General features: G+C 39.8%; 2 pseudogenes; one reads left to right on the top strand and one right to left on the bottom strand.

Moving 5' to 3' along the window:
* Positions 1-17,168: 17,168 nt before the first annotated feature.
* Positions 17,169-45,786, bottom strand: LOC145157357 (ribonucleoside-diphosphate reductase large subunit-like; annotated as a pseudogene).
* A 14,057-nt stretch (positions 45,787-59,843) lies between these two features.
* LOC145157356 (secreted RxLR effector protein 161 pseudogene) lies at positions 59,844-60,706 on the top strand (annotated as a pseudogene).
* The last annotated feature ends 11,383 nt before the right edge of the window (positions 60,707-72,089 follow it).

Raw genomic sequence — 72,089 nt, 5'->3', positions numbered from 1 at the left:
TATCTTTCAACCGGTAATCATTCATCGGTATCTTTCAACCGGTAACCATTCATCGGTATCTTTCAACCGGTAACTATTCATCGGTATGTTTCAACAGGTAACTATTCATCGGTATCTTTCAACCGGTAACCATTCATCGGTATCTTTCAACTGGTAACCATTCATCGATATCTTTCAACCGGTAAGTGGGGACTATTCCACTCCCTACCACTAGCATACAATCAACAAAGTATAAGCATACAGTCAGGAATATCCGGGTACTGACCTACCCCTTGGTCCTAAGGACCACTATCAGGGAAACTATCCCTATCATGCACGCAACATATCATACAGATATAACTCATAACCAACACATAACAAGAACAAGATAATTATCACAGAGACAATCATCTTCTAGATACTCCTCATTGGTGGGCCGGCATTGTGGCCTTAGACCCACCCCTACTGGGAGGTAACTCACCTTGAAAAGTAGCTGCTGAAAGTTTGCTTGCTAGGCGTCTGACTGCTGCACCGGTAATCCTCCGGCTATAAATCATAAACATAGATTAGACACTCATAAATACCCTTAGGTCAAATGACTGACCTACCCCTGGTCCAAGGTCAACTCCTTGGTCAAAGTCAACTTCCAGTTGACTGGACTCGCCGAGTCATGGCACAGACTCGCCGAGTCCCTCTCCTACTATCCCAGTATTAACTTATCAAGTCCCTCTTCCCACTCACTAAGTCACCTTTAACTCACTACTTGGGACGATTAGACCGACTCGCGATCCGACTCGCCGAGTCCGAGAACAACTCGCCGAGTCCCTACGAGCAGATCTCCTACTCGCTTCCAAATCCTCACCAGAGCATCCATCTTGAGGATTTGGGTTTCTGGGACTATTGCTGCTCGATAAATTGCTAATTTCCCGTGCAGCTACGAAGGGTTGGACCTTCTACACTTAAACCCCTCTTAACTCAGTAACAGTTCGAATGACTCGCCGAGTTGAAGAACAACTCGTCGAGTCCCAGGCAATCTTCATAGGACTCGTCGAGTTGTTCATCTAACTCGTCGAGTCTAAGACCATCTTCATAGAACTCGCCGAGTGCACTTTGGCACTCGCCGAGTCCTTTCAACCCTCCTCCCATACAGACCAAGATCTGAAGTCCTTTCAGAACATAGAGCATAAACACATGGAGTTTGAGGTTTTAGGGCTTGAAAACCACAAATTAGGGACAAAAAGGGAATCTAATGAATTAGTGATCAAGGTAGGAACTTTTCTACCTGAATGGAAGCTTCCCACAGTGTAGATTTCGGATCTACTTCCCCTCCTTGCACCCTCCAACCTCCTCCTTCTTCTTCTAAGCTCCAAACTTCCTTCACAAAGCCAAAAATCACTCACAAGAACAATATGGGGGCTAGGGTTTCGCTCTACAGCTCTCTGGAAGTGTTAGGGACAAGGGAGGCCGAGTTAGAGTGTTTAAATAGGGTGCACACTCCTGGATTAGGGTTTTTGTCCAAACAGCAGCTACTCGCCGAGTCCGGGACCCGACTCGGCGAGTACACGACTTAAACCATGTGTCCCTTCCCGCTTCTACTCGGCGAGTCGAGCCTTTGACTCGCCGAGACCAAGGCCAAAATGCAAAATACACAAAGATTTAAATAAAAGAATACGTACCAAGAACCAGGTGCTACAAATCTCCCCCACTTATTTTAGACTTCGTCCTCGAAGTCTGCTGCTTGTTCCTGAAACAGCTCGGGGTAATGCTCCCTCATCTCATCCATCGGCTCCCAAGTCCACTCCGACCCCTTCCAGTATTGCCATTGCACCTTCATGAGTTCCACTCTCTTGTTCCTCAGATCCTTCGACTTCCGGTCGAGGATCGCTACAGGCCGATCGATGTAGTTCAGGTTGTCATCAACCTGAATGTCCTCCAAAGGTACCACTGCTGAGTCGTCCACCAGGCATTTCCGCAGCTGAGAGACGTGGAAAGTGCTGTGGATCTGACTGAGTTCGGCTGGCAGATCCAACCGGTACGCCACCTTGCCCACCCGGGCTACAACCCTGAAGGGTCCAATGTACCTGGGGCCCAACTTGCCTCGCTTCCTGAATCGGATGACGCCCTTCCATGGTGACACCTTCAGGAGAACCATATCCCCGACCTGGAACTCCAGGTCTGATCGACGCTTATCGGCATAACTTTTATGCCGACTCTGAGCAGTCTGAAGCCTGCTCCGGACCTGCCGAATCTTCTCTGTCGTTTTGAGCACTACTTCGGTGCTCCCCATGACCCTCTGGCCAACCTCGCCCCAGCATATCGGGGTCCTGCACATCCTCCCATACAACATCTCGAAGGGAGGACGGTCGATACTCGCATGATAGCTATTATTATACGAGAACTCCGCCAACGGAAGGTAGGTATCCCAGCTACCTCCGAAGTCTAAAACACATGCCTGCAGCATATCCTCCAGAGTCTGGATGGTCCGCTCGCTCTGACTGTCCGTCTGCAGGTGAAAAGCGGTGCTAAAATGCAGACGAGTACCCAGCTTGTCATGAAACTTCTTCCAAAACCTGGAAGTAAATTGCACATCTCTGTCTGAAATCACCGAAACTAGCACTCTGTGCCTCGCCACCACCTCCCTGATATAGATATCGGCCAATTTCTCGGCCGAGATGCTCTCCTGAATCGGGATAAAGTGGGCGCTCTTGGTCAATCGATCGACAATGACCCAGATCGAATCCACTCCCCGCGCGGTCCTGGGAAGCTTGGTGATAAAATTCATCGTGATGTCTTCCCATTTCCACAGCGGAATGTCCAACGGCTGCATCTTGCCGTGTGGTCTCTGATGCTCGGCCTTGACCTTCCTGCAGGTCAAGCACCGCTCCACGTACCATGCCACATCCCGCTTCATGCAGGGCCACCAATAGTCCAGACGAAGATCCCTATACATCTTCGTCGCCCCGGGATGAATGGAGAACCGGGATTTATGCGCCTCCTCCATCAGGACCTAGCGCACGCCTCCATTATAAGGGACCTACACCCTATGGTGAAGAGTCAATAACCTCGGCTATCATAGTCGAAGGAGGAAACCTGCCCTACAATCCGCTCACTCTTCCGATGTTCCTCCTTCATATCCTCCTGCTGAGCCTCCCGGATCCGCTCCAGAAGCGGAGTCACCACTGTCATCCTTAGACAGATATCCCTGATCGGCGCTACCTTGCGGCTAAGCGCATCGGCCACGACATTGGCCTTCCCCGGATGGTAGAGGATCTCACAATCATAATCCTTTACCACATCAAGCTACCGACGCTGTCTCATATTCAGATTTGGTTGATCCATGAGATACCTCAAACTCTTGTGGTCCATGTAAATCGTACAACGAACCCCATAGAGGTAATGACACCAAATCTTGAGGGCGAATACAACAGCCCCCAACTCCAAATTATGCGTCGGGTAATTCGCCTCGTGAGGCTTCAGCTGCCTCGACGCATAGGCGATGACATGCCCTCTCTGCATCAATACCGTGCCCAAACATGCGATGGATGCATCGCAGTACACAACAAAATCCTCCATGCCCTCTGGCAGGGCTAAGATTGGCGCCTCACACAATCTCTGTCTCAGTGCCTCGAACGCGGACTGCTGCTCAGGCCCCCAACGATACACCACCGACTTCTTAGTTAGTCGGGTGAGCGGAACTGCTATCTTGGAGAAGTCCTGAATGAATCTCCGATAGTAGCCTGCCAATCCCAGAAAGCTCCGAATCTCAGATGGAGACCTCAGAACCTCCCAACTCATCACGGCCTCCACTTTGGCCGGATCTACCGAAATCCCGTTCTGGTTGACAAGCTGCCCAAGAAACTGCACCTCGCGCAACCAGAACTCGCACTTGGAGAACTTAGCATACAAGTTCTCCCTCCTCAAAGTCTCCAGAACCTCCCGCAGATGCTCCTCATGCTGCTCTCGCGTCTTGGAGTAAACCAATATATCGTCGATAAACACTATCACAGACCGGTCTAACATCGGTCTACATACGCGGTTCATGAGGTCCATGAACGCGGAAGGAGCATTGGTGAGCCCGAAAGGCATCACCACAAACTCATAATGGCCATAACGCGTCTGAAACACAGTCTTCTGCACATCCTCCTCTCTGACCCTCATCTGGTGATACCCTGAACGCAAATCAATCTTGGAGAACCAAGATGCTCCCTGTAGCTGGTCAAAGAGGTCATCAATCATCGGGAGTGGGTAGCGGTTTTTCACCGTTACCTTGTTCAGCTCCCGATAATCTATACACATCCGATGCGACCCGTCCTTCTTCTTTACAAACAGAATCGAGGCTCCCCAGGATGAACTGCTCGGTCTAATAAAACCCTTGTCCAACAGCTCCTGTAGCTGTGTAGACAACTCCTGCATCTCAGGAGGAGCCAACCGATACGGTGCGTTGGCTATCGGAGCCGTACCAGGGACTAGGTCGATCCTGAACTCCACCTGTCGCTCCGGAGGTATCCCAGGCAACTCCTCGGGGAACACGTCCGCAAACTCTCGTACCACAGGTACATCGTCCACCGTAGTCCTACCCGCCTCCCGGGTATCCACAACATAGGCGACATAACCTGCGCAACCCTGCTGAAGGTATCGCCTAGCTCTCGCTACTGAACATAAAGCTGGTCCTCGCTGTGGCCTCTCGCCCTGAATCACCAGCTCTCCCCCACTTGGGGTCCTGATCCGTACCAACTGCCGTGCGCAGTCGATCACTGCCCCATTGGGGCTCAACCAATCCATGCCAATAATGACCTTGTTCCCCCGCAAAGGTATGGGAACTAAATCCACCAGGTAGCGCTCCTCGAATAATCTCAGCACACAATCTCGGAATACCGTCGATGCTCGCACTGATCGGTCATCCGCAATCTCTACCTCTAGAGGGCAATCCAACATGCCCGACGACTCAGAAAACTTCTTGCTAAGCGCAAGAGAAACAAACAATCGGGTAGCGCCCGAATCAAACAACACCTGAACCGGAATGCCGTTCACATGGAACGATCCTAAACAAAGCACATATCAATAACATAAACATCATAAAAATAAATCAGAGGTAAAGAATCATACCCGTCACCACATCAGGTGCAGCGCGTGCCTCCTCGGCTGTCAGCTGAAATGCTCGGCTCCGCACCACTGGAGCCTCTGTCTTGGCCTTCCGGCCATCTGCCACCTACGCCGTCGCTGAGACCGGCGCCGCTGCTGATGCTGCTGTCAATATCGGGTAATTGGCCCTCTTGTGGCCCCTCTGATTTCAATGGAAGCAAATCAGGTCTGTCATATGTACCGCGGGGGCGGGGGCAGTACAATCCCTGCCAAAATGCCTGACCTTGCCGCACTTAAAGCAGCCCGAACCCGGTCCAGTGCGACAAGCTCCCTCGTGTGACCGACCGCATTTCCCACAGCGGTCCCGTCCAGACTGGCCCTTCGACCTACCATCAGATCCCTTGGGCTTCTTCCCCGAAGCCCCAATCGTCAATCCCTCCACTTCCTTCCTCTTCTAGATGTGCTCCAGATCAATCTCCCTCTCCATAGCCCTGACAATCATAGAATCCAAGGTAGGGCAAGCTGAAAACTAACACGCTCCCGAATGTCGGATCGTAGCATGTCATGGTAGCGGGTCCTCCTCATATCCTCATCCCCCGCATACTGGGGCACCAGCAATGCCCTCTCCCGGAACTTGGCGGTGATCTCCGCCACAGTCTCCGTAGCCTGCCTCATATCCAAGAACTCCCTGGCCAACTGCTGAAGCTCCACAGCTGGCGCAAACTCTGCCCTGAACCGGGTCACAAAATCCGACCAGGTCATAGCCTCAACAGCCGAGGCTCCCAATGAGTCACCAACAGACTCCCACCAATCTCTGGCCCTGTCTCGCAAGCATCCTGCTGCATATCTCACCTTCGACCCCTCCGGGCAGAAGCTCGTCAGCTGCACAGACTCAATGTCTGCAATCCATCTCCTAGCAGCAATGGGGTCTTTCACCCCATGGAAATCTGACGCACCACTCCCTCGAAAGTCCTTGAAGGACAGTATGCGCGTACCCACCTGGCTAGACGCCATATCACTCCTGAATGCTCGGAGGCGATCCTCCATCAGCTCAACAATCCCCTCCTTGATCGACCCGAAGATGATAGGGGTCGACTCAAGGATGCCTCTCGTGATCTCAGACGCGATGAACTCGCGCAGCCCGCCATCAACCTGCTCGGATCCCGCACCCGAGCCCGATCCTGACCCTGATCTGGAACCTCCCGTTCCATGTCGTGTGGTCACCATGCTGAAAATACACACATAAATATTAGGATCATATATATCCCCGAGAGATCTAACACACTCTCCATGGTTCCTGGTTCCGTCTAGGCCCTCCTTGATTCGAGTACGGGTCCTCTGCTTTCAGTAGTACGGGCCCATACTACCTTCCACATCTACCTGTACTTTCCTCAAGGATTGCTTCGACTTCACCAAATCCCTTTTACCGATACCCTTTCCATTGACCTCATCCTAGGCTTCCCTAGGGCACTCTCCGACCTACCCTCCGCCATCAGCTGCACTAGGAGTCCCTACTACCTCCCCCGAACTAACTTGCAGATATTGTTACATATCCACTCCTTAGTTAGTTGGAAATAGTCAGGACCCCCATAGCACAAAGCAAGCAGCATTCGTACATCGAGTAACCAAATCAGGCATAACCTATACAGGCCATCCTACTGCTGACTAAACAGTCCTAACATACAGCTCATACAACAGGCATTTAAGGCATCCTCCTAGATCCTTAGCCCTAACTAGCATGCAATTATCGGAATCATATATCAGGCACACAAGGCATCTTCCTAGATCCTTAGTCTTATTCTAGCATGTAGTTTCCTGAATCAAAATCATATAGCATAACATAACAAGTATGGGTATCTTGGGGAAAACTTACTTGAGCCCGGCCGGTCGCATGCATCACACACCTTGTCTTTCTTAAAATCCTTCCGTTTAGATTTTTAGAAAACCATTTTATTGCAAAACTATCTTAGCCCCTCAGTTTGAGTCCAGACACCCCCGAGGGTGTGTCCGAATCCCTCAAACCAGGGCTCTGATACCAACTTGTAACATCCCAAAAATCAAGCCCAAAAATTTCATTTTTCATTAGTTAGCTCATAAAACATTCATTAGAAAATATTGTATGAACACGTCACTTCATAAAACCAAGTATCATGTTTGAAACCCACAACATAAACAAATATCATATCAGAGTACAATCCCAGAAAACACTGTACGGAAAATCAGATGTGTGTGTGATGCCATGCTACGCCGCCGGCTCCTTCCCCTTAGACGAAGAGGTACCTGAAACCAAAAACTGAAACCGTAAGCACAAAGCTTAGTGAGTTCCCCCATCATACCACATACTACACAAGTCCTCGGTATCTTTCAACCGGTAATCATTCATCGGTATCTTTCAACCGGTAACCATTCATCGGTATCTTTCAACCGGTAACTATTCATCGGTATCTTTCAACCGGTAACCATTCATCCGTATCTTTCAACCGGTAACCATTCATCGGTATCTTTCAACCGGTACCTGGGGACTATTCCACCCCCTACCACTAGCATACAATCAACAAAGTATAAGCATACAGTCAGGCATATCCGGGTACTGACCTACCCCTTGGTCCTAAGGACCAGTATCAGGGAAACTATCCCTATCATTCACGCAACATATCATACAGATATAACTAATAACCAACACATAACAAGAACAAGATAATTATCACAGAGACAATCATCTTCTAGATACTCCTCATTGGTGGGCCGGCATTGTGGCCTTAGACCCACCCCTACTGGGAGTAACTCACCTTGAAAAGTAGTTCTTGAAAGTCTGCTTGCTAGGCGTCTGACTGCTGCACCGGTAATCCTCCGGCTATAAATCCATAAACATAGATTAGACACTCATAAATACCCTTAGGTCAAATGACTGACCTACCCCTGGTCCAAGGTCAACTCCTTGGTCAAAGTCAACTTCCAGTTGATTGGACTCGCCGAGTCATGGCACAGACTCGCCGAGTCCCTCTCCTACTATCCCAGTATTAACTTATCAAGTCCCTCTTCCCACTCACTGAGTCACCCTTAACTCACTACTTGGGACGATTAGACCGACTCGCGATCCGCCTCGCCGAGTCCGAGAACAACTCGACGAGTCCCTACGAGCAGATCTCCTACTCGCTTCCAAATCCTCACCAGAGCATCCATCTTAAGGATTTGGGTTTCTGGGACTATTGCTACTCGATAAATTGCTAATTCCACGTGCAGCTACGAAGGGTTGGACCTTCTACACTTAAACCCCTCTTAACTCAATAACAGTTCGAATGACTCGCCGAGTTGAAGAACAACTCGTCGAGTCCCAGGCAATCTTCATAGGACTTGCCGAGTTGTTCATCCAACTCGTCGAGTCTAAGACCATCTTCATAGAACTCGCCGAGTGCACTTTGGCACTCGCCGAGTCCATTCAACCCTCCTCCCATACATACCAAATCTGAGACATGCAACGGTTCCACATCTGAAGTCCTTTCAAAACATAGAGCATAAACACATGGAGTTTGAGGTTTTAGGGTTTGAAAACCACAAATTAGGGACAAAAAGGGAATCTAATGAACTAGTGATCAAGGTAGGAACTTTTTTACCTGAATGGAAGTTTCCCACAGTGTAGATTTCGGATCTACTTCCCCTCCTTGCACCCTCCAACCTCCTCCTTCTTCTTCTAAGCTCCAAACTTCCTTCACAAAGCCAAAAATCACTCACAAGAACAATATGGGGGCTAGGGTTTCGCTCTACAGCTCTCTGGAAGTGTTAGGGACAAGGGAGGCCGAGTTAGAGTGTTTAAATAGGGTGCACACTCCTGAATTAGGGTTTTTGTCCAAACAACAGCTACTCACCGAGTCCGGGACCCGACTCGGCGAGTCCACGACTTAAACCCCGTGCCCCTTCTCGCTTCTACTCGGCGAGTCCAGCCTTTGACTCGCCGAGTCCAAGGCCAAAATGCAAATTACACAAAGATTTAAATAAAAGAATACGTACCAAGAACCAGGTGCTACAACTTTGGCCGTGAACCACCCTAAGCCACTAGTCTAGACCGTCAGCACCTTTAAGAAGCAAAGTTTGGCCGTAAACTCCATGATGGGCCACCATTTAGACCGTAAACCACCTTTGGTGGACCCCCATTTGACCGTAAACCTTAGTTTAAGGTCCATTTAGACCGTAAACCCTTTCTAATTCAAAGGTGTTTACGGTGATTGTGAGCTGTAATGCGTAAATTCCCAATGCAAATCCCAGTAATTTATCCATTAACCCTTAGTAATAAGGCATTACCCAACAATAATCCAAGTAAACATCCCATCCAATTCTCAATCCCGTAAGAAGGAGCGTAAACCCCATTTTCCATTTCACAAACTCATTTGCATTCACTATGAACCTCCGTAAACTCTCTCAAGCATTCATCCAAGTTCCAGAAGCCATTTCTTCACAATCCCTTCTAAATTTCTATAAGTTAGTTCATCTCTAGTAAATTTTTCATACATTTAGTTATTGAAATTCTTCTACTCACACATAAATTTATGTGTTAATAACCTTAGGCTAGCAAAAATCTTCAAGAAGTTCATCCAACACTTCAAGTGTTCTAGGCTCCAATATTCACCTCATCTCTTCAACCACACCTTCTCCTACTCAAGGTGAGCTTCATACCCCTATTTTTAAGTTTTCATTGTTTTTGGGGGAGGATGCAAGTCAAAGCCTTGTTTAAATCTTGATATAATTGCTTGTTATGCATGTATGCTATGATATATGTGTTTAAGAGTATAAAACTTTATATGAAGTAGTTCAAAATTTCATGATTTTGAACAAGTCTCAAGAGTTTGAACCACATTTCACAAATTATGTGTAGAAACAAAAACTAGTATGTTATGGAAAATAAGTCACAAATTGTTATGTCAAGAACTATAAGGATTTACTCCAAATATTTGCCTAGACAAAGTTGTTGACATAAAATGGTGGAAGATGTAAATTTATAAAAGTTATGTTATTTTGGACCATTTTCGGCCAAATATATATATATATATATATATATATATATATATATATATATATATATATATATATATATATATATATATATATATATATATATAAGGGTCATTTTGGAACAGGGGATAAATTGAGTAATTATTGAACATTTCGATTTAAAAATGGACCAAAATGGACTTATTGGATAAATAAGGACCATTTTGAACACTTTCTTAAATATAAGTTTAAAATGAGCATTTCGGAAGAAATGGGCCATTTTCAAATATTCTCGTAGTTTTGGATCACTTATGACACTTTTTAACAAATATGGGTCTTAATTGATAATTTATAAAAAGAAGGATCATTTTTGCCAATATCGATAATATTGGGTTATCTTTTATAAATATGATTCAAAGTCGATTATTTTCAATAAACGAAAACGAAATATCTAGTCAACGAGTACAATTATTGTTATTTATTAAATAAATAACGGATTTCAACTATTTGCGTAAATATCGGTTAGTATTCTAGTCATCTTTACTGTACCTATATACTAGTGTACGCTTAAAGTCCTGTAAGAGTTATAACCAAAGTCTCCTGGAGAGAGAGCGGGAATTTGTGTATAGATCTATACGGGGTTGACACCCTGCACATTCGATGTTCACTACAGCTAAACAGGCTAGTCTAGGGTGGCAAATGTCTTCAACAAAACCGACGCCTGAAGAACGTCTAGATAGCACTCCATCATATTAGTATGGTTATAACAACTCACTTAGAATATAACAATATTATTTAGAAATTTACGCAAGTCATATCTTTTGATTATGAACAACTATTGTTTGGATACCTTAAATGAAATTTACCACACAAGTCTTAAGGTTTTAAGGCTACTACTTTGTACATAAAAAAATATAGGATTTTCTGGAGAAAATGATTTTAAACAATTTCGAAAATGATAAACTAAAACACACATGCAACTATACTTGATTGGGAACAAGACGTACAACTATTTTGACAAGAAAATATTGGATTTTCTGGGATTCTAATTTATCACAAATTTTTATACAAAAATGCTTATGAACTCACCAACATATTTTATGTTGACGCTTTTCAAACGACTTGTATTCTCAGGAAATCAGTAAGCAGGTTTTATGGAACGCGGACTCAGGATTATTTTGTTGTAGTTTGGAATTTACTTACTAATGTCTCTTTTGTGTAATTTGAGAACAAATACATGATGTAAAACAATGTAAGTTTGTTATCTTAATGTATGATGTTTGGATTTGTTATGTTTCATTTATATTTAATTGTTATGATACTGCACAATGACATCACCTGCCTCCGGACGTTTCCGCCGTTCTGGTTCGGAGGTGTGACATATCAATCCAATGGTCCGGCCTTGGTGCCTTCGACCCGAAAGTACAGTGATGAAAACTCAACTCTCAGCCTGAAAACAATCTGAATGAATCGCTGCTCCGACAGCCGACTCTATAGGTTACCGATTCAACTGATAGAGACCAAGACTTAACTATAGCTCGAAATACCCAAAATACCCTTAAGTCAAACTTGGTCAACCCTGGTCAAAGTGAAAGTCAACGGTCAAGGTCCCAAAAGTCAATATCCCTTCCCAGCGAAGCATGCCCTCCATACCAAGAGAGTACGCGCAGCGTACTCTGATATTTACCAAAAAGCGGGGCGCTTACCACGTACGCGCAACGTACCTCCAGGTACTCCCAACGTACGTAGCCCAAGCCCAAAACTCCATTAAGAGCTTATTCCATTAAGATCTTCCATCCAAAACTCAGATCCAATCCCAAAATGATGTCCTAAGTCATAAAGTTTCCAACTTTATGAGTTTGCATGGCTATTAAGTGCTTAATGTCCAAAACCCTATGCTCTTAACCTAATAAGACCATCGAACACATGCATGGGTTACATACATCACTCATGATCATATTCTTATGGTTCATAATAACTCCATAATGGATAAAGTTTCCAACTTTATCCATTAGAATGGTGCTAACAAACAAGATCTAGTCTTTAAGTCTCAAAGGGACCCAAAAAGTGCATCTTTTCAAATTAATCCATTAAGTCCAAGTCTCTAACCTTCAAATTTGAATCAAAATGATGTTTAGATGGACAAAGTTTCCAACTTTATCCATAACAAGGTCATAGACTTTGAAGATCTAAACTTTATGCACTTAAAGTGACCAAAAGCTCATAACACCCAAAAATAGCTAGATCTAACAATTTCATCATCAAGATTCAAACTTTATACCTCTAGAAGAAGGATCAAGGTGAACAAATTTTGGATCTACAAGCTCCAATGTAACCAATACTTCTTCAATGAGTTCCTTCTTATCCAAGGTGCACCAAGAATACTCCAAAGCACTTAAAAACACCTTCTTTTTGCTCACAAGGCTTAATATAGGGTTAGGGTTTCAAGAGAGGGTGTTGGAGAGGTGGAGGCTGAGAATTGAATGGGTTTGGGGGAGTTAAGGAGCTTAAATTGGGCTCAAACCACGAAATAGGGTTTGGGCACTGATCGCGTACGCCCAACGTACTCAATTTCCTCCCAACATACTAAGGATGCCCTAATACGCCCAACGTACACGTTAAGTACCACCGGTGTACACGGCTCAACCCAAATCGCCCTAACTTTAAGCGACCATAACTTCTTCGTTCCAACTCCATTTTCGACGTTCTTTATATCCAAGGAAAATTCTCTTAACTATCATTACCTCCTTCCACAATGACTAAACTTTGCCTCCTTAAGGCCCAAAACTTCACACAATCCACTTTCGGTGCATGGCTCAGAAATGACAGGAAACAGGATGTTACAATACACCTCAACAAAATGGTGTAGCCGAAAGGATGAATCACACCATTATGGAGAAGGTCCGAGGAAGGCTCGACTGCTTGCTATCTTATCAACCGATAACCATAATGAGCAATTGAGAAGAAAACCCCGTTTAAGTTATGATCCGGGAAACCTGCCGATTATACATATTTAAAAACTTTTGGATGTCTAGCTTATGCACGAGTTGACAATGGGAAGTTAGAACTGAGAGTAATCAAATGTGTTTTCCTTGGGTACAATCTGGGTGTTAAAGGATACATGTTGTTGAAATTTTATCTGAAGAAAATCATTATCTCAATAGATGTTACTTTTGATGAGTTTGGTACGATTCAACCTCTTTCAGACTCTTCAAATGGTACAGGTGCATTAGATGCATCATCTGAAGCAAGTAAAGAGAAAGCTCAAATGAATGTGAAGCTTCCTATTTACCTTCCACTTCTGTTCCAATTTCAGTAGAAAATCAAGAGTTTGTCTCGTTTAATGAGCCCGTTGTTGTTGAAGAGTCAACATCTTCACCACCACGAGCTACTACTTCATGCATTGCAAGAGATAGACTGAGAAGAGTAGTTGTACCTCCAAATAGGTATGTTCAAGTTGATCTTATTACTTATGCCTTTATTTTTACTGATGATATTGAGTTTGGAATGGAGCCTGTGAATTATAGTGAGGCTGTTAAGTCTATAGACTGAAGTGAATGGATGATTGCAATGAAAAGTGAGATGGAGACCTTGCAAATAAATGGTACTTAGGATTTAGTTCCTATTCCGAAAGGCAAAGACCAGTTAAATGCAAGTGGGCCTACAAGCTCCAGAAACCTGGCAACCCGGATGATAAACCAAGGTACAAAGCTCGGTTAGTAGCTAAAGGCTATAGTCAGATTCCTGGTATTGATTACATTGACATTTATTCCCCAATTGTTAAACATACTTCTATCTGTCTATTTTGGGGATTGGTTGCTTCAATGATTATGAATTAGAGAAACTTGATGTTACTACAACTTTCTTAAATGGTGTGCTCGAGGAAGAGATTTTTATGCAACAACCTGAGGGTTTGTAGTTGTTGGCAAGGAGGAACATGTGTGTATAAATTAAATAAATCTCTTTATGGCCTCAAGCAGTCTCCTACACAATGGTATAATAGGTTTGATTCGTTCATGACTAGTCACGAATTTAAGAGGTGCGCACGTGATAGTTGTGTTTATTATAAAAAATAGTTACGATGATTCGATGATCTACTTACTCTTACACGTGGATGACATGTTGATCGCAGCGAAAGATATGAATGAGATTCAGAAATTGAAAGACCAGTTGAAAGCTGATTTTGAAATGAAGGACTTAGGAGCTGCCATAAAGATTTTAGGTATGGAAATTGTTCGTGACAGGAAGTCAAGGGTCTTGCATCTTTTTCAGAAAAATTACATTGAGAAAGTCCTAAGACGCTTCAATATGCATGAAGCAAAACCTGTCAACATACCCGTTTGAGTCCTACTACTGAGAGTGATGTGGCTTATATGGCACACATACCATACTATAGTGTTTTCGGATCCTTGATGTATGCTATGATTTGAACACGCCCTGATTTGGCTTATGTTGTTAGCATAGTAAGTAGATATATGGAGAACCTGGTAAAAGAACATGGGAAGGTTATGAAATGAATCTTTTGTTATCTACGTGGTACGTCTTCTATGTGTCTACATTTTGGTAAATCTAACCCTGGGGTGCTTGGATATGTTGATTCATATTATGGCAAAGACTTAGATAAAAGAAGATCGATTACGGGGTATGTGTTTACTTTGCATGGTTGTGCTATTAGTTGGATAACCCAATTGCAGTCTATTGATGCTTTGTCATCTACTGAGGCGGAGTATATGGAGATTACAGAAGCAGTTAAGGAAGACATATGTTTGTGGGGGGTTTTTTTAGTAAACTCGATGATAGATTAAAGGTTACCATGGTATTCTATAACAAGCAAAGTGCTATCTTCTTGAGTAAAGATCAAATGTTTCATGACCGAACAAAGCACATTAATATCCGTTTCCATTTTGTGCAAAATATCATTGAAAAGGGTGATTGTCTCATGGACAAGATTCATACAGATTATAATCTCACTGATATGTTCACTAAGAGTCTTCATATAGCCAAGTTCAAATTATGTTTGGACTTGGTGGGTGTTTCTGATCGAAATTGAGCATGGACGACTCGTTGGTGGAGGAAGTATTTTTATCTTTTCGGAATCAGTTTTTCTCTAAATGGTGATTGCAGGTTCTTATGGAGTTTTGGAGTTTGATGGGCTGTTAGTGTTCAATGTTCTTGGGTGATTGTTAAGCAAGTTGCAGTTTTCATTGTTTATTTTGAAGTCAATGTGGAGATTGTAGAAATATGCATTCCGAAATTGACAAGTTCTACTTAGTTCAAGGGCTATTTTGTCTTTTCAGCAATCCAGGTCCTATTTCGCTTGAACTAATATTGTTCTCGTGATTTGGATTCTGGGTTGTTTGATGCATTAGGATTTTTTCGTTTAGTGCATCTTACCTTCTTTGTTAACTACAAGAACTTATTTGAGTTGAATACACCTTCAATCCGTGTTTGCAGCCGTGAAAATGCTTCCTTGTGTCAATATTCTGCAAAAATTCAAAGACTACCACAACATTTGGATAATAGGGGTTTGGCTTACGTAATTTACAGCAGGGGAAGTGGGTGTCTCTTGGCAAGGTTAAACAGGGGATAAGGTGCTTTGGTGCACGAGTGTGGAGGTGATTGTGAAAATTTTGGTAGCAAACCTTGGTTGTATTTCTGATATGTCTACACCAGAGGGGAGGGTGATGGGGATGTAGGGTGGTCTAGGTGGTAGGATATGGTGTTGGTGTGAAATTTGGGTTTTACCGATGGAGGGTTTGGAGGAGGTGAAAGGTGAGGGAGTTCCGATGTCGCTAGATGGTGTCACAAACAAAATGGGCTGGTGGTGTTGGGAATGGGAGGAGAGACAACAGATCAAAGGAGGGAAAATAGATCAGACGAGAAAGGGAGGAGTGTGCGTACCTGGTTCCGACAGGGGTGAGTGGCGCATTGGTAATCGGAGGTGGTCCGGCGAATGATAGGGTGGAAGGATTAGAGGGCAGGGAACAACATAGATTTCTTGAACAGAGAAGGAGAACATTAGAAGAGAGATGAGATGAAAGTGATGGCATACCTGATTTCAATGGTGGTGGTATGGGCGGAACAGAGAATGTCGTCCTCTGTGGTTGTGTGTGTTTAATCCAAAAGGAAAATGACCTGAATGGCTATCTTTTTTTTTCTCAAATATAAATATAACATTCAAATCACTTTTTGTTTTTTTTAGTTCGTTGGTTTAAAACTCTTTTTACTTTTAGCTATATTTCACTCTAATAAACATTTTCATCCTTCACATGATACAACTAGTGTTATATCCGTCCGTTGGTCGGGTTGGTCGGATTGACGGATGTTGGTATGCTTTTTGGATGGATATGACTTTTTATTTTGATTATTTTTAGTTTCTGGTCCATTACTGGATCAGTTCTTGCTTAGATCACTTAACACCATGTTGATTTTTTCAGTTTCTTGGCTTGATTTTTTTTTGTCTTATAGGAGATGATGTTGTTGGTGGTTGATACTGGTTTGATTTCAGTATTACAAGAATAAATGATTTTGGAGAAGATTGTGAAGTATGTATTTAATATTTGGTTTATGTTTCCATGATTTAGTCAGAATTATATATTATCATAAACAATCATGTTTAAAAACACCTACTAATTTGAAATGGTTCACAAACAAAAAACATAATTGCTTCCCACTTAGCTTCTCTATATTTTTTCCATATGTAGTATTATGCACTACGCTTATTTTTTAGTTTCATCATTTCGGCCTCCAATCTTTATCCATAACAACAACATATTCATCCTTAAATAAGAGAGTTGCAGTCTTTTGGTCTTCAAATCAATCTACGGAATGACATTCTTATTGTTTCTATGGTTTTTTTTTTCATTGAATTTCAATTTCGAAAATATTAAAGAAAATAAAAACAAAAATCATAGTAGTACCAGAATAACCACAATGAAAACAAATAAATGAAGTAACACTTAATTTTAACATATTTATACCATATTATATAATAATAAGTTAAAAGTTAAACCAAATACCCTCATCTCGGATACCAATATGCACAAAATACTTTTCAAACATCTAATCCTAATAAAAAAAATACAAGACTTTACATTTCATTAGTTTCAAACATTAATCAAATTATTCAACAACTTTAACTTCCACACGCCATGCATTCCTCACGATTCATCAAAGAACACACGATTTGTGACATTTTTGTCTTGTCGTCTTCTTCACCAGTCGCCTTTATATTTTCCTACATTCATTCCAATTACTTTAGTCTATACAATTTAACAAAAAAAATGATTTTAACAATATAAATCATAAGTTACCTTGAGAATAGAAGTATCAACAGTGAACTTAATCGCATCAGCTGCAGCCCTTGATCGCAAATAATACATCCCAGTTTTAAGCCGCTGATACACACAACACAAACATTAATATTTAATCATTTCTTGTATTTTTCACTTTAAAACTTTTTCTTCTATATAGAAACAATAACAATTTCATAATTTAAATTTAGTTTAAATAGTTTTTAATACCTTAGACGAAGCATGAAAATGCAAAGAAGTGAGTTTGCCAAAGTTGGGTTGATCCATATGAATGTTTAGGCTTTGACTTTGGTCAATGTAGCATCCTCGGTCAGCTGCCATGTAAACCAAAAAGTCCTTTGTTTAATCTCCCAAACAGTTCTGAAAAACCATGTTTTCTCATTAGAATGAGGTTAAAAAGAGGGATAATAAATAAAAGAAAATAGAGTTTTAAATCATACTTGTAAATTGCTTTCAAATTCTCATTGATTTCAGAAATTTTCTGAACAGATCCATCTTCATAAATGATCCTATTCTTGAGAGTTAGAGATCAAAACCCCATTTCAGTCAAATCATATAGCAAATGTTTGTTCACTACAACAAATTCACCACTACAAAAAAAAAAGTTCAGTAAAAGAAAAAAAATGGGTAGTATAGCAATTTTTCATTTTGTTAAATAATGAAATGAATAAAAGTGAAAAAAAATGCCTAAGGAATGGAATAGGTGATTCCATTCCATTAGATAAAACAAACATATAATCAACCGAATTTCCTATATGATCAAACTCAATTTGATATTGAAATACCAACATCTGAAAAGGGGAATTCCCCAATTACCCCTACAAACCTTACCTTTTTCCAATTCAATATCCATAAAGATGATCATTTTGTTAAGAAATTCCCTAATTACCCCTGGACTTGCACCATCTATCAAGAAAATATCACCTGTATCAGCAGAGAAACCATCATGCACTTTAATTCCAGCAACAATGGTGTCACGCAATCTGTTCATACCCTGATTTCAGTAGCAAAAATAAACATTTCATGTTAAAATTTACCATTTATGTGCAAAAATTAAGTTACCTGACTATGACTATATGCACCAGTAGCTTTGATGATGAATTGTTTTTCTCAAAATATATCAATATTTGTTCGCAAATTCAAGTGAATAAGACTAACCTCCCTTCTTTGATGGAAAAGAGTATCAGGTCTAGTAATTTTGACAACAACAGCACCGACCAACTAAATCACAACATTATGTGAGGTATATGAATGTTAATCGAGAAAAAAAAAGGTTGGAACAAACAAAAATCAAACAAAAACGAAAACCCAAAACTGGAAACTAAATTTAAATCAAACCCAAACCCAAAATTGTTTCTTCGTCTTCATTAAAACTAGAAATCGCACCAACACCTTCCACCACCAGGAAAGAATCCATGGACGAAGCCCACAACCTCCTTTCACCGACGACCCTAGCTCCATCCCCCTTCCCTGTCTTTTCCGGCCACAAACAACATTCGATGAATAGAAAATTTTATTAAGCTCCTGATATCATTAGGGATTTCAGTGGTGATTTCGTTGTTGTAAAGCGAAACCAAAGTAGAGGAGAAAAATGTTGATTGAGATGTGAAGCTCTCTTTTATAATCACGCCGATTGAGAAACGTGGGGTGGAGTTTGAAGTTAGTTGAAGTCGGTTGAGAGGTTGAAGAGGTGAACGTGGGGGAGAAGAAGAAAGAAGCGTGCGGAGGAGACGACTGAACTGCAAACAACCGCCGAATTGGAGTTTACGCGGCTCAGATGAAAAGTTGAGTGAGTTTTAAGGGCTAGTATTTGGACGACGGTTTTTCCACTCACCGTCGTCAATAGTATTAATAATTTACCAAACATTTTCGCTTTTAAAAGAAAACGTACACCACACAAAATCCTAATGGTCGACTGTCCTTTTTTTTTTCAAATCACATTTTTTTTATCAAAAACATCTCATATGCATGTTGTTCCAATGATTACTAAGCATCAAACAATCAAAAATACATGAAAACATTGGCATATAAATTGATTAAACACACCGAGTCCTCGACAACGACGCCATTTTGATGGGTGTCGAATCCATCAAACAAATAAATCCTGTTTGCATTTATATGATTTAAAAATAATAGTAATAGTAGAAAAGAAGGTCGATCCTCAGTGACTCGATTTTAATCCATAAATACATCAAAATAGTCATGTTTTTATTACTATGCATAAAAAGTAAATATGGGGGAGGATTTAAAAACGAATAAACTAAAATGAAATACGGTAAAAAAATAATACTAGAAAAAGAACATAATTCGGTTTCGAGTTTTATTTTCCTAATGATGCAAGATAATGATGATTGATGTCAAATTAAATTCTAATCTCAGTTGGTACTTGAAAGTATTAACAAATTTTAACACTTCTCATTCACCAAGTTGTTTAACTAAAACAAGTTCTTTGAATTAAACCTAACCTTACTAATCTACTCTAAACAAACTCTTATAAATAGATTGAAATATCACATTAAGTTTTGTGTGTGTTCCCAACAACATCCAATACTCCTCACAAGTTCGGGAGCGTAAGAATGCATGATTTTGGTTTACATTAAAATCATTCAATGAAAATCAATTTAATGTTTGTTATTGGTTTTAACTTAGAAAACATTTATTGATTTTGCAAATCAAATAACTTGAACGATCTAACCCTAATTCAAGTGGCCAGAATGAATCAAAATTAAAATCAAACTTTTTAATTAACACAAAGCCAAATTAACTAGATAGAATACAAATTGAACATCAAATCATATGATCTACTACATAAAAAGGAAGTTCAAACTACAAAACCGGACGTGTTAACTAAAATACGATAAGTAAATACCACAAAGTACTAACTAGTTGATGATTGAATTAGCATGAAAAGACTGATTTAGACGTGTGATAATGGATTGTTATGTGCAATGATTTTTATATAATTCCTAGTTTGGTCACGATTGTCAACAAGCTCTTGGAACCCATTTTACTAGACACTCAATTAAAACAAACTCATAAACCAAGCTGCGAACTTATCTATTTAAAATGAGTGCTTCAATTAGAACTGACTCACTACAAAATTATCAAACGAGCAATTTGTAATTAGGTGAGAGCCGTATTAAAACACAAACGAAACACCAAACACAATGAACTCGTACGTAAGCTCAGAGAATTTACATTGTACCAACATGATTTCAAAACACAAGTGTATTATTTTCCACTTAGACCAATTAAAAGAACAATTACAGATTCCATTAATTGATTAGCAATTTATTATTAAAATCCTAACCGGGTTGCTAAAGCCCAACTAAAATTGTAACAACGAAATTAATAAAAATCAGAAATCATATGGATGGGAGTGTATTAAATCTAAAACGAGTCTAAATAATTAAACTAATTCAAACATCAACCACGGTGGTTTAGCCGTTTAAAACGGCTAAACCCGGAAACTATGTAATCAGCAAATTAAAAAAAATAAAAATAAAAAATAAATAAAGTAAATAAAATTGTTTTATGCTAAGAACCAAAAAGAAGCTTCAAGTCGTCGATCCTCCTTGTTGCCGTCGTGCCTCCCCCTAAAATAATGTGTATCCCCCTTTTTAATAAGGGAAAATGACTCTTGAGGGTAATTAACTTTTGCGTTTGTACTCATTTGGTCACTTTCCTTTTTTTTGTATTCAATATACCATCGAACTTGTTGTTTGCGTTCACCATAACCCTTTTGACCGGCTTTTGACCTGTGATAGCCGGTCAAAGGGTTATGGTGAACACAAACAACAAGTTCCATGGTATATTGAGTACAAAAAAAAGGAAAGGGACCAAATGAGAACGAACTCAACAGTTGGTTACCCTCCTGAATCATTTTCCCTGAAAAGTTAAATGAAATTAAAGTTGCAAAATTATCAAAGACTACAACCTTCTTTGGCTATAACGTATTATATGAAGAGCGTTTCAAAGGGGTAAACTCGTTAAAACATGGTCTATGCTATGCCTACTGTGGTTAGCTGTCAACACATCTCTGCAAAAGGATATGACTGTGTATGAGAGGTATATTTATCAGCATAAACGTTTACCCCAAGGTATATTATGGTGATGTGTCTACAAAAGCAGCATGCTATTGTACATATTGATGTTGTAGCTTATCCCATGAATTTGATCTTAAAGCTAAGTAAACTCAAAAATCACAGCACTTGTGATTCCACTCGTTTGTAGACTTGTCTAGAATCCATGATACGATAAATCATTTGATTAGAAATGTAAATGTAGTAATGAAATGTGCCTGCTTAGTCAAGATTCCCCTAATAAATATTCAAGTGCATTACAAAGTTGTACATGTATGAATAATGTTCTTTCGTGGGTTATGCTTTGAAGAGAAGCAAGAATGAATCTCATAAAGTCATTAATATCAGTAAGAGATGACGTGGAATTTGTTGTAAATGAGTAAAGGGAAAATGATTCAGGAGGGTAACCAACTGTTGAGTTCGTTCTCATTTGGTCCCTTTCCTTTTTTTTGTACTCAATATACCATCGAACTTGTTGTTTGTGTTCACCATAACCCTTTGACCGGCTATCACAGGTCAAAAGTCGGTCAAAAGGGTTATGGTGAACGCAAACAACAAGTTCGATGGTATATTGAATACAAAAAAAAAGGGACCAAATGAGTACAAATGCAAAAGTTAATTACCCTCAAGAGTCATTTTCCCTTTTAATAATCAAACACTCCTCTTTTTCTTTGCATCTCAATTCTCACGTAGGGCTGTCAAACAATACTCACACAAATTATTGGGCTGCTAGAATAAGATGTGGGTTGTTGGAATAAAAATTATCGGGTTGCCAAGTGACAATAATCACACAAATGGGCTGTTGGAATTTTAATTATGCATAGATTTCTCTGCTATTGTTCACAAGACCCAAATGTGCATCAAATTTTGTCCAATTCCGACTCCACCGTTCAAATTAAAGATCTGTGGGTTGGGTAAACCCCATTGAAATTTCAGCTCGATCGGACCACATTTACCCCTCGATCGGATCACTTTAAGAAGACTGCACATTGCTGCGAAATTTCCCAAAAATCTGTAAATCACTTTGTTTTATTGCGTTATCGTGGATGTTTTCACGAGACTTCAATCGTGATTGCAAGGTTTTCCATGTGACATGTATCGGTGTGCATAGATCTCATTACCCGCTTACATAAATCTACACAAATTAAAGTTTGAATGTGTAAAATTGTCTCAAACCAACAATGCAATGAAACGTATGAAATTCATGCTAAATATATACACACATGCCATGAAAATAATTAAGAAAATATAATAAAATGATACACAAAAATGAACCTAACTGTAACACCCATGTTTCTAGGCTAGGTACTAATGATGATGTAATAGTCTAGGCCAACCTTTGTAATTTGTTTTGAAATAATAAGATGTATTATTGATTATTATGTGTTTTATGCTTAATTATTATAATTTAATGAATTAAGGATAAAAATAAGCGTCGAAAAGAAATGTTAGACAAACCTGATATCTGTGAAGAAAGTTGTAGTGGTTGAAATAAGGATTCCGGAGATATAAAGAATACTGAAATCTGAGTCATAACGAAGAAGTAATGACCTGTCGAAGTTTCGCGACAAAACCGGCATGACGTTGTGTGACGTAAAAAGTGAATTCAAGATAAAGTGCTTTTTAGCCTTAGCGATCTAAACGAAATTCGTAGTGTTCGTTAAACCGAGAGCGTGCATAAAAACAATGCCCAAATCTGAATTCGTATGAGGAAGTTATGATTTTTCTAAGTTTCAGCTTAGCAGTAGACAGCTAAAAAATCGAATTTTCGATCGAGTAATTTTTAGCCAACACAACCTAAATGCGAATCGAAGGTCTCGTCAATAGTAGTACAACGGTAAACAGACGAAAACGGACGTCAGATTAAGAAGTTATGAATTTTTAACGGATTTTCCTGTCCCGGCCTATTAAAAATAATAATATTAAAAATAAATTCAAATTTAGCCAACGGAGTCTAAAGAAAAGTTGTAGAGTATAATCTCGCTTACGCGTGCATATAAAGAACGTCAAAAACGGAGCTCGTATACGAAAGTTAAGAAATTTTGAAGTTCGGGGCACAAAAACCGAGAACCTTCGCATATGTGAGGTCCTGGTTCGGCCACGTCACCCTTGCCCGCGAAGCTGCCCCGTGTCCGAGCTGCTGACTCATTCAAAGGCGCGGCCCAGTCCGGATCCGACGCGTGTCATCGCGGTGGAGGCGTCTGAAGCGAGACGTGTAGCCTTCCCCCTCGCCACCTGTCCGACGCGTGCCTTCTTCTCCTCCCCTCGGAACTAAGCCCTCGCACCATATATAAGGGAGGTGCGAACCCCCCCGGTTTTGGTTGGTATTTTTCATACTTTTACATCCTAAATTTTATTTTAAGCTACTTTTAACCCCCCGAAGCCCCGTGATCATACCTAACACCCGAAGAACGTCCCGAAGTGTCCGAAGACCCCGAGAAATTTATCTTTTAGGTTTGAAGCTCAACCCTCGCAAAGCCCGGTTTTCATTAAAGCTCACGGTTTCATCGGAAACGATCGTTTTAAGAAACGAAGTGCTGCCCGATTATCGTTAAATCAAGTGAGTGTATAGTCACTTTCATCTTACACATAGATATGAAGTATTTTATATAAAATGTGTGCTATGTGTAATTATATTGTTTGGTTATTTGAGATGGGTGTTGAATAGATGTTTAATACAAGTTTTAAACTGTATATGTATTTTATATCTACAAAAATGTTTGGTAAAACATGGGTAGATGAAATAATTGGTATGTGATGAAAGATTAGTTGGATAAATGAGATGATTGGTGATATAGATCATGAGATCAGGTGATGGGTGAAATATGAGAGAAGCCCTTACCCAAACGTTGGCCCCCGTCATTTAGCAGAGTATGGATGACAACGATGGACTATTCTAGATGGTCCGTGGAACACTAGCAGGCTCGAAACCTGTAGGTGTTGTGAACTATATGTTCATCCGATGTACTCTAAAAACCCATTGACATGTATTGCAGGTGGATTCCCGTGAATAATACTGTCGATAAATGAGAGCTATGGACTTAGCACATGTTGAATAAACCTTGGCAGTTGTGGACTTAGTGTCTGTTGTATAAATCCTGGCAGCTATGGACTTAGTGTTTGTTGTATAAACCCTGGCGACGATGTACTTCGTGCCTATTCCTTAGGATGAATCCTTAGGAATGAGTGATAGATGGTTCTTAGGGTAAATCCTTAAGAAATAAAGAAGATAATGGGGATGGGTAATTGGGTTAATTTTCTGATGATAAAACACAATAACTTTATTATTGTGGGTTGAAAACCCTATATACTCACCAGGTTTCCCAACCTGACCCACTCAAGTTATTTGTATCACATGTGTCGATACGAAGCTACGTTACACTGAGAGATTAAAGGAGATGTAAAATCACTAGTGTAAATGAATGTAAGTTCTGTTTATGCTTATGTTTCTGTATTGACAATGACATCCCAAAGTTTTAAAATGAATAAAATACATTTTGTCGGAAATGATTTGATAATATATTTATCATGTTTTTGGGAACAAATTCCTCAACGTATTTCTTTAAAAGAAACTCTAATTTTTAAAATCAAGCATAAACAAATCGGTCTTTTCGGGCCGTGAAATTGGGGATGTCACAGTTGGTATCAGAGCATTAATTTAAGCGAACTAGGAATTTCTAGGATCTGTATACTTAAACTTAGAATGCTAAGCGATGATCGTGAGATGAGTGTCTACCATATTTTAGACACGAGCACTAGTATATTTTAGGAAAGACGCCTAAAATACTTTTATGTGCTAAATTTTATATGTTTGCCATATATGATGTTATTTGTTCGGATCTATGGTCTGTTGCCAACCGGATCTAGAAACCTTATGTGTTTAGGATTCTAAGCGTACGACTACGATATTAGAACTAGCATGTAAACGTTTCGGAGTGATAACGAAGATTTAAACGTCTATCAAAAATAAAGATCTAAATTCGCTTAATTTAGTGTATAAATCGAAATGGCAAGCACACAAAGTAGATTGGGAAAAGATAACCCGCAGCCCGAACCAATCATTATGGCAGGGGTACAGGCAATGGTGCGGACGATGTTGGATCAACAGATGGAAGAGACAAAATGTTTACTTCAACAAAGTAAGGACGAACTTACTGTGCCAGTACGCCAGGCACCTACTCTTGGGGCAACTATCTGGGTTGCTAAGTCTACTGAAGAAATAATCAACGACAGGACCACCAACAAGGTTGAAGTTGGCAAGAAGAGGAAATTTGAGGGGTCTTCGAGGTCCAACAAGAGCGACATGTTCTCAAAGTCTGACAAAAGAGGAGGTAAAGAAAAATGGTGTGGGAAGTGCAAAAATAAACACTCTAGAAGGGAGGTTACTTGTTTCAAGTGTGGAAAGATCGGGCATTACGCCGATGAGTGTACGTTTCCCAGGAGGGTGTGTTACTGATGTAGGGAAGAAGGACATATTGCCAGAGACTGCCCAAAGAAAAGCGAGGCAGCAAGGCCAGATTCACCACCAAGGCCAAGGGCAATCCACATGATCCTCAACGAAGAAAATAACAACGCTAGGAATTAGAAGTAAAGACTTGATACCCGAAGATCAAGTCATGAAATAGAAATGTGAATAGTAACATGTTTGTAGCCTATTAGAGGCATAGTATAGGGTAAACTTGAACCTCTGTGTAATCGTTTAAAGAAATAATATAAACCCTGGTTTTGTTATCTGATGTATTGAATGACTATGTGAAATCCATGTATGGTGACTTGGTGAACTGCGAGACAATACTTGGGACGAGTATGAGTAGGTGTGAATGATAGTAGAGGCCTATACTACCGGAAGCACAGGACTCGCACTTGGATCAGGGAAAGTCACGAGGTTACCAAGAAGCTAGTAATTGATTCCCTTTTGTTCTAGTCTGTCGTTACCATCGTTTCGGTAATGACTAAGAAAGATGATTGTTATTCCGACCCAAGAGGTTATATCGAATCTAGTCCGACCAAGATGAGTTAGTCATGTGGTTCAGAGAACCAAGTCCGATGTAGTATCTCACTCAAACGGGAAGATTGAAGTATCCCAACCATTATTAAAGTAAGAGGCTTGTAGCTAGAAGTACTACATGTTAGAATGGAATCACATTAGAAAATGAAGGAAGATATATTATGTTCATAAACTCGACTCTAAAGGACTTGAGTCTAAGCAGTACATAATACGATGAGAGGTCATTAGAACATGACCCATTAGTCTACTATGCTAATCGAAGGAAAGAAGTTATCTTAAGTTTGGAGGAGTCTCCAATAAAGATCGAGATTGTGACTTGAAGGTCACAATTGAAAGTTCAACATGGGATAGGGAGCGGGTGCAAGATCGAACACCACCTGCATACAAGAATTCCAAAAGTAAATACTCATTCGAAGGAAACATAATAGTTACGACTATTACCTAGGATGAAGAGATAAGGTATGAAGTCATTATACAAGCCATGTCTTGTTAGTGTTTCCGAAAACGGAGTTGAAGACTTTGTAGTCTGTAGTGACGCATCTGGATCTGGGTTGGTTTGTGTTCTAACCCATAGGAATAAGAGATCTTCTGGTGGAAGAAGCTCACAAGACCATGTACTCGATTCATCCCGGCAGCACAAAAATGGATATGGATTTGAAACCCTACTACTGGTGGCCGACGATGAAGCTCGATGTTGCAAAGTATGTGGCCGAGTGTGTGACATGTGCGAGAGTTAAGGCACAACATCAGAAACCGTATGGAAGTTTAGAACCTTTACCTGTACCCATGGTTAAATGGGAAGACATCACCATGGATTTTGTGACTAAACTGCCCAGAATGAAGAGCGGTCACGACATGATTTGAGTGGTCGTTGATCGGTTTACTAAAAGTGCACACTTCATAGCAACCAATGAAAAATGGTCTATGGATAAGCTTGCAAATGCTTACGTGAAGGAGATAGTAAAACTTCACGGTGTTCCTTTAACAATTGTATCAAATCGTGATAGTCGTTTCACGTCGAGGTTTTGGAGAAGTCTACAAGAGAAATTGGGTACGAAATTGTGTCTAAGTACAGCCTACCATCCACAAACTGAGGGTCAGAGCGAACGAACGATTCAAACATTGGAGGATATGCTACGAGCATGTACCCTGGAATTCGAAGGTAACTGGGATGAACGTTTACCTCTAGTAGAATTTTCCTACAATAATAGTTTTCACTCGAGCATCAAGATGGCACCTTATCAAGCTTTGTATGGACAAAAGTGTCGAACACCGTCATGTTGGCTTGAAGCTGGGGAAAAGCAGTTTATGGGACCCGAGATAGTTCATCAAACTGCTAAAAAGCTGAAAGTGATTAGGGAAAGGATGTTAGCAGCTCAGGATCGTCAAAAGAGCTATGCTGACAAGAAAAGACAACCGATAACATTCGAAATTGGAGATTCGGTTTTACTTAAAGTCTCGCCGTGGAAGGGACTTATAAGATTTGGTAAAAGAGGAAAGTTGAGTCCAAGGTTTATTAGACCATTTACAGTACTTTAGAGGATTGGGAACCAAGCTTACAAGCTAGAATTACCAAAAGAACTAGATGGTATTCATAACACTTTACATGTGTGTTTTTTGAGGAAGCTCACGGGAGATGTTCCCGACATAATTCCAATTTCTGAATTAAGGTTGGATGAAAGCAAGAGATTAATCGAAGAACATGAATCAATCGTTGACCGTAAGACTAAGAAGTTGCGATGCAAGATCGTCGACTTAGTGCTTGTGCTATGGAAACATACGAATGGGCCAAATCTCACCTGGGAAACGGAGAGTGAACAGATGAGTCGCTATCCGCATTTGTTTGCTGATGTATGATTCTGGGGACGGAATCATCCTAAGGGGGAGAGAATTGTAACGCCCGTGTTTCTAGGCTAGGCACTAATGATGATGTAATAGTCTAGGCCAACCTTTTGTAACTTGTTTTGAAATAATAAGATTTATTATTGATTATTATGTGTTTTATTCTTAATTATTATAATTTAATGAATTAAGGATAAAAATAAGTGTCGAAAATAAATGTTATACAAACCTGATATCTATGAAGAAAGTTGTATTGGTTGAAATAAGGATTCCGGAGATATAAAGAATACCGAAATCCGAGTTATAACGAAGAAGTTATGACCTGTCCAAGTTTCGCGACAGAACCGGCATGACGTTGTGTGACGTAAAAAGTGAATTTACGATAAAGTGGTTTTTAGCCTTAGTGATCTAAACGAAAGTCGTAGTGTTCGTTAAACCGTGAGCGTGCATAAAAAGAATGCCCAAATCTGACTTCGTATGAGGAAGTTATGATTTTTCTAAGTTTTAGCTTAGCAGTAGACAACTAAAAACTCGAATTTTAGATCAAGTGATTTTTAGCCGACACAACCTAAACAAGAATCGAAGGTCTCGTCAAAAGCAGTACAACGGTAAAGAGACAGACGAAAACGGACGTCGGATGAAGAAGTTATGAATTTTTAACAGATTTTTCTGTACCAGTCTGTTAAAAATAATAATATTAAAAATAAATTCAAAATTATCCAACGGAGTCTAAACGAAAGTTGTAGAGTATAATCTCCCCTACGCGTGCATATAAAGAACGTCAAAAACGAAGCTCGTATGCCAAAGTTATGAATTTTTCAAGTTCGGGGCACAAAAACCGAGAACCTTTGCATATGTGAGGTCCTGGTTCGGCCACGTCACCCTTGCCCGCGAAGCTGCCCCGTGTCTGAGCTGCTGACTCATTCAAAGGCGCGGCCCAGTCCGGATCTGACGTGTGTCATCGCGGTGGAGGCGTCTGAAGCGAGACGCGTAGCCTTCCCCCTCGCCACCTGTCCGACACGTGCCTTCTTCTCCTCCCCTCGGAACCGAGCCCTCGCACCATATATAAGGGAGGTGCGAACCCCCCGGTTTTGGTTGGTATTTTTCATACTTTTACATCCTAAATTTTATTTTAAGCTACTTTTAACCCCCGAAGCCCCGGGATCATACCTAACACCCAAAGAACGTCCTGAAGTGTCCGAAGACCCGGAGAAATTTATCTGTTAGGTTTGAAGCTCAACCCTCGCAAAGCCCGGCTTTCATTAAAGCTCCCGGTTTCATCGGAAATGATTGTTTTAATTAACGAAGTGCTGCCCGATTATCATTAAATCAAGTGAGTGTATAGTCACTTTCATCTTACACATAGATATGAAGTATTTTATATAAAATACGTGCTATGTGTAATTATATTGTTTGTTTATTTGAGATGGGTGTTGAATAGATGTTTAATACAAGTTTTAAACTGTATATGTATTTTATATCTACAAAAATGTTTGGTAAAACATGGGTAGATGAAATAATTGGTATGTGATGAAAGATGAGTTGGATAAATGAGATGATTGGTGATATAGATCATGAGATGAGGGTGATGGGTGAAATATGAGAGAATCCCTTACCCAAACGTTGGCCCCATCATTTGGCAGAGTATGGATGACAACCATGGACTATTCTAGATGGTCCGTGGAACACTAGCAGGCTCGCAACCTGTAGGTGTTGTGAACTATATGTTCATCAGATGTACTCTAAAAACCCATTGACATGTATTGCAGGTGGATTCCCATGAATAATATTGTCGATAAATGAGAGTTATGGACTTAGCACATGTTAAATAAACCTTGGCAGCTATGGACTTAGTTCCTGTTGTATAAATCATGGCAACTATGGACTTAATATTTGTTGTATAAACCCTGGCGACGATGTACTTCGTGCCTATTCCTTAGGATGAATCCTTAGGAATGAGTGACAGATGGTTCTTAGGGTAAATCCTTAAGAAATAAAGAAGATAATGGGGATGGGTAATTGGGTTAATTGTCTGATGATAAAGCACAATATCTTTATTATTGTGGGTTGAAAACCCTATATACTCACCAGGTTTCCCAACCTGACCCACTCAAGTTATTTGTATCACAGGTGTCGATACGAAGCTACGTTACACTGAAAGATTAAAGGAGATGTAAAATTACTAGTGTAAATGAATGTAAGTTCTGTTTATGCTTATGTTTCTGTATTGACGATGACATCCCAAAGTTTTAAAATGAATAAAATACATTTTCTCGGAAATGATTTGATAATATATTTATCATGTTTTTGGGGACAAATTCCGCAACGTATTTCTTTAAAAGACACTCTGATTTTTAAAATCAAGCATAAACAAATTGGTCTTTTCGGGCCGTGAAATTGGGGATGTCACACTAACACTGTGACATGGATCTATCAACAGAAGAGTCGAGTCCTAGCTGGAACTCGGGAGATTGACGATGTGGATTAGTAGTTCAACTTTTATCAATAGACATGTACAACTAAAACATAATTTAGTGTTTAGGGTTTACTCTTCGGGAAACAAAAATCAAGTAGAGTATTCATAAAGTCGATGATTCAAAAAGTATCCCTAACATGGAACACAGGAACAAATAATCAGAAATGGATAGAGTATTCACAAAGGTAGGCTTCTAACCGACTTTTTTAAATACCTCATGATTTTCTTTTTAAGAAAAATTCGACAGCATTTCCTCTTAGTTCCCAAGTATATATATATATATATATATATATATATATATATATATATATATATATGTGTGTGTGTGTGTGTGTGTGTGTGTGTGTGGTCCGGTTCCGATGATGACTCTTTTTTCGGTGAGGAGACCTTAAAAAATTGATAAAAAATACAAATAATAAAATCGAGCATAATACTATATTGGAGAGAAAAAAATAGGAAAAAAAATTTTGGATCATTAAAATTTAATCATTGATCATAAAACTGATTCATGCTTCAATTTTAATGATTTCTCTCCAATATATTACTATGCTCGATTTTATGATTTGTATTTTTTTTTTTCAATTTTTTAAGATGCCCTCACGAGTCGTCACCGGAAAAAGAGTCCTCACATGATCGTGATTCTCTCTCTCTCTCTCTCTCTCTCTCTCTCTCTCATGCCCTCACGAGTCCTCACCGAAAAAAGAGTCCTCACATGATCATGATTCTCTCTCTCTCTCTCTCTCTCTCTCTCTCTCTCTCTCTCTCTCTCTCTCTATTTCTTAAACAAACAATCATTTAATACGTTTTCACATCCTAAATGAGATAATGTATTAAAAAATAGTCCCAAAACGGGGACAACCCGAAATTAATTTCTAAATCAATTTTGTGTGCGTATTTCTAGGCTCATGATGATTACAAAGAAGAAATGCAAACGAATAAAATTTGGAAGAAATTTTTTGTCATTTATACCGTCTTACTTTTGTATATTTTTGTTATTTATGGCATATGATTTCGTTTTAAGTTTCTACAATAGCATTCTACTGTAAATATTATATTGTTTATTCTATTTAAGAAATGTACTTTTGAATATATTTTTCTATTTATAATAGCATATTTTATCCTATTATAGCATTGTACTTTACAATATTTTTGTTATTTAATAACATTTTACTTTAAATATTATATTGGTTTTTTTTATCATTGTACTTTTGCATATATTTTTTCTTTATAGTATTATACTAGGTGTAAGACATATGTATTACATGATTTTATTTTTAATAAAAAAATAAATTTGACATTCTAAACATTTGAGAAGTTTGAATTTATAAGAAAAAATTAGAAAAATATTGAATTATTAAAATTAAAGTGTTTTTCTCTTTTAAATTTAAATAAATAATTTAGATAAATAAACAAATGAAACTAATGAGGTTTTAATTTAAAATTTTTGAAATTAGAATGAAAGTCAATTAATGAAATTAATATGCATTTATTATTGCATTTATTGCAATTAATATATTTAATTAATTATTATGTGAAATTTAATAAAAATGAAAACAACCGCAAAATTGCCATGTGGAAAAGATTTAATTGAAAATAACCACAAAATGACATGTGGCGAAGTCAATGAAAGTGTGACATGTGATAATAAGATTTTTGTAACATCCCAACCGTTAGATTAAGAGGCTAGCATCAAAGATTTCGTGTGGAACCAGAGTCTACTTCAGTTTGGGCACGCCTTGGAGGTAATAAGTTGTTACCTTGACCTCTTTTCTTCTAGAATCATTTATATGTGGAGGCTAGGGCTTTCTTTAGTTATTCATTAAGGGATTTTGGTATGGGAGCTAGATCTGAAGCTGAAACTTCACATCTGAACATCTTTTGAGTCCTAAGCCCATAAAGTTTCCAACTCTTGCAAGGATGAGACTCTCCTAGGGTGTAAAGCTCCATTAGAAGCTTAGATTGGTCATTTAGAGCCTTTAGGGCCGTGCATGCGTGTAAAGTTTGCAACTTTACGTGATAAACATGCCTTTGAAGCTTGGATCTGTAATCTGGGACCTTGGCATGGCTTAAAAAGTGTCTGCATGGATGAAGGTCTGCAAGGACTCGACGAGTTGCATAGTCAACTCGGCGAGTCATATGAAGATGGTCATGAACTCGTCGAGTTGATGAACAACTCAGCGAGTCCGATGAAGATTTCCATGGGCTCGGCGAGTTAGTCGACTGACTCGGCGAGTCGGCTAGGGTTTTTCCCAATCTTTGGACATGTATGCACTCGGCGAGTTAAAGGGGAACTTGACGAGCCAACCAAGGACTTCGCGACTTCTCGAGTTCAGGAAGGACTCGACAAGTCGGTGAACTGCACTCGACGAGTCGAGTCAACATGGACTGTTGACTTTGACTGTGGACTTTGACTTTGACCAAGGGTTGACTAGTTGACTTCTGGGGGTATTATGGTAATTTGGAAATTTATCAAAAAGGGTTGTATGGTAACTATAGGTGGCGGAGTTCGTGTTGGTGATTCGGGAGTTGAGCTTTCTAGTTTCAGACGACACTTGAGAGGTGAGTTATCCTCACTATATCAACAGGGTCTACGGCACCAAGGCCGCCCCTTTATCGGATTTGTATCCGGGTAATTGCATGATATGTTTACTGATCTATAGATTTGTGTCCTGGTAGTTAGGACGGTATTATGTTTAGTGACCTGGTTTAGGTCGGTATACTGGTATATAGGATAATGCTATGTTAGTGACCGGTTAGGTCGGTCTCCTGGTTATAGGATGTTGTTATGCTATATGATCTGTTAGATCGGTTGGTTTGCCTATAGATTGTTATGTGATTATTTGTTATATGTGCACATGTTTATTGGTTTGGGGAAAGGGTTGAGGCAGGTCCTGCTGTGTGCAGTAGGCCAAGACACCCTGGGCAGACCGGGTAGACTACAGGCCCGGGCCGGGCAAATCTAGTCAGGCCGAAGGCCCGACGAGCGGTCCGCATAGGCTGAAGGCCCCGAGAGGGCGGTCCAGACGTGCCGAGGCTCGGAGAGTGGACCAGATAGACTGAAGGCCCGGTGCGGGCAGTCCAGTCAGACTGAAGACTCAGAGAGTGGACCAGGTGGACTGAAGGCCCGGTGCGGGCGGACCAGTCACATTGTAGACTCGAGATGCATGGTTGTTCTGTATTTGTTGATATGATATGATTATGGTTATATGAGGTTGGTATTTTGGGGGTAACTCCCTAAGCCTTCGAGCTTACATTTATCGATTATTGTTTCAGGTACGGCGGATGATCGCGGGAAGGCGAAGGCGTGACCGTACACTTCCTCATATTTTGATTTGGATTTCTGGGATACTCTGATATGAAACTATTTTGAAAACAGATTTGTAATAACTAATGGTTTTGAATAATTTAAAAAGATTTAAATTGGCTCGATTTTTATGGGCGTTACAAGTTGGTATCAGAGCCTTGGTTTTGGTGAATTGGAGGAACACTCGTGTGAATCCAGTCTCAAACTAAGGAAGTCAGGCCGATTTTGGGATTCCAGGATTCAAGGTGTCGGAGCGCGTTCGAATGAATGTTCTGTAAAGGTTCAGGGGAGTTGTACTCGGTTGTGACGAACCAGATGATTGTGGAGGAGACGCAAGGATAGATCCTTAAATTTCCAGTTATGAGTAGGCCCGAGTTATGTTCATGGAGGTATTCCAATCTAGGGTATTCCATTCTGAGGATGACCGAACCCTATGATTGACTGGACTTGATGTGTTTGGTATTCCAACCCGAGGGTTGATTGGGCCAAACATGTGAGGGATACGAGGGTATTCCATCCTAGGGACGATTGGACCGTCGTAGGCTTTCCTGGTAATCCAGCCCGAGGCTGATTGGGCCAGGCATGAGTCTCTGTATTTAATAGTGGACTGGTTATGTATGATATTTTGAGAGCGGAAGGATGCATTATCCTGTCAGCTCAGAGGGTTCGCTTCAGGAAGAGGAAAGTTGGGTTTCAGGTACATTGGATCAACAGGATTTTGTCAAGTTGGAAAGGTGGCATGCATGATAGACCTTTTTAAAAGGTTCGGTTGGGATTCACAACACCTTTCACGTTTCGCAATTGCGAAAGTGCATTATGGACCCGGAGGCAGTAGTACCACTGGATGACATTCAGGTTGATGAGCGCCTGAATTATATTGAGAGGCCGATTTCCGTCTTAGAAAAAGAAAGTGAAAGTCCTGCGCAACAAGGAGGTTCCGTTGGTGAAGATACAATGGGAGCATCGGAGGGGATCCGAGTGGATATGGGAGTCGGAGGCTGAGATGCGGGAGCATTACGTGGAGTTATTCGCTACAGCAGACTTCGAGGATGAAGTCTAAGTTAAGTGGGGGAGAATTGTAACATCCCAACCATCAGATCAAGAGGCTAGCATCAAGGATTTCATGTGGATCCAGAGTCTACTTCAGTTTGGGCACGCCTTGGAGGTAATAAGCTGTTACCTTGACCTCTTTTCTTCTAGAATCATTCATATGTGGAGGCTAGGGCTTTCTTTAGTTATTCATTAAAGGATTTTGGTATGGGAGCTAGATCTGAAGCTGAAACTTCACATCTGAACCTCTTTTGAGTCCTAAGTCCATAAAGTTTCCAGCTCTTGCAAGGATGAGACTCTCCTAGGGTGTAAAGCTCCATTAGAAGCTTAGATTGGTCATTTAGAGCCTTTAGGGCCTTGTATGCGTGTAAAGTTTGCAACTTTACATGATAAACATGCCTTAGAAGCTTGGATCTGTAATCTGGGAGTTGAGATTTCTAGTTTCAGACGACACTTGAGAGGTGAGTTATCCTCACTATATTAACAGGGTCTACGGCACCAAGGCCGGCCCTTTATCCGATTTGTATCCGGGTAATTGCATGATATGTTTACTGATCTATAGATCTGCGTCCTCGTAGTTAGGACGGTATGATGTTTAGTGACCTGGTTTAGGTCAGTATCCTGGTATATTGGATGATGCTATGTTAGTGACCGGTTAGGTCGGTATCCTGGTTATAGGATGTTGCTATGCTATATGAATTGTTAGACCGGTTGGTTAGCCTATAGATTGTTATGTGATTATTTGTTATATGTGCACATGTTTATTGGTTTGGGGAAAGGGTTGAGGCAGGTCCTGCTGTGTGCAGTAGGCCAAGTTACCCTGGGCGGACCGGGTAGACTACAGGCCCGGGCCGGGAAAATCTAGTCAGGCCGAAGGCCCGGCGAGCGGTCTGCATAGGATGAAGGCCCCGAGAGGGCGGTCCAGACGTGCCGAGGCTCGGAGAGTGGACCAGATAGACTGAAGGCCCGGTGCGGGCAGTCCAGTTAGACTGAAGACTCAGAGAGTGGACCAGGTGGACTGAAGGTCCGGTGCGGGCGGACCAGTCACATTGTAGACTCGAGATGCATGGTTGTTCTGTATTTGTTCATATGATATGATTATGGTTATATGAGGTTGGTATTTTGGGGGTAACTCACTAAGCCTTCGAGCTTACATTTATCGATTATTGTTTAAGGTACGGCGGATGACCGCGGGAAGGCGAAGGCGTGACCGTACACTTCCTCATATTTTGATTTGGATTTCTGGGATACTCTGATATGAAACTATTTTGAAAACAGATTTGTAATAACTAATGGTTTTGAATAATTTAAAAAGATTTAAATTGGCTCGATTTTTATGGGCGTTACAAGTTGGTATCAGAGCCTTGGTTTTAGTGAATTGGAGGAACACTCGTGTGAATCCAGTCTCAAACTAAGGAAAAATATTTTCGAAATGATTTTTTAAATGGTTTTCAAAATAAGTAAAAGAGGATGTGAAGTGTACGATCAGCCGGAGCCAGTAAGTTGACCCCAAATTACCATGCAGTTTTTGATTATGTGATATGTTAGAACAACATGGTAGTGATAAGATAGGGATCCTCAGGAACCATATGATAGAATTGCCTGATATTTGATACCTTATCTTATGTAGAGTACGTCATTGATTATTGTATGACTCTTTCGTGTGTGAATTAACTATTGGGTGGATACTCCAAGTCACATGCTACATGGGTTAAATGATCTTAGGGTAAGGGATTTTGGTTCTGCCGCGCAGCTCTTGTCTAACTCCAACCGTTGTGGGATTAAATATTTTAGCCTAAGATTGTTAAAGCCATGCGGTATGTGATTGTATTCACGCAATAGTTAACTGGCACCAATGGAGGGTCGCGTGGCAGTTGGTGGATGGGTGGGTAAGAGGTCGGAAGGCCAGTTATGAGATATTTAGCATTCCTCTAGGAGTGAGGATTGAGCGCTCGCTATGTTATGTATATTGTTAGGGTGTTGTGGTGATACTTGAGACAAATATGGGTAGGTGTGGAAGGTAGTATGGGTCTGTACTACTGAAACCACATGACCCATACGCGTAGCACGGAAGTCATAACCCCTAGGGTTTAGTTGGGAGTTGGTTCCCTGTTATTATATGGATTATCCGAGACCTCTCTGATGTATCATCGGAGTGGTGGTTACGAGACATCTTGAGACCGGATCCGGATTAGGATTGGGAGCTGGCAGCCAGGATAGGCCAGTATTATCAGAGGATCGTGTCAGGGAGATTGTCCGGGGTCAGATTCCGGAGATGTTTGGGTCTAACAAGACCGCCATGGTTGAGTAGTTCAACGAGCGCTATGCAGCCATTGTTGAGACGGCTGCCGCAACAGCTTCAATAGCTGCAACGTCGGCAGGGGGAGGAGTTGGTCGAGCTTTCCAGTATCGGGACTTGTTACTGAGACATATTCTGATGAGTCGAGGGCTGCAGTTATTTGGGATCAGGGAGATGATTTGTACTCGTTATATTCTGCGGGTCGAGCGGGAACTGTTGACGCAGGAGTTTCTGGATTTAAGGCTTCGGGGGTTTGCTCGAGGCCAGAATGCGAGTCGCAGGGACTTCGGAAGGGAGTGATGGTTATGTTCAGCTGGAGCTTTGCAGCTAGAAGTAGAATGGTTAATTGATGGATTGGAATGTCGCTTTTTAGGGCAAGGATTGTGCCCTTTCAGTTTTTCGACCTCGAAGGAGTGAGCAGACTTGGGACCCCAGGATCAGGTGGTATTCCAGCTCGGGTCAGTTGGTCGTCGGGATTGGCGACAATAGTTTAGCACTGGTAAGCGCGGGTGGGTCGATGTGGAATAAGTATCATGTTAGGTCCGGATCGCCTTGGATCTCTGGTGTCAGACGGAAATGACTGATTATGCGATCAGTTGTGCTTTTGGGATTAGAGACTATGTCTTGGGAGTAGTTTGTTGTCGGTTTAGGGCAGAGGTTGTTTCAGCTACTGCATTTTAGCGGGAGACGATTGAGCGGGAGTTTTGTTTGGTGCACATTGGGAAGAGAGGTATTATGTGGGAAGTCTGCGGAGAGGGTCCCACAGGAGGGTTATTCAGCATTGTCAGGATACAGTAGTTTAGTAACCGTTCGTGATTGAGGGACGAAAACGCCAATGGAAGGGGTTCGTTGCTAAGGTATTAGTTGGAGCATTTATCTTTTGGTCTTTAGGACATGAGTGTGGGGTCGTTCAAGCATTAGTGGCTGACGGTTTCACTGGGATTCAGGAAGTGTTCATTTGGTTTTTAGAAGTGTGTGATCAATTGGGACTATCTAGTAATGGAGCACAAGTGGGAAAGAGTTGGTTGTCATCGGGTCGATCGTTGGGAAGTGAGAAGGATTGAGAATCATCCAATTTTCATGTATTATGAAGGCTTAGACGAATCTAAGTAGGGGAGTGTTACCCCGAGAAGCGGAAGTGGGGGAGTTTTTGAAACGGGGATAAGTTTCACAACCCAAACAGGGAGAATGGAGGCCCTGGTGGCTGCTTGGTTTGAGGGTTGTGTTGATTGGGGGTTCGGCAAAACTCCCCAGCATAAGAGCACGTCTTCTGGGTGCTTGATAGCAGAAGTTGGGGAACCATGTTGGAGTTCTAGTCAGGAATCGAGTTCAGTTCGAGTATTCGGTCGAGGGTGTGCTCGACTCTGAGGGTTTTTGGATTGATAGATTGAGGGTTTTGTTAGCTGTCAGGGCTCAACAGTGCATTCAGCATGGGAGTACGGGTTATTTAGCGTTTGTGGTAGACATGCGGGTCAGGGAACAGACCACGGATTTCCTAAAGGGTGGACGATCGACATGAGGCCTGGGGTTAGCCTGGGGATATAGTCCACAGAGTAGATCAGCAGTTCGAAGCCCCAAGTGGGTGAGAACATGATGTATAGGAGAGAGCATCAGGAGGGGTGGTCCAGGGAGATGCTCAACAGTTTAGAGCGGTCCGGATAGACTGAAGGCCGGTGGGGTGTACCAGTCAGGCCGAAGGCTCGGAGAATGGTCCAGACAGGCCGAAGGCCCAGAGTGGCAGTCCAGACATGCTGAAGGTTCTGAGAGTGGTCGGGATAGACGGAAGGCCTGGTGAGGCGGTGCAGTCATGCTGAGGACTCTGTATATGTTTGTAGATCTATGTTCGGGTATTGAGTAGGCTGCTACGCTATAGCAAACAATAGGTATGTTCGAAGTATTGAACATTCTGTTGGAGTAGGCTGAGGACTCCGGTGTATTTTGGTTGATTGGGAGTTGTTATTAGAGGACGAAAGGAGTTCAAAGGATCTTGGTGATCTCATTAGTTCGGATTGTCGTCGAGGTTCCATCTTCTTGGATCGGATAATACTCCAGTTGGAGACTGAGAGTAGATCCGAATGAGTATTCGTTAGTTTGGGAAGGTTTAGGATTAGAACGTTCTGTCATTCAGGTTCTGGAAACCGGGTTAGATCTTTTCTTAATCGTTTATGGCATTGGGATGGGGTTGAAGCGGTCCTGCACTATACAGTAGGCTAAGATACCCGGTGCGGACCGACGATGAGTCGTAGGCACATAGGTTCCAGAGAGTGGACCGGGGAGGCTGTAGGCCCTGAAGGACGGCCCAGTCATGCCGAAGGCTCGGTAAACGATAGTTTTTGTAATCTATGGAGGCACTGAATTGCAGCAGCAACAGATAATCTACGATCCTGTTTTGGTGGGAACCTCGAATTATCAGGATTGGGTGTAAGTGGTGTAGAAGTGACAACGATTCAGTAGAGCTGTCTGTCAGGAAGTCAGACCGATTTTGGGATTCCAGGATTCAAGGTGTCGGAGCGCGTTCAAATGAATGTTCTTTAAAGGTTCAAGGGAGTTGTACTCGGTTGTGACGAACCAGAGGATTGTGGAGGAGACGCAAGGATAGATCCTTAAATTTCCAGTTATGAGTAGGCCCGAGTTATGTTCATGGAGGTATTCCAATCTAGGGTATTCCATTCTGAGGATGACCGAACCCTATGATTGACTGGACTTGATGTGTTTGGTATTCCAACCCGAGGGTTGATTGGGCCAAACATGTGAGGGATACGAGGGTATTCCATCCTAGGGACGATTGGACCGTCGTAGGCTTTCCTGGTAATCCAGCCCGAGGCTGATTGGGCCAGGCATGAGTCTCTGTATTTAATAGTGGACTGGTTATGTATGATATTTTGAGAGCGGAAGGATGCATTATCCTGTCAGCTCAGAGGGTTCGCTTCAGGAAGAGGAAAGTTGGGTTTCAGGTACATTGGATCAACAGGATTTTGTCAAGTTGGAAAGGTGGCATGCATGATAGACCTTTTTAAAAGGTTCGGTTGGGATTCACAACACCTTTCACGTTTCGCAATTGCGAAAGTGCACTATGGGCCCGGAGGCAGTAGTACCACTGGATGACATTCAGGTTGATGAGCGCCTGAATTATATTGAGAGGCTGATTTCCGTCTTAGAAAAAGAAAGTGAAAGTCCTGCGCAACAAGGAGGTTCCGTTGGTGAAGATACAATGGGAGCATCGGAGGGGATCCGAGTGGATATGGGAGTCGGAGGTTGAGATGCGGGAGCATTACGCGGAGTTATTCGCTACAGTAGACTTCGAGGATGAAGTCTAAGTTAAGTGGGGGAGAATTGTAACATCCCAACCATCAGATCAAGAGACTAGCATCAAGGATTTCATGTGGATCCAGAGTCTACTTCAGTTTGGGCACGCCTTGGAGGTAATAAGCTATTACCTTGACCTCTTTTCTTCTAGAATCATTCATATGTGAAGGCTAGGGCTTTCTTTAGTTACTCATTAAAGGATTTTGGTATGGGAGCTAGATCTGAAGCTGAAACTTCAGATTTGAACCTCTTTTGAGTCCTAAGTCCATAAAGTTTCCAGCTCTTGCAAGGATGAGACTCTCCTAGGGTGTAAAGCTCCATTAGACGCTTCTTTTTTGTCATTTAGAGCCTTTAGGGCCTTGCATGCGTGTAAAGTTTGCAACTTTACGTGATAAACATGCCTTAGAAGCTTGGATCTGTAATCTGGGACCTTGGCATGGCTTAAAAAGTGTCTGCATGGATGAAGGTCTGCAAGGACTCGGCGAGTTGCATAGTCAACTCGGCGAGTCATATGAAGATGGTCATGAACTCGTCGAGTTGATGAACAACTCGGCGAGTCCGATGAAGATTGCCTTGGGCTCGGCAAGTCAGTCGACTGACTCGGCGAGTCGGCTAGGGTTTTTCCCAATCTTTGGACACGTATGAACTCGACGAGTTAAAGGGGAACTCGACGAGCCAACGAACCACTTCGCGACTTCTCAAGTTCAGGAAGGACTCGACGATTCGGTGAACTGCACTCGACGAGTCGAGTCAACATGGACTGTTGACTTTGACCGTGGAATTTGAATTTGACCAAGGGTTGACCAATTGACTTCTGAGGGTATTCTAGTAATTTGGAAATTTATGAAAAAGGGTTGTATGGTAACTATAGGTGGCGGAGTTCGTGTTGGTGATTCGGGAGTTGAGCTTTCTAGTTTCAGACGACACTTGAGAGGTGAGTTATCCTCACTATATCAACAGGGTCTACGGCACCAAGGCCGACCCTTTATCGGATTTGTATCCGGGTAATTGCATGATATGTTTACTGATCTATAGATCTGCGTCCTGGTAGTTAGGACGGTATTATGTTTAGTGACCTGGTTTAGGTCCGTATCCTGGTATATAGGATGATGCTATGTTAGTGACCGGTTAGGTCAGTATCCTGGTTATAGGATGTTGCTATGCTATATGATCTGTTAGATCGGTTGGTTTGCCTATAGATTGTTATGTGATTATTTGTTATATGTGCACATGTTTATTGTTTTGGGGAAAGGGTTGAGGCAGGTCCTCCTGTGTGCAGTAGGCTAAGACACCCTGGGCAGACCGGGTAGACTACAGGCCCGGGCCGGGCAAATCTAGTCAGGCCGAAGGCCCGACAAGCAGTCCGGATAGGCTGAAGGCCCCGAGAGGGAGGTCCAGACGTGCCGAGGCTCAGAGAGTAGACCAGATAGATTGAAGGCCCGGTGCGGGCGGTCCAGTCAGACTGAAGATTCAGAGAGTGGACCACATGGATTGAAGGCCCGGTACGGGCGGACCAGTCACACTGTAGACTCGAGATGCATGGATTTTATGTATTTGTTGATATGATATGATTATGGTTATATGAGGTTGGTATTTTGGGGGTAACTCGCTAAGCCTTCGAGCTTACATTTATCGATTATTGTTTCAGGTACGGCGGATGACCGCGGGAAGGCAAAGGCGTGACCGTACACTTCCTCATATTTTGATTTGGATTTCTGGGATACTCTGATATGAAACTATTTTGAAAACATATTTGTAATAACTAATGGTTTTGAATAATTTAAAAAGATTTAAATTGGCTCGATTTTTATAGGCGTTACAAGTTGGTATCAGAGCCTTGGTTTTAGTGAATTGGAGGAACACTCGTGTGAATCCAGTCTCAAACTAAGGAAAAAGATTTTCGAAATGATTTTTTAAATGGTTTTCAAAATAAGTAAAAGATGATGTGAAGTGTACGATCAGCCGGAGCCAGTAAGTTGACCCCAAATTACCATGCAGTTTTTGATTATGTGATATGTTAGAACAGCATGGTAGTGATAAGATAGGGATCCACAGGAACCATATGATAGAATTGCCTGATATTTGATACCTTATCTTATGTAGAGTACCTCATTGATTATTGTATGACTCTTTCGTGTGTGAATTAACTATTGGGTGGATACTCCAAGTCACATGCTACATGGGTTAAATGATCTTAGGGTAAGGGATTTGGTTCTGCTGCGCAGCTCTTGTCTAACTCCAACCGTTGTGGGATTAAATATTTTAGCCTAAGATTGTTTAAGCCATGCGGTATATGATTGTATTCACGCAATAGTTAACTGGCACCAATGGAGGGTCGCGTGGCAGTTGGTGGATGGGTGGGTAAGAGGCCGGGAGGCCAGTTATGAGATATTTAGCATTCCTCTAGGAGTGAGGATTGAGCGCTCGCTATGTTATGTATATTGTTAGGGTGTTGTGGTGATACTTGAGACAAATATGGGTAGGTGTGGAAGGTAGTATGGGTCCGTACTACTGAAACCACATGACCCATACGCGTAGCACGGAAGTCATAACCCCTAGGGTTTAGTTGGGAGTTGGTTCCCTGTTATTATATGGATTATCCGAGACCCCTCTGATGTATCATCGGAGTGGTGGTTACGAGACGTCTTGAGACCGGATCCGGATTAGGATTGGGAGCTGGCAGCCAGGATAGGCCAGTATTATCAGAGGATCGTGTCAGGGAGATTGTCCGGGGTCAGATTCCGGAGATGTTTGGGTCTAACAAGACCGCCATGGTTGAGTAGTTCAACGAGCGCTATGCAGCCATTGTTGAGACGGCTGCCGCAACAGCTTCAATAGCTGCAACGTCGGCATGGGGAGGAGTTGGTCGAGCTTTCCAGTATCGGGACTTGTTACTGAGACATATTCTGATGAGTCGAGGGCTGCAGTTATTTGGGATCAGGGAGATGATTTGTACTCGTTATATTCTGCGGGTCGAGCGGGAACGGTTGACGCAGGAGTTTCTGGATTTAAGGCTTCGGGGGTTTGCTCGAGGCCAGAATGCGAGTCGCAGGGACTTCGGAAGGGAGTGATGGTTATGTTCAGCTGGAGCTTTGCAGCTAGAAGTAGAATGGTTAATTGATGGATTGGAATGTCGCTTTTTAGGGCAAGGATTGTGCCCTTTCAGTTTTTCGAGCTCGAAGGAGTGAGCAGACTTGGGACCCCAGGATCAGGTGGTATTCCAGCTCGGGTCAGTTGGTCGTCGGTATTAGCGACAATAGTTTAGCACTGGTAAGCGCGGGTGGGTCGATGTGGAATAAGTATCATGTTAGGTCCGGATCGCCTTGGATCTCTGGTGTCAGACGGAAATGACTGATTATGCGATCAGTTGTGCTTTTGGGATTAGAGACTATGTCTTGGGAGTAGTTTGTTGTCGGTTTAGGGCAGAGGTTGTTTCAGCTACTGCATTTTAGCGGGAGACGATTGAGCGGGAGTTTTGTTTGGTGCACATTGGGAAGAGAGGTATTATGTGGGAAGTCTACGGACAGGGTCCCACAGGAGGGTTATTCAGCATTGTCAGGATACAGTAGTTTAGTAACCATTCGTGATTGAGGGACGAAAACGCCAATGGAAGGGGTTCGTTGCCAAGGTATTAGTTGGAGCATTTATCTTTTGGTCTTTAGGACATGAGTGTGGGGTCGTTCAAGCATTAGTGGCTGACGGTTTCACTGGGATTCAGGAAGTGTTCATTTGGTTTTTAGAAGTGTGTGATCAATTGGGACTATCTAGCAATGGAGCACTAGTGGGAAAGAGTTGGTTGTCATCGGGTCGATCGTTGGGAAGTGAGAAGGATTGAGAATCATCCAATTTTCATGTATTATGAAGGCTTAGACGAATCTAAGTAGGGGAGTGTTACCCCGAGAAGCGGAAGTGGGGGAGTTTTTGAAACGGGGATAAGTTTCACAACCCAAACAGGGAGAATGGAGGCCCTGGTGGCTGCTTGGTTTGAGGGTTATGTTGATTGGGGGTTCGGCAAAACTCCCCAGCATAAGAGCACGTCTTCTGGGTGCTTGATAGCAGAAGTTGGGAAACCATGTTGGAGTTCTAGTCAGGAATCGAGTTCAGTTCGAGTATTCGGTCGAGGGTGTGCTCGACTCTGAGGGTTTTTGGATTGATAGATTGAGGGTTTTGTTAGCTGTCAGGGCTCAACAGTGCATTCAGCATGGGAGTACGGGTTATTTAGCGTTTGTGGTAGACATGCGGGTCAGGGAACAGACCACGGATTTCCTAAAGGGTGGACGATCGACATGAGGCCTGGGGTTAGGCTGGGGATATAGTCCACAGAGTAGATCAGCAGTTCGAAGCCCCAAGTGGGTGAGAACAGGATGCATAGGAGAGAGCATCAGGAGGGGTGGTCCAGGGAGATGCTCAACAGTTTAGAGCGGTCCGGATAGACTGAAGGCCGGTGGGGCGTACCAGTCAGGCCGAAGGCTCGGAGAACGGTCCAGACAGGCCGAAGGCCCAGAGTGGCGGTCCAGACATGCTGAAGGTTCTGAGAGTGGTCCAGATAGACTGAAGGCCTGGTGACGCGGTGCAGTCATGCTGAGGACTCTGTATATGTTTGTAGATCTATGTTCGGGTATTGAGTAGGCTGCTACGCTATAGCAAACAATAGGTCTGTTCGAAGTATTGAACATTTTGTTGGAGTAGGCTGAGGACTCCGGTGTATAGATCATACACATTAAAATATAGACAAATACACTTAAACATACATCCCACACATATTACATATTCATTATAACATTCTACTTTTGTTTTTCATTATAACATTGTACTTTCTAAAAAAGGCCTTGATACATATATACACACATTCTATTCATAAATACATACATTATACATATAAATACACTTAAACATGTTTCCTACACATTACATATTCATTATAATGTCATACCTTTTTTCCATTATAGCAACCTGTTGATGTAATGGGAATAATGGATGGTGGTAAAGAAACACTACTTTCGAAGGGAGCAGAAGTAGATTGACCTTGAGCTTCATTCTTCGCATCTCCGTCACCCATATTGACATTTGCATCTGTATCAGATACGTTTGCAGGGATGCCTGAAGTTCGTACCTCCTCAGAAACTGATTTGGCAACTGAATCTTCGGGTGGTATGACGATTGTCTGCTCAGGAGTTGAACTTTGTACATGAAGAGTGACGTCTGGTGTTTCAGGAATTCTTTCATCATCATCTTCTGTAGACTCAGTAGAAAGCATAAGCTTTCGTGTCTTCTTCTTCTTCTTCTTAGATATGTGTTTAGCCATATCTGTAGCCCTTCGCTTCTTTGATGATGGAGAAACAGGCGCTAGCATTTCACGAATCAAAACACCCTGATGAGTAACCTGTGGCTTTCGTACTACATGAGATGTTGGAGACTTACGTAGATGCGAAGACATCTTTTTGATTCTTCGAAACATACCAGTCTTCGAAGGAATAACCACTTTCTCTTGAGACTCAGGAACAACAGGTTTAATTATTTGAGTCTCTGCAATTGACACTTCTTGAACCACAGACTCTTCAACTGTAATTGGCTTCTTCTTTGGAGATTTCAAAGATTGCGAATCCTTGGAGTGCTTTTCAGAAGAATCCGGTTCAGGCTTCTTCGATCGTTTAGATTTCTTTTCTTCCCTTGGCAACAATTTCCCAGTTGGAACAGTAGAATCGATAGTTTGTGTCACACCCCAAAACCAAGAACGGCGGAAACGTTCAGGGGTGGAGGACGTCATGTGAAGTATCATAACAGAGTAAAGTAGTAAACAAGCAACAACATCATCCATTGCATTAAAAGTAAAGTTTTAATACATATGTGTTCTTTCATAGTAATAAGACACCAAAATATGTAATCAAAATAAAAGACGAGTCTTGTCTGTGCCCTGTCTCCTCAAAACCTGATCCTCGTACCTGTCTACTGGTGACCTGAGAATACAAGTTATTTTGAAAGTGTAGAATCAGCATAAAGCTGGTGAATTCATAAGTATTTAAGTGTCATTGATTTGGAAAGCTGTTATGAAAAACATGCATTTGTTGATGCAACATTTGATATAAGTATGAAACCCCTAGAAAATCCCATATTTCCTACTAGTTTTGAAAGTAGTCTTCTACCAAGACCTGACTGTTTCGAAAGTAGTCTTCTACCAAGACCTGACTGTTTTGAAAGGTGTATTTCTATAAAAAGATAGTTTTTCCCAGAATGACTATTAATAATAAAATATATATAGTCTACTTCATCGTGTATGTGAATGTGCCACAAAGTAAAAGTAATAGGGAAAGTATACAAGTATTAGTCTACCTCGTCAATTATGTGAATGTATCACACAATGAAGGTAATGATCTAATAACTAAAGCATTATCCTTTTGTATTAGGATAATCACGACATAGAAATTACCGAATAGTATTAACTGTAGACATCCGTAGATGTGCATTTACCTCTGTTGCTAACAGCTGGGTATAGGAATAGTTAGTCACTTAAAGTATACCGATAATGGTATCAACCGTAGGCATCCGTAGATGTTCATTTACCCTTGTAGCTAACAAGTGGGTATAGGAATGGTAAGTCCCTTATAGTATCCTTTTGTACTAGGATAGACGGATCCAAACTATAGTATGTAATAGTATCTCACTATATAGTATCTAGGTAAAAGTATCCATGTAAGAGGATCATGTAAGTGTATCCATGTAAGAGGATCCATGTAAGTGTATCCATGTAAGAGGATCCATGTAAGTGTATCCATGTAAGAGGATTCATGTAAGTGTATCTCTTCATATAGCATATAGTATAGACTCATGAATGAACTGACTCTGGTGTAATTCCTTGTAGTAGGAATAATGTTTTGTATCCCCTAAACTATTCATATAATAGCTTACTGGAATGTAATTGATGTTCAGGAAGGTTTATACACCCTTGCTACTCAAGAGTGTGGGAACTGAATGAGGGATGAAAGCTCTCATATCAATACATATATTTAAGAAAGATAAGTGTATAGATATGGTTTTGATCAATAAGTTGAAAGAGGTTTTGTAACACATTTAAGAGCTTTTGAACATTAAATAACAATGACTTGATGTCATTTTATAAAACCTTTTAAAAGTAATTCATTTGGTAACAAAGTATATCAGAACAGAAAACCATTTTGTGTATCATATTTTGAAGCATGTGAAATCAGTTGGTTGAAAACACAGTTATAAATCACATGTGATTGATTCTATGACATGTTGTTTTCTACTTGTATTCCCCCCATTAAAGCATTTAAAATCATTTAAAAACATTGATTAAGGGGTATGAACTCACCTGTAGTTGGTGGTTTGGATTAACTGAATGATGTAGGATGCTAAGTGTCAAGTGAAGACTTGTACACACTCAATGATCCTAGTTAACATATAATCACACATATATGTATCCAATTAGACTTTAAACCACTAATTGACAAAGTTAAGACATCCCAAGACATGTAAAACACCTTATATAAGTGTTACGAGTCATAAGGATTGCATCTAAGGGTTGTAGGACCTTGCTATTGTGTTTGGGGTTCAAGGGTAAACTCCTTTGGAGTTTATGGTTTGGTGACCATAACCCCATGGGTTTACGGTCGTAAACACATGAGTTTACGGCCGTAAACTCATGTTCTTTTGACCATTTGTTGTTTTGAAGCTCTACAAGCCATTAGAAGTATCCCCTCTTCATGCTTAAGCCTATGGAAGTGTTTAGGGCACCATTTCACTCCTAAATGGAGTTTACGGTCCATGGACCATTTCCCTTTAGGTTTACGGTCGTAAACCCTTATGGGTTTTGGTATTTTGATGTTTTCAAGTCCTTAACACATCAAGGAATGGATCTATGCAAGTTACCAAGGCTTATGAAAGGGCTAGGGACATTTTGGCACCATTTGTAGGGTTTACGGTCCAAGAACATCTTGGACCGTAAACACCTTGATCTTGGTGTTTCTTGGGTGTTTTCTTGATATATGAAAGTGTAACAAGCTTTACAATACACTAGGGTAGGAGTACTTACTAGTTAGAAGCTTGAAAAGGTACCAAAAGGCCAAGAACACTAGTGTGTGTTCTTGGTGTTCTGTAAGGAAGCAACGCAATGCACGATGCAAACACAAGGTACCTTTTGGCAACCTGATTCCATGATCCATGACTATCCATGGAATCCACAATTCCCATCACAGATGAATCTCAATGCCTTTTGCATATCAAATTAACTAGTATCTCAAAAGTTGGTAGTTTTTGTCTTTTCCAGTTTTGGTCCTTATTCAATGTTTTTGTAATGTTTTTTTTTTATCTTTGTACCAAGTAAAACGACTATATTTTTGGACAAAAATAGTCAATTTACTTGGAATATGGACCCAAAATGTTACAACATCCTAAAAAAGGACCAAACTTGCAAAAGAAAACTTTTTAAGATCAAAATTAAAAAAATCTACTATACTAATGGACTAAAAATGTTATTTACACTAGAACGTATTATATAACTTTTTGTTGTACATTAGTGGTATGGAATCCATGGGACGAGAGGTCAAAAACTGTTATTGACTTCAAAAACTTATTGTTGACATGGGATCAGATGACAAAAGATGCAATATTTTATAAGTAATATGCTTAGCCAATTAGAAACATTCTCTTCCAAAAATTGGCAGAATATGAAACGTTTGTGCATAAATACGCATTTAAGCCTAAGTTTATCTTCACAAAGTAAACGTCAATACACTTAAATAGGTATCAGATCGATCCAAATAAAACTAATTAGTCCTAGATAGACCTAAATGTTAATGTTTCCTTTTTCCGTATGCATAATGTAATGTCTAAATAGCAATGTACTTTCATCTGTGTATTTTTATAGCATCTTACTTTCATTTCTCTATTACAACCTCATAATTTGAAGCCACAGTTTTATCTGTTTCAATTTGATGTTTTGAAAACATGCAATTTTTACAGATTGATGGACTTTGACAAGCATTAAACGATGTTCTTGATGATTATTGTTGTAAGTAAATTTCTTAAATTAATTTTGCTAGTATTTTTATAATTTGATAAATAATTAGATGGATTCTTATTTGAATGAAACTTCTTCTTGTGTCATATCAAGATAAATATAAAGCTGTAGAGTCTGCTACTTTATACATTATCTTTGTTAAGTTAATTGCAGATCACTGAAAATTGGTTTTATTTTTGTCATTTTGGATGTTAGGTTGGTGGCCCATGATGGTGGTTCTAATATGATTTTTGGCACATAGTATCAATACCACTTTGAAACAACATCCACTCAAATGGTCTACCACCTTAGAGTTACTTCATCTAAAGACTCTAGCACAAAATGTTAAGTGTTGGACAAATGCAAGTAAAAGGCTATGCTCTTCGTTTCAAGAATGTTGCATCTCAAATTTAGGACTCAACTAGTTTAATGTTTTGAACAGTTACAGTCTACAAATGTGTAGACTAATTAAGCCTTTTGGAAGATAATTTTGTTTTAAATATTGAGAATATTATTGTAAGGCAAGTTTAGTTTAATTTAAGTAATGCTTTGTGTTTTGAATTTTATCTTACTTATTTTTTATTCCAATGAAATTATATATAAAAAAAATTGGACCTAGTTTTTAAATATAAATGCTTTGTGTAAAAAAAAAGTTTCGCTAAAAACATAAAAATTGCTTTTACTTTAGAAATTATATAGTGGCATAACAATAGTGCCACAAAAACCAAATGTGCTACAGTGGCATAAAAAAAAGTGTCACTAAAGGTCTTTAGTGGAAACTCTTATAGTGGCATTTTTTTTGTGCGACTGATTGCCAAGGTGGTTTTTAGTGGCACTTTTTTTGTTTTTAGTGACACTTTTTTTGTGCCACTAAAGGTCATTTTATTTGTAGTGATTGCACACAAATGCACATATACAAAAAATACACATGGAAAAACACATACATGCATCATAAACATACAAATACATATCATATATACACAAAGTCATAACATACACATATACAAATAATACACATCTAAATTCCAAGAAAGCATACAAAAATCAACATATTATACATATATTATATAAAAAGAGAAATAAAAAAACTATGGAGAAGGGTGGTGGTGTCGGTATTCTAGCCAAATTCTGGCCAATAGCAACTTTTCCAACCAAATTCCGTCAGAAAGCAACCAAATCCGGCCAACATCAAAATTTCAAGCAGAAAACAACAAAATCAGCGAGAATCAGCAAAAGGAAAGTGAAATCAAGCCAAAAGGAAAAAGGAATTGTACCTATGGTCGCCGATATTACACTTCCCGTCGCCGACAAAGGTAGCCCTCGACGGATGTCGACGGAATACAGGGAATGGGAGTAAAATCCGACAAAGTAGACAGAGGGAAGTCGCTAATCGGTGATGGAATCGCTGGGAATCGACAAAAATCAAGTGAAGGCAAAAAAGAGGAAAAGATCAGTGTGTTTAGCTGTATATCCCGTCAATGCATTAGTGGCGACGGATATTAACGATGACAAGAAGGAATTTGCAGAGACACGAAGCTATTAGCAGCGACACCTTGTAGAGGGAAAATCTTGCGGTCTTTTTTTCGAGCATCAGAGGCGACAGGCGTTGCCGCTATTCGGATGAACTACTTTTTTATTATCGGTTGTTGGATTGGGAACACAATCGACGGTGGAGGTTTAAAATGGGGAATTGACACGGATCGATGGTTAACACGTATTAGTGGCGACACCCACCTTTAGCGGCGACATACAACTTTCTATGTCGCCGCTAAAGGTGGGTGTCGCCGATAATACGTGTTATTCTTGTTATTCTTGTAGTGTTGTTAAAAAAACTAACCAATAATAACATTGCTATTTGCGTTTAAGTTTTTATGAAAAAGTAATCATTTATAGTTTTTCTGAAAAACTAAACATTTAATTAAATCATTAATGACCTGTGAGGTTTTTTTTTTTTTTTTTTTTTTTACTCTAATCAGTTATAGTATTGCACTTTGCTTTTTCTTAAATAACCGATTATTGCAGTTTAAGTAATTTTGAAAAACTAACCAATTATGGTATATTAATCTTGGATTTCAATAACAAAAGACATTTCATTTGGGTTTTCTGAAATTAATAATTTACAAACTATATGAGATTGACGGAACGAGAATTACAACAGTTTCACATTGCCTTCTTCATCAAGCATTGTATTGCGGGTACTTTTGGTAATAATATGGACCAGCGCACGATTCTCACATGTTTTTAGAATAAAGATTATGTTTTACGTTTTGCAGTATACTGTACCGTTTTCCCAGGTAACTTCCGAATATCCTTTTAAGTCTTTAGTTTGTGTGCATGTATTATGAATTTCTTCTCTAACATGATTACTAACATAATGAAATTGCGGGTCATGAAAATCTTTTTTTATTTGAAAAAATGAATTGATAGTTCTTTTCTTGCTCATTATTTTCTTTTTTTTGGAAACAGCAAATATTATAAATAAAGTCACATGTTTAGCAAGAAGCTAAAAACATGGACAATGTACACATACAATTACAATCCGAAATTTAACAGAATTTAAAATGAGATATACTCCAATCCACCCAACTACCAGAAAAATTCACACTCCTATGTTTAAACCACGAAAAAGATTGAGAGATAATCTCGTCTGCAATTTTCGTGGGATTCTTGTGCACCTTGTTAAATGTTTTGGCGTTCCTCGCATTCCATACCTGCCATAACAAACTATAGAAGATTATTGTGATAGTTTGCCTTTTTTTAGGGCAATTGCCCCATGAAGCACCAAAGTTGAGAAAATCTTCCATGTTGAGAAACTGTTGCTTTGGTAATTCACACCATTTAAAAATCCAGTCTCGAGTCTCATCTACCACTTTGCACTTTATGAACAGGTGATCAACCGTTTCCTGCTCATCACAACATAGAACACATAACTCAGAAATTGCAGTAACACCTCTTTTTATAAGTTCCGTTGCAACAGGTACTTTTCTTTGTAAAGTGCGCCATATAAAGCATCTCACTTTAAGTTGAATGATTTTTGACCATTCGATTACCAAGCCATTGTACCATCCGAATTAAACTTAAACTTCAAACCCATGGGGACCAGAGAGAGTCTAATGTTATTGAGTATCGAATATAACTCGATAAATTCCGATATAACATCATCACCACGAGGTAATGATTTCCATTGCCATGTGAAACTTTCATTGGTAACCCTTTCGGTTACATAGCATCTTTTAACAGATTCCAATTCATACAAAAGTGGGAATTTGTTTCTAAAGATATCTGAACCACACCAAAGATCGAGCCAGAACAGAATTTTCGTGTTTGAGCCTGGGATTGGAGAGAATAATGAATGGCATTCGGTGTCTAATATCCTTGATTGCTTTAGCAATGTTGTTCCACACACCTCTAATCGATTGTTTTGCAATGTAATCGAACGGTTTTCTTGACAGATTGTGAATGCTCATGATACACTCCTTCCATATACTTCCAGACTCGATTTTGAGCCTCCAAAACCATTTAGTGAGAAGCGCCAAGTTCTGTGCCATTAAGGATCCAACGCCCAATCCTCCTTGTTTTTTATCCATAATTATCTTAGACCATTCCACCCAATGAATTTTTTTCTTCGAGTCATCACCCCCACCCCCCCACAAAAACTTTCGCCTTAGTTTCTCAAGATCCTCAATCACACCATGAGGTGCCTTGAATAGAGAGAAGTAGTATGTCGGGAGGCTATTTAGAACTGACTTCACAAGTGTGAGGCGCCCTGCAAATGACAGTGTTTTGGCTATCCATAATGATAGTCTGGATAGAAAATTTTCAATTATTGGTCTCCAATTCTTTTTTAGGGACATGTTTGCCCCTACCGGAACACCCAAATATGTGAATGGGAATGATCCTTTCAAGCAACCGAGAACCTTAGCTTGCTCTTCCAGTTCATTTTCATTCACACCAATTCCAAACAATCTGGATTTGTGAAAATTAACTTTCAATCCCGAACAAATATGAAAGCATTTTAGAATACGAGCTAAGTTTTTTATACAGCCTTTGTCCCATTTACCCACAAAAATGGCATCATCCGCATATAACAAATGTGTGAGGCATGGTCCATTGTAAGGTAGTTGAATTCCTTTAAACAGAGATTGTTGCCAGGCACTTTTAACGGCTGCGCTTAGACACTCCATGACTATAATAAATAGAAAAGATGACAATGGATCACCTTGCCTTACGCCTTTTGTAATCGAGAATTCTTTTGTGGGTGTTCCATTGACCAGAATAGACGCCTTAGAGGACAATAAACATCCGCGAATCTATTTCCTCCAATTATCACTGAAGGCCATCTGTTCCATTATGGAATCAAGAAAGTGCCAATTGACAGAATCAAAGGCTTTTTCGAAGTCAACCTTAAACAAAAAGATTCTTTCTTTTGACTGCTTAGCCCAAGAACATACTTCATTAATTATTAGCGGCCCATCAAGAATATATCTGCCTTTGATGTAAGCATATTGTACCTCATCAATTACAGATCCAATCACCAATTTGAGACGAGAAGCCATCAATTTGGCAATAATTTTGTATAAACAACCAATTAGATTAATAGGTCTGTAATCACCAAGATGTAGAGGGTCCTTCACTTTCGGAATGAGTGATATGAATGATGAGTTACAACCCCGTGCCAGGTTTCCATGGGATTCAAAGTGTTTCACAAAACGAAAAATATCAGCTTTGATAAGATCCCATTTTCTCTTGAGTATTTTGAAGGTGTAACCATCTGGTCCAGGCGCTTTTTCACCTCCGCAGCTCCAAACCGCTTGTTTTACCTCATCAAATGTAAAAGGTGCATCAAGTAATTCAACATTCTCAATAGATAATGTTTTGAACAGGTGACTTATAAGCTTCGGACGATTAGGCCAGGCATCATGGAATTTGGAAGCAAAGAAGTCATGCACCTCCTTCTTAATTTCTTCTAGATCTGTACACCACACCCCATTGATATGCAGGCCATGAATTCGATTTTTTCTGTTTTTGCTTTTAACCGAGCCATGGAAGAATGTTGTGTTTTCATCACCATCAGTAAGCCACTTGACCTTTGCCTTTTGCTGCAGATCCATTTTTGCAAGTAGCTCAATTTCACTAATTTTGTTTTTACACACTCTCCGTTCTTCTATTTCAGCTTCAGACAATGCACGACTTTCAGCAATATGTTCTAGTTCAGCAACCTTGGACTTTGAGTTCAAAAGCAGTTTCGATTCCATCATTGAATTAGCTTGCCTCCATTTGCGTATACAGTCTTTTACATGCTTGAGTCTATATTTCAAAAACATATCGGGTGAACCAAACCCCGTGAAGGAATTCCAGGCTTTTTCAAACTTCTCATTAAAACCATCCCGATGCAGCCACGAGTTGAAGAATCAAAAAGAAGGTGGTCCAAAGTCTTGACAGGAGGGTTTGAGAATTATAGGTGTGTGGTCAGAATATTCTCGATCAAGAACCGTAACAGCAGACAATGGTTGTATTGCAGTGAAATTTGAGCACACCAATATTCTATCAAGCTTACTTAGTTTGAGGCCGTCATCACTCATATAAGTAAATTTCTATCCACCAGTGTTAAATTCCAGCATACCGGCTTTTGCAATAAACTCATTGAAGTCTCTGGCTGTTCTTCTACAAAATCTTGAGTTAATTCTTTCGTCAGCATACCTTACTGCATTAAAGTCACCAAGGAAGATCCAAATTCCATCAATATTCTTCTTGAGCTCTAATAATTCAGACCATATCCGTTTCTTGTCGATTTTTGATTGAGGAGCATATACATTCACCACCGTGATAACACCACTAACTCCTTTCCAGTTACCTGTGATAGCTATATAGTTTCGAGAATACGATACATGGCTCTTCGAGAAAATGCTAGGGTCCCAAATGGAGACGATTCCCCCCGATCTTCCAGTAGGATTCACAAATTCCAAATCATAGTTATTATTACCCCATATACCGTCCATGTCAATATGTTTTGAATCTTCCACCCGTGTTTCTTGAATACCCATAAAATCAATTTTTTGAGACTGTTTTAGTCTACTTAACCAATCGTTTTTATGAGTATCCCCACACCCCCTTATGTTGAGAGATAAACAGTTCATGGAGCTTCTACGTGCCCACCATCGCCACCTTTTGTAATTCCCATGACCACTGGATCATCTTTTGATAGCTGGAAGCCAACATTATTGCCAACCTGTATGAGTTTTGAAAATTCGCTTGAAACGGATTCAGAATAATCACCAATCCGAGTAGCATTATGTTCAGATATAGACGCTGTATTATTAAGATCAAACAAGGGTGCTGATTTAGGTGGATCAATGGGTGTATTTTCATTCCTCTGATAACTTATCAAGATTGTCGGCTACATGTAACAAATTAAATAATGGCCCTTGTTTAAACGTCATCGCTTACGTTTTTATTCTTGTCCAATAGTTTGTAAGCCCATCTATATAAGGGCATAAGTTCTAAGTTTCGGATCATTGAATCCATTCACCTACAATCACCACCACCACCATTGTAACAAAGCTTCCGCAGTATTTTAATAAAAAGGTGTGTTTTAAGTAAAAAAAAAGGTTTGAGGGCATTTCTATGTAGACTTTGTTAGGAATAATTTGGATGCTTAGAATGAATTTAGGATACTTTAATTTAATTAAGGAAAGTTAGTGGTTTAGTTAACTTAGGAAGTTTAATTTGCTTGGTCAACAAGTTGGGCATTGATACATGTGGCAGCCTATATATTTGTCATTACTCTCTTTGAATGTTAAGCCTTTTAGAAAGTTTAAAAACAGAAAAAATTATTCTCCTCACTCTTATTTTTCCTGCACGTTTCTGATGTCACTTTTCTTTCTTGTTTTTGTTTTTTTTTGTTTTTTGGTTTTTTTTGTTTTATTTGCTTTCTTCCAGCTTTGTTGTTGATTCATAACAGCAAATTGAAGAGAGTAAACCATCATTGTTTAAGACGTTTAAACCAACATTTGGTATTAGAGCGAATCTAGTGCGATGTCGAACAAATAAGGCTTGGTTACTCTTCAATACCCAATGATGTCTAAGACGAATTACTCAGCATGGTCGATTAAGATGAAGATTTATAGGTAAGCTCAAGAGGTGTGGGAAGCCATAGAGCGGAAGAACCTACAAAATCCGATGCGTGTGAAGAGAGACAAGATGGCAATGGTGATGGCTGCCATCTACCAAGCAATTCCGTAGGAGGTTCTATCGACGATTGCGGAGAAGCAAACAACAAAGGAACCTTGGGAAACACTCAAGACGATGTACTTGGGAGCAGATCGAGTCAAAACAGCCAAAGTTTAAACTCTCAAAGCTGAATTTGAGATGATGAACATGAGTGAATCAGAGACCGTGGATGATTTTTCTGCAAAACTTGGAGGTATTGTGAGAAATATTCGTTCTCTTGGTGAAACCGTTCAACAATCCTACATAGTAAAAAAGTTATTACGAGCCGTACCTTCCAAATTTGTTCAACTTGTATCAACAATTGAACAATTTGGAGATCTCGACGAGATGACTTTTGAAGAGGTGGTCAGAAGATTAAAAGCTCATGAGATTCATATTGGGGTTCATAAAGAACCCGAGGAGAAGAAGCTATTCTTAACATATGAAGAGTGGTCGGAACGGACAAAGAAGAAAAATAATGAAGATGGTTCAAAACAATGAAACAACAATTATAATAATAATCGAGGTGGTGGAACATGAGGACGAGGACGAGGAAGAGGTAGTTACAACAATTCCAACAACTCCAACAAAGTATGAGGTGGTGGTAATCAACAAACAAAGGAAAGAATGAATCGTATCAACCTCGTGATAAATCTAAAGTTCAATGCTATAATTGTCAAGAGTTTGGTCATTACGCTGCTGAGTGTAAGAACCCACGTCGTGAGAGGAATCATGAAGCTAACCTAACTCAAGGACAGAATGATCATGAGCCGACACTTCTTCTTGCAGCCCAAGTAAACTATGAAGTTTACTTGTATGAGGAAAAAAGTTAATCCCAAGCTAAGATCAAGTGAACAAACTCCAACCCAATCAAAAGTGTGGTATCTCGACAATGGAGCAAGCAACCACATGACTGGCGAAAAAGGCAAATTTCGAACCCTTGATCTGTCTACTAGAGGTTATGTGAAATTTAGAGTTCGAATAGAGGGGAAGGGTTCAATTATTTTCAAATGCAAGAATGGTGAAAGTAGATTCCTGAAAGAGGTATACTATATACCAAGGTTATGTAGCAATATTATTAGCTTGGGACAATTAGCTCAACATGGAGATCGGATTGTGATGCTTGGATTGTATTTATGGATTCATGATCCACAAGGAAAACTATTATTGAAAGTTCAACAATCAAGCAATCGTTTGTATAAGGCCATACTTGAAGAAGAAGCTTCGAAATGCTTACTTGCATAACAAGGCGAGGCATCTTGGCTGTGGCACAAGCGGTTTGGACATGTTAACTTCAATGCACTAAAAGACATGGTTGATACAAGAATGGTGGAAGGCTTACCCAAAATTGAAGTTCTTACAAGCTTGTGTGAAGCTTGCTTGATCTCCAAGCAAGCTTGAAAATCCTATCCGAAGCACACCAAATTTAGAGCTAAAGAACGACTAGAACTTGTGCATGGAGATCTGTGTGGTCCGATCACACCACCAACACCAGCCGGAAATAGATATTTTATGTTACTTGTCGATGACCATACATGAGTTATGTGGGTTTATATGTTAAAAAACAAGGATGACACTTTAATTGTTTTTAAGAAATTTAAAGCACAAGTTGAAGTTGAAACGGGTTTAAGATTAAAAGCTTTTCGAACCGATTGGGGTGGTGAATTTTTATCAACACAATTCACTACATATTGTGATGAAACCGGATTAAAACGTCACTATACAACACCTTATTCCCCACAACAAAATGGTGTTGTATAAAAACACAATCGAACAATAGTAGAGATGGTGAGAAGCAATCTAAAAGGTATGAACCTTCCAGAAGTCCTATGGGGTGAAGCTATGAGTCACTCAGTCTACATTCTAAATCGAATAACCACAAAAGCATTGAAAGAGTCAACAGCTTACGAGTTATGGACCGGTCGAAAGCCAAACATTGATCATGTGAGAGTTTTTAGGTGTGTTGCTTATGCAAAAATAGAAGGCACACATCTAAAAGAACTCGATGATAGAAGTAAGAAGCCAGTACACTTGGGAGTCAAAAAAGGTACAAAAGGTTATCGACTACTTGATCCGGAAACAGGAGCAATTCGAGTGGGAAGAGATGTGATTTTCGAAGAAGATGATAAGTGGGAGTGGGGACCTACAACAATGTTCAAAGCCATGACAAATGGAACGTTCACCTTTGATATCATGCTTGATATTGAAGCTGAACAGGAAGAAGATATCCATCCAAATTTTGATGAAGACTATACACCACAAGGTAGCTTGGTTACACCTCAATCATCACTTGATTGTTCATCCGAAAGTGAAGCTCCACAAAGATATCATAGTTTGACCGATATTTATGAAGAAAGTGATGAACTTATGTTTTTACAAGATGATGAAGAACCAGTAAATTTCTCAAGTGCAAGTGAAAGTGAAGAATGGATAGAAGCTATAAAAAGTGAGTTAAGTGCAATTGAGAAAAATAAAACATGGAGTTTAGTCGAGTTGCCAAAAGATAAAAGACCCATTGGCTTAAAGTGGGTGTACAATATCAAACGAGACCCGGATAGAAAAATATTAAAATATAAAGCAAGGCTAGTCGCTAAAGGCTACGTACAAAAGCAAGGCATAGAATTTGATGAAGTGTTCGCACCGATTGCTCATTTGGAAACCATTCGAATCATACTTGCTCTTGCTGCTTCAAATGGATGGAATGTACATCACCTTGATGTAAAATCAGCTTTCTTAAATGGTAATTAGAAGAAGAAGTTTATGTGACACAACCAGAGGGATTCATGAAGAAAGTCAAACCAAAAATGGTGTACAAATGAGCAAAAGCATTGTATGATTTGCACCAAGCTCCACGAGCTTGGAATTTTTGCTTAAACCAATGCATGAAAGAGATGGGGTTTGAAAGGTGTCCACAAGAGTATGCAGTTTACAAGAAGAAAAAGAAGGGGATCATACTAATAATCGGTGTCTATGTTGATGATCTCATTATCACTGAAAGTTATAAGGATGAGATAATGAAGTTCAAACAACAAATGAGCAAGGAGTTTGACACGAGTGACCTTGGGATGCTAGCTTACTTTTTAGGCATCAAGGTTAAACAACATAAAAATGGTCTCACATTGAGAAAAACGAATTATGCTAACACATCCTAAAGAAGGTTGGGCTGTTTGATTGTAATCCTTGCAGGTAGCCAATGGAGTCAAAGCTACAGTTGACTAAGGATGAAGAAGGTGAACTCGTGGATCCTACCTCATATCGAAGCATCATAGGAGGGCTAAGATATGTTACTCACACACAACCCGACATAACTTATTTTGTAGGCATTGTGAGTGGCTTCATATAGAAACCAACCAAGCAACATCAAGTAGCTGTGAAGCGCATACTAAGGTATGTAAAAGGAACTGTGGACTATGGCTTGTCATATAGGAAAGGTGGCAAGAACTGCGTGATTGGATACACTGATAGTGATCTAGCAAGAGATGTTGAAGATAGAAGAAGTACAAGTGGAATGGCGTTTTACGTAGACAACAATCTTGTTACTTGGAGTTCACAAAGGCAAAAGTGTGTTGCATTGTCATCATATGAAGCAGAATTTAAGGCATCTAATAATGCAACATGTCAAGGCATATGGATAAGCAGGTTGCTTGGTGTGTTGACCGGAAGAAAACTTGGTCCATTCGAATTGAATGTGGATAATAAGTCAGCTTTGGATTTGATGAAAAATTCAGTCTTTCATGAGAAGTATACATATTGATACAAGATATCACTTCATTCGTGAGCATATAAAAAGAGGCAATTTTATAGTAAGCATGTGAATACTAATGAGCAGAAAGTTGACATCTTGACCAAGCCTATGAAGTGAAGTTTGAAGCAATGCGGAAGTTGCTTGGAGTAAAAGACGTGAAGATTCCAGATTAAGGGGAGAACTTTAGGAATAATCTGGATGCTTAGAATGAATTTAGGATACTTTAATTTAATTAAGGAAAGTTAGTGGTTTAGTTAACTTAGGAAGTTTAATTTGCTTGGTCAACAAGTTGGGCATTGATATGTGTTGCAGTCTATATATTTGTCATTACTCTCTTTGAATGTTAAGCCTTTTAGAAAGTTTAAAAACAGAAAAAATTCTTCTCCTCACTCTTATTTTTCCTGCACGTTTCTGCTGTAACTTTTCTTTCTTTCTTTCTTTCTTTTTGTTTTTTTTTTGCTTTCTTCCAGCTTTGTTCTTCATTCATAACAGCAAATTAAAGAGAGTAAACCATCATTATTTAAAAATTTTAAACCAACAGACTTAGTTATACAAGTAAGAACATTGGAGAGCAAAATATTCGGCTGCCCCCTATTGACTCTACCTCTGGCGGTTAGTACATACCTCATACCTCTTCGCTACATACCTCATATATACCTCTTCAATCACTGTGTATTTTATTTCTTTTCAGCAATTTCTGAAATATGAAAAAAGTTAGGTTTCATGATTAAATGTCTGAAGTATAGATGATAATGTTCTTCAACATTCTAATTAAATCATATGATCATGTTGGATAAAAAAAAATTACGACATAACATCACTTATAGCTTTTTTCCTGAAAAGAAACCAACTCTCCTAGAAGTGAAGAAATAATGGAAAGGATGGATAAAATTTTACCTATGGTCTTCTTCTTGAAATTGCATAGTGGGCATGGAACATACTTTCTGGAATCAAAGGAAAGAATAGTTCCAAAATCTCACAGAACATGAAATCGCTCTGGTGTATGCTATCTATCTTAGTACCAATGAATCCTGACCTAAATCCCTGCTAATCGCTATATTTCGTTCAAAATATGTGTACATTTTAGTACAAAATGAGTAAACTCAGAAGAGCGAAGTCTGGTCAAGTAATCTAATGGCGTATATTTAGATTTTTTTTTAATAGTCGTTATCAGATACGCTCAAAGTATGTGAACTTGTATTAAACACAAATGAAAGAATAAATGAAACGTGTCAGACTAAAATAGAAATAAAATTCAGGTAAAGAAATTCCCATAAAAAAAGTGGCCAAACTTTTGGCAAACATTCAGTTAGACATCAATTTTGCTAGTTTACACTCTTTTTTAACTAAACCTTGAGTTTCAAAATAATATTGTTTCCTATTATTTCTCACAAGTTAACATTCTTCTCATTTGGTTCTTTAACGTATGAAAATATACCTTCTATGTCCTAGTTTTATATTTTACAATACTGATGAAACATTGTTAGGATCGAGACACTTAACACACGACTCTAAACACACACAGCTCACGAAAAACAAGAACACAAGGATGAACACGAGGGATTTAACGTGGTTCGGTCCTTCTCTGACCTACGTCCACCGGTAACTAGGAATTTATATTTCTTGGTGCTAATCTGCACTCTTTCTGTGTTACTCTAGATACAAGTTTTACAAATACAGATGAATCTCTTATATAGAGATGGAAATCAGAAGTAGTCAAAAAACACAACCGGGTCTTCAGCCAACCTTTAAAAAAGCTTCACACATGGTTCCTGGTTTCCTGCCATTTTTGACCAGTTGTGGCTTCACACATGGTTCCTGGTTTCCTGCCATTTTTGACCAACGTTTCTGTGGATTCACACTCAACAATCTCCGTGGATTCACACTCAACAATCTCCCACTTGAAGCCACGGAACAATCTTCACCTGTGCTTCAACTGTGCATCTGTATTTTAAAAAAATTTGATCTTAACTCCTTCCTAGTTACCCTGGCCTTCTCTTCAATTAACCTGAAGGCCAGTTGAAGCTTTCGTTAGCTCCAACACATCAGTCATGGCTAAGTCTGCTACTGACCTGTTCTCTGTCTCCACCGGCTCCCACTGAAATGAACTGCCCGATCCTGGAACATCCTGAGAACAAACGACACTCTCCATGTGAAGCAGATAATCTGGAGAGACTTTTACAGATGGAATACTGGTTCTCTTAACCCACTGTGTTCTAGGTATTCTAGCTGAAACAAAGCCCATGCTCCCACTTCTATGAATGCCCTTGACTGGTTTTTCTGAACCGTTCCAAACACGTTCAACCTGAATCTGACCTGTGACTCTGGGTTTCCCATCTGCAAAGCAAACCTTCTTCTGTCCACGAGACTCTATGAACCAGATTTTGTTTTTCTTCTGAACTGGGACGGTTACTCCCTCAGACGGTAAACTGACGATATATAATGAACCCCTCTTATGTCCACGAGCTATCACAAGATTTCCTTTGACAACCTTCCACTGCCCATTCCTGAACTTAACCTCGTGTCCCTGTTCATCCAACTGCCCAACAGAAATCAACTGTTTCTTTAAACTTGGAATTACCCGGACATCCTTCAAAGTCCATGGACCGACTGGAGTCTTCAGATCTAAGTCACCTATGCTCATCACATCAAGAACCTCGTCGTTCGCCAGTCTTACCTTACCAAAATCCCCTTCTTTCAGATTCCGCAGTGCTTCACGGATGTGGGTAGCGTCAAATGAAGCACCCGAATCCATAACCCAGGAATCCACATTGCTCTCCACACTACAAATCAAAACATCATCATCTGAATGGTCTACTGCAACGTTAACTTCTTTCTTGTCTTTTGGACATTGATTCCTGAAATGTCCAGCCTCTTTACAGTTCCAAAGAGTCACATCATTTCGAGTCCTCGACTGACTCCTTCTCCTGTTCCCGCTCCCACTACCTCTGTTATTTCTTCTACCTCTGACCGCATTCAATTGTTCACTTGATGATTCCCCGGAATTTCTTCGTCTGACGTCTTCGCCTAGAATTAAATCCCGAATTCCCTCAAAAGTGAGCTCTTTCGATCCTGCGGAACTAGTAACGGCTGTAACTGTTCCGGACCAACTGTCAGGTAATGATGATAACAGTAGTAAAGCTTGAACTTCGTCCTCAAATTTTATTCCCACTGACCCAAGTCTGGATAAAATCGAGTTCAAATTGTTGATGTGTACTGTAACTGAACTTCCTTCCCTCATCCTCGTGTTGACTAGTTCCCGAATCAGGAAGACTTTATTTGCTTCCGACGGCTTCTCGTACATATTAGACAATGCCTCCATGATTCCCTTTGCCGAGGTCTCCTTCAAAATGTTGAAGGCAACATCCTTTGACAACGTCAGTCTAATAAATGCCTTGGCCTTCTTATCCAAAGTCTCCCAGTTTGCCTGTGTCATCGCCTCCTGTTTTTCACCTAAAACTGCATCCAAGTCTTTCTGCACGAGCAAATCTTCAATTTGCATCTTCCACCAACCAAAATCTTTCCCAACAAACTTCTCAATCTGAAGCTTACTGCTTTCTGCCATTTTCTGAAAGAACAATGACCTATCTTGCAATTTTCTGGAAATTCAGGGGCCAAATTGCAAATTTTCAAATCTGCTACAGTGTTGCTACAGTGCATGCTGACGTCACCGCTGACGTCGTGCTACAATGTCTGCTGATGTCACCGCTAACGTCGTGCTACAGTGCCTGCTACAGTGTCGTCTTCTCCGGCGAACTGCTACAGTGTTTGGTGCTACAGTGTCGTCTTCTCCGGCGAACTGCTACAGTGAATCCGTCCGCTACAGTAACTTTGACCGGTGATTTTAGGAGCCTTCCGGTGGTCGAAAAAATTCAGAAAACTTATTTTCGGAATCTGCGGAACGAGACCTTTCCAACAGTCTACACCAAATTCGTTTTTGAGAAAAAAAAATTCGACCAAAAACAGAAAATCACCCTCTGGAGCTAAACCAAGGCTCTGATACCACTTGTTAGGATCGAGACACTTAACACACGACTCTAAACACACACAGCTCACGAAAAACAAGAACACAAGGATGAACACGAGGGATTTAACGTGGTTCGGTCCTTCTCTGACCTAAATCCACCGGTAACTAGGAATTTATATTTCTTGGTGCTAATCTGCACTCTTTCTGTGTTACTCTACATACAAGTTTTACAAATAGAGATGAATCTCTTATATAGAGATGGAAATCAGAAGTAGTCAAAAAAACACAACCGGGTCTTCAGCCAACCTTTGAAAAAAGCTTCACACATGGTTCCTGGTTTCCTGCCATTTTTGACCAAGTGTGGCTTCACACATGGTTCCTGGTTTCCTGCCATTTTTGACCAACTTTTCTGTGGATTCACACTCAACAATCTCCGTGGATTCACACTCAACAAACACATATATGTCCATGTATATTAATTATGTAATAATTTTGAAAGTTTTTACAATTTACTTGCTTTAGGCTTTAAAATTAGTAATTATGTTCTTAGCGATTTTTTTAACCAATATTCTCTGATTCGACAAAAATCCATCTCCTTTACTCCTTATAGCCATTTAGGTACAAATCTACTAAGTAATTCACAAACCTCCAAAGCTTAAGTATGATACAGAGTGACACTACAGGAATTCCGGGCTAAAGCGGCGACAATAGTCGCCGGTAAAGAGTAGGCTAATCGCCAGTAAAGGCAATAGCGGCGACACATCGCCGGTAAAAAGTCGCCGCTACTGCTATGTCACTATTGATCATATTTTCGCCACTAAAAAGTATTGTCGCCGCTAATGCTCCTGTCCCCGGTAATGCTTCATGTCGCCGCTAATGATAAAGCCGTCGTTACTACTACCGTCGCCGGTAATAGTGTCGCTGGTAATAACATTTTTCATTTTTTTATTTTTTTAATCAACGATTTTGGTTATAAAAAACCGATACATAACAACGTTAAAAAAAGAACAAAAATTACATAACAACATCCGATTAAATACCAAATACTGTTATAATTAATTTAATACCAAAATAAAACATACAAAAGTTTTACAATTCTAACAAGTAGCAAAGTAAGTTTTACAATTCTAATAAGTAGTAAAGCGTGACAACAAGTGTATCATACAAATAAAGATCATCCCTACATACCATCATCTCCGTTCCCATCGTTTCCTCGATTATTCTGTGATTGAAAAAATGAATAAAGCACTTCCTTACATGTTGGGTCGTTGAGCATTGCCCGAAGATTTTCCAACTACATAATAAGTAAAAACATATTTGGGATATATACACTAAAGTCCCAATATTTTCATCGATTTGACAAGAAAGTCCTAAACTTTATTTTTTTGACAGTAAAGTCCAAATTACCGGCAATTTTTGACACTTTTACCCTTTTTTCCCGGTTAGCCGGTAATTAGGACTTTTTTGTCAAAAAAATAAAGTTTAGGACTTTCTTATCAAATCATCAATTAGGACTTTACTGTCAAAAAAATAAAGTTTAGGACTTTTTTGTCAAATCGTTGAAAATATTGGGACTTTAGTGTATATATCATTTTTTTGTTAGAAATTTAATGGTATGATACTCTTTAAGCATAAGAGTTATTGAAACATTCTCTAGTCAGCTAGATCCTATTGAAATCTTTAACGTTTGCTTGTTGTTAAATTGTTTTTTTAATCTCAACAAACCGACATTGAAAAAAATGGAGATAATCAAGAAAGAAAGAACCAGAGTTGTGTTGGCTTTTTGCAGTACCAAAAATGGAGAAATAAGAAACCGAAAAAAACGAAATTGCCCTTCTTTCCCTTATCCACATTCACACCCTTTTGACTAGGTATGTGTTGTTTGTGTTTGTATAATCTGTCCCCACTTTTTAGTTCAAGATTTGGCGGCGAAGTAACAAGAAAGTTTTACATGTCTTTTCACCATTGTAAAAGTTTCTTCTTGCTTCGCCACCAAATCTTGAATTAAAAGTGGGAATAGATTATACAAACACAAACAACACATGCCTAGTCAAAAGGGTGTGAATGTTGAGAAGGGAAAGAAGGGCAATTTCTTTTTTTTTCGGTTTCTTATTTCTCCATTTTTTGGACTGCAAAAAGCCAACACAACCCTGGTTCTTTCTTTCTTTCTTGATTATCTTCATTTTTTTCAATGTCGGTTTATTGAGATTAAAAGAACGATTTAACAAGAAGCAAATGTTAAGGATTTCAATAGGATCTAGCTGACGAGAGAATGTTTCAATAACTCTTATGCTTAAAGAGTATCATACCATTAAATTTCTAACAAAAAAATGATATATACACTAAAGTCCCAATATTTTCAACGATTTGACAAGAAAGTCCTAAACTTTATTTTTTGACAGTAAAGTCCTAATTGACGATTTGACAAGAAAGTCCTAAACTTTATTTTTTTGACAAAAAAATCCTAATTACCGGCTAACCGGGAAAAAAGGGTAAAAGTGTCAAAAATTGCCGGTAATTTGGACTTTACTGTAAAAAAAATAAAGTTTAGGACTTTCTTGTCAAATCGATGAAAATATTGGGACTTTAGTGTATATATCCCTATATAAAAATATAAGTTAAATAATCAAACATAAACAAAAACTACCAAAGTACATTCCTATGTCTTGCACTTAAATACAAGATATACCAAAAGTACATTGCCATTTCTTGCAATTGGGACAAAAACACAATTACCAAATCAACATGCATTTTATGATGCCAAAGTACATTGCTATTTTTAAACTAGAGACATAAAACCAAAGTACATTTCTATTTCTTGCACTTGGGAAAAAAACCCAATTAACAAAGTTTTTAGCAAATAATCACCACAAACCAAAATTATCAAATCAACATGCATTTTATGGTGCTGAAGTACATTGCTATTTTTAAACCAGAGACAAAAACCAAAGTACATTGTTATTTCTTGCACTTGGGACAAAAGCACAATTAACAAAACTTTTAGCAAATAATCACCACAAACCAAAATTACCTAATCAACATGTATTTTATGATGCCAGAGTACATTGCTATTTTTAAACTAGAGACAAAAAACCAAACTACATTGCTATTTCTTGCACTTGAGACAAAAACCCAATTAACAAAGCTTTTAGTAAACAATCACCACAAACCAAAATTACCAAATCAACATGCATTTTATGATGCCGAAGTACATTGCTATTTTTAAACTAGAGACAAAAAACCAAAGTACATTGTTATTTCTTGCATTTGGGACAAAAGTACAATTAACAAAGCTTTTAGCAAATAATCACCACAAACCAAAATTACCAAATCAACATGCATTTTAAGATGCCAAAGTACATTTCTATTTTTAAATTAGAGACAAAAAACCAATGTACATTATTATTTCTTGCACTTGGGACAAAAGCACAATTAGCATATCAACATGCATTTATTGATACCAATTACCAAAGCTTTTAGAAAATAATCACCACAAACAAAAATTACCAAATCAACATGCATTTATTGATATTAAATAATCATGCTTTACCTATGATGGCTATGATGGTTGTGGTGGAGGTTGCGATGGTTGTGAAATCGGCAGGATAGCAGAAGGTTTTCGGCCGATGCCTCTGATATGGCCATGTCGTTCTCCTAATACTTTCTCGAAAGCAGCTCTTTCTTGAGCGGGTGTTAACTCTCTTTCACCTTCTGGCCCTTGCGTTTGTTCTAAGAGCTCTTCCACTAACCAATTATGTATTTCCCAAAAGTGATTAACAATTAAGTATAATAAACACTTAATTATATGATAAAACTATAATTAAATACTTACGTATTGTTGTTCCGCCTCGACAGTAACAAATAGACCATCCCTATCGGTATGAGCCTTGCGAAACGTTTCCACTCTCTTAAGTTTCTATTTAACATTAAAAGTTAGATTATATTTTAAATAAATAATTACATGTATCGTATGTTACCTTCTTATAGCAAGTACTGCTATACGAGCTCGACCCCCCACGATTCACGGTCGTTTGCATTTCTCAGACTTTTTTGTTCCTTGCTGAAGCAATTTTGTGTTCGTCCATTTGGACATACTCGATTGTTTTCTTCCAATTATCAACATCGATAGCATCTGGAGGGTTGGCTATTGCTCTCGGGATATCCTGATACCCTCCGACTCGCATAAAATATTCTTTTGCATCAGCTTTACGCTCTCGATAACCTTTTAACAAAGCTTCTTGAAAACTCTCTGTCAACAGATGAGCTTCTGGATCCCGGTACATCTGATCCAAATCAAACTTTGTCTACAAAAAAAAAGTTAACCAAGTAAAAACCCGTCATAATTAATGTAACGTCCGTAGATCCATGCTAGTCAGTTTAGGGATGATAGGGGTCGAAAACGAATTTTCGACAAAAATATTATTTAGAATAAATAATCTTAACCAAGTTGTAGAATATGTCTCAAGGTTTCCGTACATATAAATAACGCCGAAATCCGAGTTATAACGAAGAAGTTATGACCCGCCGAAGTTTTTCGGCAAAACCGGCACGGCACCGGAAGACGTAAAAAGTGAATTTAAGATAGAGCGACTTTTAGCCTTAGAAATCTGAACGAAAGTCGTAGAAAACGTTAAACCGAGAGCGTCCATAAAAAGAACGCCCAAATCTGACTTCGTATGAGGAAGGTATGATTTTTCGAAGTTTCGGCTTAGTATTGTACAACCCGAAGTTCGAATATTAGATCGAGCGGTTTTTAGCCGGCACAACCTAAACGAGAATCGAGGATCTCGTTAATAGTAGCGTATCGATAAAAAGACAAACGAAAACGGACGTCGGATGAAGAAGTTATGAATTTTTAACGGACCAATCCTGTCCCGGCCTGTTAAAAATATAACTTTTAAAATAAACTCAAAATTAGCCGACCGAGTCTAAAAAAAGTTGTAGAGTATGTTCCCGCCTACGCGTGGATATAAAGAACGTCGAAAACGAAGCTCGTATGTGAAAGTTACGAATTTTTAAAGTCGAATGTGCAATTTGCGAAATCTGCGAGAAGGGTGATAACGTGGCCGCATCTGAGCCGTTGCTTGTTGCCCAAGGCTTCGCTTCGAATCACGCCACGTAGCCTCGCAATTACGCCCCGCGTCCGAGGCCGGGTACGCCCCGCGTACTTCGATTCTTATCCATCTGATGTGCGAGCCAGCTGGTGCGAAGCTGGCACCCTCATCCGAGCACTACGCCAAGCGTAGCCAAGGTTACGCCCAGCGTAATTCGAGGCCTCACAGGCTATAAAAGGGGGCGAGGGTTTCCGGATTTTTCACACAAATATCACTTCTCTCTCTAGTTTCTTTCTCTCTCTAAGATCCCAAACCACCCCAAAACCCTAGGAAAAACCCCTAGCACCTAAAGGAAACCTCGAGGCTCCCGGAGTCCCGAGAAAAAGGGTCTTTCGGTTCGGAAACGCTGCTCCGAGCAAAGCCCGGTTTTCTTTAAAATTCGCTGTAAGTGAGCTACGCCTAAGCAAATTTAATATAACTTTTAAATAATTATAGTAATGTTATTAGGTCCTTAAAATAATTATCTGGGCTATTATTATGAGTTATATTGAGTGTTTTTTAACGCTTATATAATAATAATAATAATAATATCTAGACTATTAATTAGTCGCGGTTAACGTTAGACTAAACACTAGTGGTATTAATACTAGGTTTTGGTCGAGGAAAAATTGTTTTGAGATAACGAAGTGCTGTTCAAGTGCCGAGTCACCACCTAATCAGGTGAGTGCATAGTTACTTTCATCTTACACATAGATATGAAGTATTTTATATAAATTACGTGCTATGTGTGCATATTATCTGTATACTTGCTATCTATGCTGGATGAACGATTTTATACATGTTTTAAATGATTTAAACTGTATATATATATATATATATATATATATATATATATATATATATATATATATATATATATATATATATATATATATCTACGAGAATATGTTGGGTAAAACATGGGTAGATGTAATAGATGGAATATGAGTTGGATGATGAGTTGAGAGGTGCTATAGACCACGAGGTGAGTGTGAGAGGTGGACGATGTGAGAAGCCTTTCCCAAATGATGGCCCCGTCATCTAGCAGAGTATGGATGATAACCACAGACTATTCTAGACAGTCCAGTGGAACACTGGCAGGCTCGCAACCTGTAGGTGTTGTGAACGATGTGTTCACCGGTGTACTCTAAAAAACCCATTGACATGTATTGCGAGTGGACTCTCGAAAACGATATTGTCAATAAACGAGATAACCCTAGCAGCTGTGCTCGAAGGACAATACTGGCAGCTGCGCCTCACATAGAATGTCACAATTCTGGCAGCTGCGCCTAAGTGATAGAACTAGCAGCTATGCTTAACAGCTGTGTCATTGACAACGATGGACTTCGTGCCGATTCCTTACGATGATCCTTAGGAATGAATGAACAAGGAATAATTGATTCTTAGGGTAGATCCTTAAGAGTAAAGAAGATAATGGGGATGAGTAATTGGGTTGATTGTTTGATGTTTAAACATAATAATTATATTATTGTGGGTTGAAAACCCTATGTACTCACCAGGTTTCCCAACCTGACCCACTCAGTTTATTTGTATCACAGGTGTTGATATGAGGTTACATTACACTGAGAGATTTAAAAGAGATGTAGATCACTAGTGTAAATGAATGTAAGTTCTGTTTATGCTTATGTTTATGTATTAACGATGACATCCCAAATGTTTTAAAATGAATAAAAATACATTTCTTCGGAAATGCTTTGATAACGTATTTATCATGTTTTTCTGGGAACAAATTCTGCAAGATTTTTATTAAAAGAAGTACTCTGATTTTTATAAAGCATAAACAAAATCGGTCTTTTCTGGCCGTGAAAATGGGGATGTCACAGTGGGTATCAGAGCATTAGTTTAAGCGAACTAGGAATAATGATTTATTTCTAGACTTAAACTTAGAATACTAAGCGATGATCGTGAGAAGTGTGTCTAATATATTTTAGGAAGTACGCCTGAATAGACATAAGCACTAGCTTAATTAGGGAAGATGCCTAAGATGCTTTTATGTGCTTAATAATTTGTGATGCTTTATGCTATCGTTTGATCGGATCTATGGTCTGTTGCCGACCGGATCTGGAAATTTTATGTGTTCAGATTTCTAAACGTTTAATTACGATATTAGAACTGACATATAATTTTTGGAGGTAATAAGGATGAATACGCGTCTAAACCTTCCTCTATCTTTATTCTCGTCTCAATACACCAAACGATTGCTTTGGTGTACAGAACATCATGGTGAAGACTTGTAGTGAATTGAGTAAATGGAGGAAATGAGAAGGCTTACGATACTGAATGGTACTTATTAGAAGATATCATAAGAGTG

The sequence above is a fragment of the Lactuca virosa genome, chromosome 2 (genome assembly GCF_052849685.1).
Source record: "Lactuca virosa cultivar CGN04683 chromosome 2, Lactuca_virosa_CGN04683_v6, whole genome shotgun sequence".
In the NCBI taxonomy this organism is placed as follows: Eukaryota; Viridiplantae; Streptophyta; class Magnoliopsida; order Asterales; family Asteraceae; genus Lactuca; species Lactuca virosa.
The sequence above is the reverse complement of the archived record's forward strand: the minus strand, read 5'-3'. Positions and strand labels throughout refer to the sequence as shown.